The sequence below is a fragment of the Lasioglossum baleicum genome, chromosome 6, assembly GCF_051020765.1.
Source record: "Lasioglossum baleicum chromosome 6, iyLasBale1, whole genome shotgun sequence".
NCBI classification, from domain to species: domain Eukaryota; kingdom Metazoa; phylum Arthropoda; class Insecta; order Hymenoptera; family Halictidae; genus Lasioglossum; species Lasioglossum baleicum.
Genome location: NC_134934.1, coordinates 12,584,068 through 12,656,156, shown reverse-complemented (window position 1 = coordinate 12,656,156; position 72,089 = coordinate 12,584,068). Strand labels below are relative to the sequence as shown.

Genomic DNA, 72,089 nt, shown 5'->3' with positions numbered 1-72,089 from the left:
CTGGTACTGCTAGTAACCAATTTTTACCGGGCTGCGATTTTTAGATTTATTGTAAAATTCGCAAGAGGGCAGAAATGGGGAAAATATCGTTTTGAAAACAACTTCAAGATAGTTTTATCGAATTGCGTGGTACCATATCAAAATTGCGAATTGAAGGTGTTCGCTACCCTTCTGCCATTTCTCATACAGCTTCACTATCCTGTCTATTATTTCAACATCACAATACAGTAGTCACATTGAAAAGAAAGACACGTCCAACCTAATATAAAATTCATAACGAAAGAAACAGGTGTTGGAATGACGTTTCACATTAATCTAGAACACCCAGGCGTCGCAGAAGGAAAATTTTCTCTGTCGTTCCCCGAAGGGTGCGAAGAAGGAGGGTCTGGAGGAGAAAGGTAGTCGGGGGAGCATGAGTAAGCGTTTATGCAAAACGCGCGTAAACGTTCGTTTTGTTGGTTGAATTAGCCCGGCGCGACGTGATCTCTCGGAACGGGAGAATCCGAGGTAGGCAGGATCTCTGTCTTGCTCTCGAATTTCGGGGCCCAATCACGGGCCAGTCATTCCTGGCCTGAGGGCCGTTGGTTCCGGGCGTCAGGAGGGTGATTTTTGCATGTCACGTGGGCAAACGGGCACGCACTGAATGCCAGTCGTTAGGCTCTCGTTGTGCCACGATGAGTCGGTTTCACGCAACGATACGCCCAGAGAACGCTCCACTTTGGGCCAGTTTTCAGCCCCTGCGACGGAAGCGTCGCGCCAGACGAAGCCCAGCGCCCTTTTGTGCAGGGTACGGAGCTGGAATAGTTGCTGTGAATCGTGGCGAGGGTACAAATTGGAAAGAAATTGATCAAACGAGGATTGATAGTGGCGTACTGCCTGTTTTAGCTACGGGAAATGTTGAGTGGTCGATACACCCCTGGCAGAAGATTCTCGGAAAAGTCGTAAACGTGGTCCTTGTGGGGAAGTTACTTAACCGTGCTTGACAAATAGAAATTAATTACGAATACTGAGAAAATAGTTTAGCAGGATAAGCATGGTCCAGCGATCTCCACGAGCATTTTTATTGATCCGTGTGCAAAACAATGCTTTTAGACTGAAAGATAATCCCTCAAAATTTTAAGTCGCTAACCCCTCATTTAAGGGTAATATAAGGGTAAACACCCCAAACTTTATCATTTTTTGTCTCGGTTGTTAATTAACATTTGAAGATGAAAAAAAGAAAAAAATTCTCAAACATCTCCTGCATTTCATATATTTTTTTCACAATTTCACATATTGCTGCAATTACTTGTACTACTTCTCGAACGGAATACAAATTGGATGAACAAAATCTAAGCATTGAGACTCACTGTGTCAAAAGTAGGTAACTTCGAGGGCCAAGAATGGCTTTCTTCAAACAACTGGACTTTTTATTCGGGCCGGTAGGATCGAGAATCTTTTTATGGTTTTTTCGGAGCAGTAATGGTAAAAAGTCGGCCGTGACTTTACGATTCGTACCGCAATAAGTTTAAACAACTGGAACTACCCCTGCGAAGGAACCCTTCTTGCTTTTAACGGCTGACCCACATCTCCAGGCGTGCAAAAGAAGGTACAGGTCTCTGCGAGTTCTTTGTCCGTACTCACCATAAAAATGCAGGAACCGTTCGATTTTCCCCCATGGTAAAAATACTTGGAAGAAAGCCGGAGCCGAAAGAAAGCTGATCCCCATGGTTGCCAAAAAGTCGCCGGGTACCGTTAGACCGTCGACGGAATGTTTATGTTCGCTTTCGGGGTGGACTGCTTTCGGGAAGTTTGACCGTTTTACGACCCGGGCTGGCGAACGCAAAACAATCTTGGCGAGATAATCCAAGGATACTTGATGAATGACCATAAAAAGAGGGAAGAAAGGAAAACGGACAAAATCTGCTCGTTGGGACACTATGCTGTTTTAGGGGACGTGTTTTTATGCTGTTTTGGTGTCACCTTTTTCTCGATCATGGTTCAGCAATCGTCATTACTATGCGAGTTTCGCCGTTATTTTATGCAGTGCAGGTAAAAAATAAAATCTTCCTCGAGTCTGTAAACGTTTTCACAGCCTCGAAATATTTATTACTAGATTTTCTTTACCCAAAGTGTGCTATACGAATAAATCATATATAATATTATATTTGCATATATGCTTACATATGAACAGTGGGTATTCGAACGCCCTTTAAAACAGAATAACTTTTTTATAATTGTACCAAACGACCTGATTTTTTATAATCAATTAGATACATTGATTTATGAAATGATATGCAAAAAAGATTTTCCAAATAATTATAATTTACAAGGTTACATGCAAAAATAAAAAAGGCATTTTTTAAATCTTGTTTAGTAGGGCCCTTAAAGAAAATTTAAAATATATGTTTTGTAGATCTATGTTAGTTATACACATGCTGAAAATTTCATCTAATTGATTATAAAGAATCAGGTCGTTTGGTACAATTATAAAAAAGTTATTTTGTTTTAAAGGGCGTTCGAATACTTTCGTTACCCACTGTATATAAATTACAAGATATACTGCTTAGTACCTGTAAATATCTATAATTTTTCATAAAAAGATTAGCAAACAGAAGGCTAGGTACAAATTCCAGATACCTTATGTTGCAGTAGAATTTTTTTCAAATCAGTGCTTCTCCGTTAATGACTTCTGCCGTATGTTTTCGACTTCCCCTGGCCCAAAGTCACAGATCATCGTGAATAAGGGTGGCGCACAAACTCGAACGAAATGAAATGCTCAATCAGATCCAAACACGACAAAAAACTTCGATAACAGTAACTCTCATCGCCCTAACAACTCCACCCGACGCGTTCACACCCCTCTCGTTCTCCCCCACTCAGTCCTCTGATCTTTTTGGACACATTTTTTGTTTACCGCCCCATTCCAAATTTCCTTTTTCATTTCGACGTCGACCCCATCCCCCACTAGTTTCTTTACGATCGGTCACCCTCTTCCGGCTGCCATGCCGTAAAGTAAAATCGATGCCGGCGAACAGCGGCCAGTGGGCGCGTGAATTGCTCATAATCGATTCGATTGTCGTAAAGGGATCAGCATGGTTTTCTACGACCAACCACTGTAATACCTGGAACCACGCCTCCGAGCGAGAGCCTTCGGTGTATTTAGGCTTCTGGCCGTTCGAAACGCATTGTTCCATCACCGAACGTTTCATTAATGGGTGGCCTTGAACAGGATTTTGTCTACGGCCTCGTAAAGCATTAGATTTTTTTACGCAGCGAGTTTTTATTTTTTTACACAACCCCACCCTCGTGGTACCTGGTGCCCGGCGAGAGCCCGCTGTAAACCGGGATTGTACCTGGCTCGGGACAACTTGGACTTACTTTTTTCCTAATCTGGTCGGCTCTGGCAATTAGGAGCAGTAAAGCGATTCCATAGGCCATAAGGAATGGAAAAACTCAGGGAAGCACGGTCCGATGGACGGTACAACTCCTGAAATGGAAGGAGCAAATTATATTATTGAGCTCGAGAGGACGCGAGCAAGATTATTCTATAATTTTAGAGCTATTTTAGAATTGTTAAGAAATTTTTGGGAAGATCTCGGAGTGTGAGGCTTACCAGTTCAGAAAAGAGGGTACCGGCGCAGGGTTAATGAGTCCACCAGGAAAAACAAAGGATGTAAGGAGAGGGTTGTAGTGATCGGATGGCTCGCGTCTGGACGCGGATGACGCAGCATCCAGCGAAGCCGTCCTGTCGCGTCTTGATGAGCACGACGAGAGACATCGTCCGTCGATTCAAACTATCGATATCCGACCCCCACGACCCCCGGTTCCGTGGGCCTACACGAGCGGAACGCGATATACGGTGCTACAGGTTCTGATTGCTCTCCACAGATGTGACAGATCTGCCTCCTTCGCCGCGGGACACGAATTTGTCGATACATCCACCGCGAACGGAGAGAGAGAAGAAAGAAGAAAGGAGAGAGTACGCTGCCCGTGGACGCCGGTATCATCGACAGATCGCCGGATGTTGATCGGCCATCGCTAGACACTCATTTGCTCGCCACAGTCCGAGTCGATTAAACGTGATCCGTTCGGCCTCGAGAGAAGTTACATCGTAAAGTCGATACGACGACCAAAAGCACCATTTTCTTTATTTTTGTCCTTTGAAATGGAAGTTCGATCAGTGGAGGCTGGATTTATAGATCCCCGTAAATGCCGTGTAGCTAACATATAATGTAGATTCATTCTTTTGGAAACTCGATATAAAGGGGTTATACAGTAAAAAATAGGATTGCACAATCTTATTGAAAAAAATATTATCATGAATGTAGGGGCTGAGAAAGTCGCACACAGTCGTTTTAATCTCCTTCCAATAGGACCCAATACGGATTCAGGCAAAATGATTGATGCTCCCAGGTCTAGAATCTCGACGTATAAATTTCTGAATTCAATAACCGCGTAGCCGCCTCGCTCGCAACTTTCACCCTCCTAAAACCGTCTCCTTTGATCGGAAACGTCAAGAAGCAGTGCACGAAGGAGTCACGCGTCCCACGCTCGAGGTGTGATCCACCCCTAGCCGACTTTCATATTTATTGACTGAGAAAGCAAGAGCCGCCTCGATCCATCGATCCGAGGAAGGAAAAGAATCGTCCGAGAACGTTGGAGAGGTCGAGGCCGACTTTCTTCACGAGAACTGTGTACACCGTCGCATTCTTGGTCTTTCTCCCAATCCCAATCCCAATCCCAATCCCCCGAGCCTGGGGCGCTCTCTTTTCTCCTCCCTGCGCGCGTTTCTTCCCTTTTTCGGACCTGCCATCCGAAGCGGCCAACCACCTGCTGAGAAAACTGCTCCGTGACCGTTCGACGGTTGCGTCAGGACCAGGCACAGTTATTTGCATCATCCATCAGCCTGGGTGGAAGGGGCACGACACCGTGGGGCAAGGTGATCGTCGAGAACCGGGAGACGATTGGCCCCGTGAACGAAATAGGAAACTCCGACACCCGCTCCCGATTCCCCCCGTCGATTCGCCCGCATTGTTCGACCTAGCTCGGTGATATTTTATTGGGTTTATGATGTCATTAATCTGATCACCAGACCCGCCCACAGCTTTAATCGTGACGCATCTGAACCGGTGGACACTTGCCGCGCGAGGTCTACCTGACCTGACATCTTGGGAATTTTCGGCTCGGACCGCTGCAGATTCCGACCGAGATACACCTCCGAATACGTAAATTATACAGTTTATGGGTCTTCCGTGCACTCCTTTCTTTCGCGCCACGATTCGGGTCGCTTCGGGCCCGCCCACCCCTCTCGAATCACACGAATAGCTTGCCACCAAACAAAGTTTTGTTCCGTTCTTTCCGAATTTAGAGAAACATTGTGAATTGTACCGAGTGGTCTATATACTCTGAGCCCGTAATCTCATCGTCTCATACGTTTAACAAACATACCATTTCACGAGAGAATTCGAGAGATATATAGTGGGGAAAATGCTATAGTCAGAGCCAGAGTGACGTCACGTAGCTATAGTGCAGTCTATGGTAGACAGTGACGTCACGATCCTGCACTAATGGTAGGTAGGACAAGAAATTAAGAAAAGCACACGTGTTATCTCTTTGTCTAGATGTGTACAAATCGCAGCCATCAGCCCGGTGCAATCACCATTGCGCAAGTGAAGACGCATGACAGACCCCATGGCCGGGTCAGACAGTTTCCCCATGGTCTCGGGAGCCGGCTGGTGGGTTCTGGTCGCGGACTAAAATAATATTTTCGAGAGACACCGATATGTTTCGTGGCGGATCGCAGGCACGCGGGGCATTCGTTGCTCGCGGAAGGTATGCGGCGTCAAGTATCTTAGCGGGCAAAAGTTATATTATACCGAGCGTATCTGATGTCTACATGCATGCTGCTCGTATATAGTCGAGGGGGCATTCACGCCGGCGCGGCGCGGCGCGCCGCGTTGCGCAGGGCCCCGAGAGCACGAAATAATGCGGGGATCGGGCCCAGCTCGGCTCGGTTCAGCTTGGCGCGCGCGGCAGCTGGCGGCAGGCTCGCAACGAGATATCAAAGGATTTGCTGATTCAGAGGCGCATATACCCGGTGAAGATCGTCCTTCGTTTTCTTCGCGAGGAAGAATCGAAACGTCGATCGATCATCGAGGGCGTAACGTCTTCTAGGCCCCGTGTATCTAGCCCGTTCGTGCGAGAGGGACACCCAAAGGCTGACAGTCGTTCATCGGAAGATTTATTTCCTCGTTGAAAATACCAACCGTGGGAGTCGTTCGAAAAATTACCGAGAAACTTGCGGCTTATCTCGATACGGAAAGTACGTACCGTACGCAAGTTCCAGAAATCTAGTTTTTCTAGCGTTGCTGCAAAAGTCCCTCGAAGTGGTGACGTCACGTGCCGAGAATTTCCCCACCAACGTACTAGTGGTGGGGATACCTAGCGACGTCACGACTAGTACTGTAGGATCGTGATAGGCTCCCCACCCTCAGGACGAATCGTGTCGTCACTGTACGCCTTGGACTACGACGACTACGCTATAGTTTCGTGGCGTCACTCAGGTTCTGACTATAGTATTTTTTCCGCTATTAAACGCTAACACCAACTGTTCATTGACAAAAAGAAGATTCTGAGAGTTCCCAGGAAACGTGATTCATCTAAAACTGCAGAAAGATTAAAGCAAGAAATTTTGAAGGTTGTCAACATACTTTCCACGAGACGGCCCCGCCCCGGCCATTCATCCCTCTATCTTCCTGTTTATTCGTCAGGATCTCGGCGAACGACGGTCTCGTTTTTCAACGCGGGATCGGTCGATATTCTCTTCCTGTGATATTCAGCCGTAGACTGTTTTGCGACCACTCTGAATGCGGTTGTTTCTGCGCGATGGGATCTGCGGGGTGTCCCCGTCGGCGACGGGGCCGCGTTTCGCAACGCGATTTATCGGCCGTTTATTTATTTTCGCCCGTTCCCGTCAGACCGGGCCCCGGCGATAGCCAGGGTGTCGATCGCTATCTTAATTTCGTATTGTGATCGGTCAAACGGGCCCCGGACTCACGCGCTCAATGGCCCCGGGTATGTACGTACACGCGCGACACTCGGGCCCCCGCACCCTTTGTGAACGACACGTGAACGGGAACCGTAGCACGATGACATAGTGTCGACGGGGACCTACGACAGAGGCCTCTACGGTATGGCCAAGCGAGACTATCCGCCAGACTTGTCACAGCAATCAGCGTCGGCTTGTGGCACCGACGTGAAATGTCAGGTTTTTCGGACCGACCCACCAACCCTGGCATTCCTGCCCCGCTAACTCTATCGTGAAAGTACCGATAATTCAGTTTAATAGGATAGTTGCTTTGCTCACCGTTGCAAATTGACAAGGTTGCAATATAGTGCTTGAATTACCGATTGTTGATGGGTCGGCGCTGCTTAGGCGAAGAAGGATCTCGTTGACGGCTTGGGTACTGTCTGAAGTCTGCGTAGGTGATATAGTTTACGATGATGTGCTGCAGAAACTAAAATTAATTTATGAAGTTAGTGCTCTACATATTGTTAACATGTTGATTATCACGTTTATAATACATGGGCCACATAATTATTTGTTGCTCCTTCAAAATTAATTTTCCTCATGATGCACTTGCTTAAATCGAGGTTCATTAGACCTTATACGGTTCGAGACCGTTCCAGAAGTAATCACTGTGATGAGCTTCAACTCTGCAGTTTTCATTAGAATGACATGAAATAAATGTTACCTGTTTAATCAAAGCAATCTTCTTCAGGTTTCTCATTTTTTACCTTCATATCAATAATTATCATATCGATAATCTGAATATTCGAGTTGTATAGATTATAGGTAATGGTACCGAACCAATCAACATATTTTTTAAAAGTTCCATTTTTCATTGTCAGGTGGTGCAACATTTTCAGTTTCCACGAGATAGGTACGTGGAAGCTTAGGAATTCAAATTGAGTTTCATTGATTTAGGAGGGAACATTATTAATGAACGACAGCAATGATTCAGACAACCGAGATCGTGGACACGTGCACCGGAAAGAAACGGTACCATTTTATGCGTGCGCGAGTCCGTCGATTAGATCGTTCTACACGGTCCCAACCTTTGGCCTGAATCGCTCCGAACGGCTCACGGGATACTTTCTAAACAAATAATTATCGCTGAGAAAGGCTACGTCACGACGTTAATCGATCGATTCGCGAATAATGGTACTGCGGCACTTAACTCTTCCTCTCGCGAACACTTTTATGAACGTGCATGGGTCGTTTGGCTGGCATTAAACGGGGATCTGCGCGGTTTTATGTAAAATCGCTCAGTCATGAATGAAATTGCGGATTTCAACCCGAAAATTGCGAAAGCCTGAACAATATCTCCTGCGCACTGCAAACCTATTATATAATGTACGTCTCAAAAATAATTTTCCTATCTTCAAGCTCATTATGTGAATGGCACAGATGAATAAAAAAGTTCTTCGATTAAATGACTTTGACTAAATAGCTCAGCATTCAGTATTCAATATTTCAAGACAGTAAAAATACTGTCCAAGTAAAATTATAGCTTTTTTTATACCAGAAGAACTCTTCGTTCTTCACATAAGAACACTGAAAATTATTAGTTAGAATAACATATTAAAAATCAGCATAAGGAGCATCTCAACCCTGTTACGTACAGAATTTAGACGTCAATACGATACAATTGGAGCTAGACACCAAGGGAAGGGTCTTACGACGAGTTCGGATCCTCGCGCGACTGCCTCACCCGCGCGCGCGTACGCGCTCCAAGCCGTCCGTGGTTCTTTGTCGAAAGTATCTCTAACAGCTCGGTGCAGGATCGTTGTACGGGTCCGTGAGCAGGCAGCACACTTCTCACGGATCCGAAGTAGTATACGTAGACAGTCGCCCCCGGTACGACCCCGGAACGTACGATTCGTATTGTGCGCGATCGCGGAACGAACGATCGCTACACGATCTCCCGCTGCTAGATCGCCAGATCGCCGATCCGCCGGTACAGCGATCTATTGATCGCGAACAACGCTCGGCACACACGGGGCACCAGCGGCTATCTCGCCGCTGCATCGATATGACTACGTTTCCATCGATGCGGAAGTGACAGCGATGCGAAAAACGCACGAGAGACGCGTACGAGCTCTTGCGAGATCCTCCCGGCACGGAAATCCGCAAGACCGTACGCATCCACCGAACAAATTGCAACGGAGTCCGAGATCAAATGTACCAAGAGATGGATACAAATGATCAAATGCGAAATTGAACAAATTTTCAGAGAATTTTAAAATACTGTTGTACCATTTCTGAATCATCGAAATCATTCAGAAATGCAATCAATGCATACGTGGCTCCTGCATCTTGGAATTGTACAACCCATTTTTATTGTGCATCAAAATCCGCAAACTGATTATATGTACCACTTTTCTTTTTATTTGTAAGCATTTAACCCTTCTGAGTTTATTTCGCTTTACAGGATTAATATAAGTGAATACAATAATATAGAATACAGTAATAACACGATAAGAATACAATAATAATACAAGTGAATGCAATAATACAATAATAATACAAGTGAATGTCCGTTAACTCTAAATATGTAAATTACAATCTTTGAAAAAAGAATGAATACTAAGGCAAGCTCCAATATTTGGCTTTGCTATGAGCGTGTCTACATTAAGAGGAGGTTGATGGCCCATACTAAGTAGGGCATTTATTGACTTGCGCCTTTGTGGATTATACAATACGCATTGCCATACTACGTAGTCAAGGGTTACGCAACCCTGATTACATTTACACTGGCTATCATTCACAATACCCACCCGCGCTAGTGAAGCAGCTAGGTTATAATGATCGGCACGCATTCTGTTAATCGTAACGATAAAGCTTCTGCCAAGTTTTAAATGGGCGAACCAGGGTACAGAGCTTTCAGTAAAAAAATTCTGGAAGCATTTTTTTCCCCCTTAAAGAGACCTTGATTTTTTATGACTTCGAAAGGACGGTCTTTAGTTTGTTTTTTAAACTTCTCAAATAAATCAGTGTAGAGAACAGCAAGAATATTTACAGTGTTCATTGACGTTGCCGATTTATCTGCCCTGTGTCCGCATTTTCATTTCCTTGAATTTCAAAATGCGATGGAATCCAAAACAATTTAATAAAACTATTATGATTGTTATTAATCAACAAATTGTATTTTCTTTTAATTTCAAGGATGTATGGGTTAGTTTCAATATCTACTCTTGAGCTGTCCAAAGCCATGAGCAGTCTAGGGGAGTCCGAGAATATGAGAAAACTGAGATGTTGATGTTCCAGAGCAATATCAAAAGCATCATTAATAAGAGCAATACATTCTACGGTGTACGCAGATGCAGACGGGTTAATGGAGAAAGAAATGGAGGCAGAAATTTCACTGCTATCCGTGTAATTAGTGGAGCAGTCACTGGTCCCAAATGCATCCTGAAGAATGTTCTGAGTGTTGTTTGTGATTTCTATATCAGTACCCAATTCGATGTCAAATGGGATTGAAGTTATAAAGGTTTTATAATCGTGATAATAGATATTAGATTCACGAATGTCGGATGCATTGTAATCTAGAGCAGACGTGAGACATTTACAAAGCAATCTGATTGTGAGTTGTCTTGAGGTCTTTTTGTTTTTCTACAATTTATAATAGGTTTTAATAGCCCTGAAGGTGAGAGAATTTCGATTTGTTAGGATCTTGGCCATATATGTACCACTTTCTCCCATTTTTAGTTAATAACTTTGTTATCGCGACTCAACGAAGTCCAGCGCCACCTAAGACATCGGTCGAAAAATGAATCTGGTAAGTCTTAGCGTAATCGCAGGACAACGACTCGCGGAACGAAATGGTTACTTTCGACCCCGCTTAATTGGCATTCTCCGTTCGGATCGCGGGACGGTCGATCGGTCGTAACGAGCCAGTGCAATATGGAAATGGCATAAATGTAATAAATGTAGTAAATGAAAATTTACGCCGATTAAAACGGCCGCCCGCTGAAACCGCGACGGCGGAAAATACGCGCAGCGGAACGGTTTGCCGGGGAACTTAATGATCGATTAAATGGATTACAACGGTCCGCGGTAAATCGCTTCTCGCTCGCCCCCGTCGAGGGGGGATTTATTAATCGAGGAATTTATGCGAAAGGGAAGAGAGGAAGACGCGCGAGACTCATCTTGTCACGTGTTTTCCTTTAATTTGATGACGATCGGGATCCGACGCAACTCCAGCCGCGCGCCATCCACGACTGTCCAATGATATTGCTGTTTATCGTTGATTGCTCGCGTCGTTCCGCGCAGCCGATATCGTAGCCGCCTCGCGGGGAGCGTGATTAGCTGATGAATAACAGGCCCTTTTATGTATTATTAATACCAAATCGCCTGCGATTAATCTTCCCGGAAGATACGTCCGCGAGGCATCCTGGACGGTGAAGAATGGCCGAGCTTTTTACGGATTCTTTGCAATATTAACCCCTGGCACTGCGATACATTCGCTAGCGATGATGCATAGATTTAATGAGATACGTTTAGGTGTATAATTTGGGAATGAAATCAGAGAAAATTAATTTTTGCTTTTTTTTCTGCAACGATCGTCCAAAAATTACAGTAATTTTAAATAAATCATTACTGTTTTCCTAAAGCGACGCAAAGCAGTCGATTTTTAGTAGATACTTAAGGGTCGTAGTACGAAAGCAGTAAAAACTTTAGCCCTGCTTGTCCTTCGAATTTATGCGACCCCACAGCTGCATTTTTATTTCTTTACTACTACTGTGATCGTACGCCATTCTCTGGCTTAAAAATGGTCGTATATTTTAGAAAAATTGGTGGTAATGTACCTCTCGATGCACTTTTTTTGTTTGTGTATTTCAGTTACTTTCTCTAACAAACAAGATGACGTTGGTCGAACAGCCTGGAGGATTCAACCACATTAACTCCAGCTCCACGAGATCAAAAAATCTGAAATGATATACTCTGATTTATCTCACCCGGCAAGTTTTCATCCTGACATTAGGTATTCAAATATTTAAATATGTATGGAAAGAATTTCCAATTATTTGGAAGGAAAGTTACCGGCACTCGAAGTCTGAGAACTCCCCTAAAGGTTCCAGAGCGCAAGTCTTCAATATTCAAAGAGACCATAAACCCGGGGAATACGAAATTGCACGAATAAACGCGTGCAGAGGCCAGGATGCAACGAACCCGAGCCCCGAGCCCGGGGAATCGCAAAATTCCTCTCCGCATGGAATCGCTCGCGTGCACGCCGGTCACGTACCCCGGCGAACGCTCGCTGAATTTTTTCCCATTATCCTCGGTGTGTCTTGATCCAGACGAAATCGATCCTCGCCTCATTACCCTTACGTAAGCTGGCATCCGCGAGCTCGCTGCATAATTAAAATTGGACATCTCCCTTGCCCGGGGAGTGGCGTGTTACAACACACGGCTTGCAGCCGTGGACCGTTCTCGGATCCGCGTATTGCGTTCGCGGCCTACATGGACTCTCGATCCATCGCGAAATTGCTTGCAAATTCTTCTTGCTACCCTAAACTTGCCTGCATCAAAAGTCGCTAAGCTGTGCAGCCTTGTAAGTAGAAGAAAACTGAATTGATGAAAAATACAGATATTCTGCTACTCTAATGTTAACCGTGTACAAGAAAAAATCTGACGGCATAAGCAGTTGCGAAATTTTATTAATTTTTAAAAGATATCACAGACAGTGTTCCTAGAAAATTTTTAGAACTTTTCCATTTTTCAACTTTTTATTTCCGCTTTTGTCTGCTTGGGATGCATGTGCACCCTATACATATACACAGAGAGAAGGTTAAATAACGATATGAGTTCAGAGCTGATGGTAACCCGAAGAAAGAAGAGATGGGCGCAAATATTTCATCGATGTAAATTTCTTGATCGTTCCAAGAGCTCGAATGTTGAACCCTGTCTTAAAATCTGAAATCAACTGACCGACACGAGACAGTATAATTACCGGATGATCGAATGGCTACCCGGTTGGGTTTCGATCGAGCTGGGAACGCTGCCGGGAGGAAGAGGATGGTTTCGTGCGAGAGTCGATCGGTCAGAGGTGTCGACGGGTAAAAGGAAGAGCCGAGGGAGTAGGCACGACATCAGCGTGGAGGACCTGTTGACTTAGGTGAGCGGATAATGCGAGCCGGAGAAAGGTCCTGACACAAAAGGAGGGTGGCGGATTCGTGGCAGCCACCGCGCCGCGCCGGGATTCGAGGCACGATCGTGTCGCCTCTTCCCGGCGTTCCTCTTTTCTCCGTGGCTTCGTTTTCTTAAGATTCTCTCGTTTTACAATTCTTTTAGGCTCGCCGAGCGATGTTTGCCCCGAATAAACAGAAGGCGAAAGGGCCGGTGGTCGTGGCCCGTAGTCTAATTGCGGTAGATCTCTTCAAGATCGTCTTCGGGTATCCCGAGACGTGCTCGGAATCGCTTGAACCCGCTCCGAGGAAACTGTGTCACCGTGTACCTGTCCAGCCGCGTGTTTCCCTTCGGTTCGGCCGTGCGAGAAGAAAGCGTCTCCGAAAACCGTTTTGTAGACGCGGGAAGATTGATCGGCCCTCTGAAAAATGGTCGAGATACTAACGAGTACAAGCTTAATGAGACGTAATCAGGCGCTGCGTGACTTTTAACAGGTTCATTTACATCTTCCTTTCGACCAGCGAACCTCCTATAATCCCTTAATCCGACATATTGATGGATCCCGCCGCGGCTTCGGAGCCGCTCGCTTAATATCCGGCCACCGGTGCCGTCTCTTCTTTTTTCTTTACTCTTTCCCCTCCTTTTTCTGGTTTGTCTCGCTCGACGCCAATTAATCAGGCTTGGCCTTGTTCCAATCGCATTTACTTTACGAGCAGCAGATTCCGAACAATCGCCGCAGCATCATCCGTAACCCGTGTTTCCTAATAATAGACCTCGGAAAGCATTGACATTTTTATTACCTCGACGATAGGCGCCTTTCTAACGCTGATCGCGAATTAAACGGTGTTCACCGTGGAACTGACGCGGGACGCGAAGCGGACACGTCGGAATCCTATCAATGAGAGCCATTCCTCCACCGTGAAGCGATCGAGAAATTGTATATCGCCATGTGCATCTCCGAGCATGCGAAATTAACAATGTCCGTTTTCCTAAAAGCATTGCAGATATCAAAATTCTATATGACTATGTGGGATTCTTCTAAAGGGGTGGTTTTGAGATGAACGCGTTAAGTCAATCTAGTGTTAAGTCACTTTTCTAAGCCGTCTATTCGAGACAAATAAAGTCCGCAATCCAATCGTGACGAGCCTAACGACTCCACTCGCTGCACTCGACGCCGGAGCAATAAATAACGGAAAACAGTAACACTGTTCCACCGGGACGGTTAAATGAACTATTCGTTCAATAACGCTCACGTCTCCCCCGAGTTCCAAGAAGCCCCGCTGTTTCTTCCGTCGAGATGAGCCAGAAAAATGGCTCCGGGGTGAATAGAGGGGACATAGAGAGAGGGAGAGAGAGGGGGAGAGAGAGAGAGGATGAGAAGAGGGGGGTTAGGGGGTCGTAGACGAGCCGAAGGTTAATGAGTTTGCTACTGCCTGTCACGAATAAAAGTACAGGCATGGGGCCAGTGTTGCGCCCGATGAAATAGGTATACGTATACCTCGTAGGTTATAGCAGCCGGTACATACGTGGTTTCCGGAATGCATCCCCATTGGTCGCGCACGAATTACCCGCTGGAAGGGGGCAAAGAGCAAACCGCTCGCCGGCAAGATGGCGCCTGTTCTAAATTCAAAACAAGACGCTGCTTAGCATATACATATCCCGGGCTCAGCCGCGGCGTGCACGCTATGACATTCGCAATTCAAATCCGTACATTTCTATTACCATTTTAATTCAAGGGCACTCGGTCGCGACGCGTGTATCAGCCCCGCGAGGGTTACTTTGCATCCGGACGCTGCTGATCGGCGAAATTTCTTCGCAATTTTCCCTTCGTTCCTCTCGTTTTCGTAAAAGGAAATTTGCAAATTTTCGGGGCTGGAAGACTGTAATTTCTAAAAATTACAGCTTCCCAAAACAATTCTTTGTACCAGTATGTAGATCTTTACATTTCAACGGAAAGAAGATACTCCTGGCTTTAACAATTACTTAATGACTTATTGTCAGTATGCACGAATTTTTACCGCGAAAGGTCTCGCCCAGAGAATAACAGTTCACGGATTAGTACAGAGAAAGCGTGTCGGTAATTCTTTCAATAATACAGGAGATCGGACACTTAACATAAACTTTGCGAGACGATTGAATTTGAACGGAGCTAGAAATAATTGAAAACAGAAAACAGCACAGTAAATGTTGAGAATGTCTTACTATTACTACAGACAATCTCTATCTTTACATAAAAAAAATTCGATCACAGCCCCATTTCGTATGAAATTTCTTGTGATTGCGCGTACTTGGCAGAAGTCGTCTGTTTCGCCATCGAATTTCCTCCTTTCGCCGGGACGCGACAGTTCGCAATGGTTAACGCGATAAGAAGCCACAGTTTTCTATCGACGGTCGATCGGCAGTCCGCTATTACATTATTCATTCGACCGAATCACCCGCCAATTTTCTTACAGATCGCAACTCGTTCCGCGGCCGATCCCGAGTGCCACGATCAGTCATTCCGTAATCGTCTGTCGCGTTTATCCAATTAAATACGTTTCTCGAATTAAAATCTCGACGCCGTGCGCCGCCGATTCGGAATCCAGCTCCCGCGGACCTCCGCCGATCATAAGCCTTCCAAGGATTTTGCAGGTTTTTTAATAATTACAAGAATCCGCCTCGGCGGCGAGGCGTGGCGGACGAATCATAACGCGTGTCACGCACGACTTACCCTTTAATGTACCTCGTTATGACCCGCGGATTGCTGATTTCGTCTCGATGCCATAATAAAACGGAAATTTTATGAAGACCGGACAATTTTTACACGACCCCCGATCTCCACCAGCCCCGGGGCGAACGATTTTATGGCGTAGGAGAGATCCCGTTGTTTCTTTTCCTTTTTTCCTCCGTCGATTCTTTTCCGCTTGTTTCTCGAGTCGAGCAAATTGCGCGGCAATTTCCGAGACGACCGGATGGCTACGATCGCCGATAATCGTCTAGTCAGATCGGCGGCCATGAGAATCGGAGACAGACGAGATCCGATCGAACATCTGGCGAAACCCTTTTAGACGCGGCACCCGGATTTGTGCTGCCGACGAAAACTGACTCGTTCCCGCGAATTTATGTGCCCCGTCAGATTAAGGGACCACCTTTCCCTTTCTTCTCGGGGGCGCCCCGGCATTGTACCACTTCCGTGTACTCGGTTACGCATAACGAGATCCTCAGGATTTCACGGGCCTACGAGGTGTCGCTCTTCCGTATTAATGACCCGTCCAACTTCCAGAACAGATGTTCCCTGTGGCTCTTTTTAACACGTCGTTCGAAAAATCACAACGCATTTTTCTCCCCATTCTTCAGTGTGTGTTTTCTCGATCGGTAGACTCGACCCGATCGTTCGATATTTGACGGTGTTGCTTGGATAAAACTCAAATTAAAATATAGCAAGGAGAAAGAATGAAATGGTAACCCGGTAATGGGTTCTTAATAATTTTAAATAGGAAATCAACGCAGAAATCATTTTGTGAATAGGAGCTTGGACAAAGTCCGTTGTTTACGATGTGGCAATCCGAATCGATCGGATCGCGGTGAATCCGATCCGCAGGATAAATCATTCCGCAAAACCGTCGGCATTCCTCGCGAACGTCCCGCTCTTGGCAAGCATCGCATGTGCTCGGTTATTAGCGGATCTCGCTCGACATATTTACCATCCTATCAGAGAACATTTATTTTCACGGTGGCGAGCGCTTAATCGGACGTAATTACCTCTTATTCCGCCGCGAGAGTGTACTGACGTAACCGGAGCGTGATTGACGCGGCCTTAAGCACGTCAGGCCCGTGTTTTTCCGTGATCGTACGTTATCGAGGATCGTCCCCGAGGTGTCTCGAGATCGTGTCGCGGCTTTCGCGAGAAATCGGATTTCGATGCTCGAGGGCCGATTCTGCTAACCCACTACTTCCTAAAGTGGACTTCCTTTGTGGGCTCATGGGAACGGTATATAAATATAATATGCATATAAAACGGTCCAGTTCGATTTGACCAGTACGTCATCAGCGGATTTGGCCAGAACTTGACGTACCAGTACGTCATCGGTTGCGAATGGGTTAATTGCGGGCATTGAGGGAGCTGGAAAGGGCGAGCGTTCCTTCTCCCGCGAGGGTTGATCGTCGCGATTAATCATGGCTGCCGGTCACAATCGGCCGCAATCTGTATCTCGCATGCACCAGGCTCGCCACGATGCTCTCGAACGAACCGTTCCGCTTCTTCGCTTATTAAAGACATTCAGGTCGGTGCCAGTAGTCGACCCGGCGTCGATTCATAACAAGAAATTAACAAGCGCGTGATGAATGACTCGCGCGATCTGCCTCGAGCTTTTCGACCACTTGCTCGCCAGCCCCGGGAGTTCGTGGAAACGACGAATTACGACGATAGCGGCGCTCTAATTAATCAGCGGGATTATATAACGGCGAACGTTTCAGCGGACCCCCTCCGAGAGATTGGCTACCCCCTCGATTCGGCGAACACAAACTTCAACCTGTTAATTGGTCGACATTTGAAGCCACTTGCGGAGGCCACGACGAGGACGACAAAATAACTGGACTACTATGTTTCTATCGTACATTATCTCAAGAAAAGAATTCATTCGGGACTTTTGGAATTGAAGGAATACTGATTTTTCTTGTGGGTCAGGCCCAACGTGCTTTATAAATGAAGATGAAAGCGCCCGTTTGTAGCCATCTTCATCTTTCTGAACAGCGATCGGTAACATTTGTTAGAAACTTAATGCGTTGTTCGTCGACTACCAGACCCAAGAGATATAGACAAAAGGACATGTGCCACCGTGCTATTTCTCTATAACATGATTAATCACCTCCCCGATGACTCCATATCGGTAAAGTTGATCGGTTCCACCGACTTTCTTATAAATCTCTTCTCCGCCGCTAAAACACATAATTTCGCAATTAAGCGACCACAGCACGTAACGGTTTCAAGCTCACGGATCACAAAGCGAATCATTAATTACCGTAGCCCTTTCATTGCATTTCAGTGCAATTACCGATCCCATCATGGCTTTCTCTGTTCCTAGAAGACGGAATATGTTCGTGACGAACGAATCAATCGGTCCAGTGCGCGACACTGTTCGAAAGGCTGACGGCTCCGATGCACAGCCACACCTACGATCCACCCGAAAAACCCTGTAGATTCTAAAGATGTGGAAATCGAGATAAATCGGCACCGTTAGGCGTCAGTGTAGTTAGCGATCGAGACGTGCGGCGATAATTCATCGACGCCGGGTGACGTTCTCGATCCGTCTTCCAGCGGTTTCCTTTCTTCGGCGCACAATCGGTAGCAAGAACACAGGAGCACGGGTAGACAATGGCGAACGGGAAAGAGGAGGAGATCTCGGTCCCGGGGTTGAAGGAGAAAAATCTCTGGAGGGAAGAAAAACGACTGGACGATCGAGACCGGCCACTCGAAGGTGCCATCGGACGCATTCACGAAAACCAAAACATCCATTTCAGAGCGGCCCCGGGACAATGACGACCCCGTTGACCCGGCCCGACAATAGAGTCGGCCGAGCCACTTGAAAGAGAGATGTCCGTCGGCCCGGGATTGACCCACGGTCCAGATCGCCAGATAAATTTCGCATTTGTAAAAGATCGCTGAATCGACCGCGTGCGACGCACACGGCCCAGCAAAGAAATCGGTTGATTTTTCTCCCGCGCACAATGCTCGAACTTGGCTCCCTTTTAGCTCGGTAATTGTCAAGCGATCCTGTTCGGAGGAACTACTCCGATGGCGAACACGACGGCCACTTTTCACCGGACAAACGACCAACGAATAGAGGACGCGCTAAACGCGGTTCCACACCCCACCTCGAGACCGGACAAAATATTATTCCGAAGTACACCAGCAAGCACGGCCGCGAGTATTATTCGCGGCCCGATGCAGCAATAATATTTTCTCTCGAAATAAAGGCCACTTACGATACACTTGCCTCGCCGTGTGTGGTCCGTGTCCTGGAGAGTCCTGCGCCGCACATGGAGGACACGGACCCGCGGCTTTTATCCTCGTCAATCCGTTCTTCTTGTTTCCTCCTTCCGTTTTTGCCCGCACATCGATGACTAATGCCAGACTCGTAATCAATCCGAAATTTGAAACGTTTCAGGGAATACTTCTGTTAACAAGACGGAATTCGATAGGTGGAGATTGATTTGGAAAGGCAGATTCACTGAGGAATGCAGGTTGTACTTTTATTTCACAAAAATCAAATAGAAAGATCTTTAATAGTGAACAACGTACAAAAATATTCAGGTCCGAACAAAAAAACCTGAATCTTTCACAGTCACAATCTTTCACAGACTCTTCCCTCCATTATTTTTAAAAGATTGGAGCCATTACTTTATTGGAGACGAACCTCTTTTAGTCTCTTGGTAGCTGACGATGAAGACATAAATTTGCATAAGCACTCTCAGCCCAATAATTACACCCAACACGGTAGCCCATCAGAACACACTGGAATAGATCAGCAAAAAATCGGCACAGATTCTCCGCCCATTTCGTAATGGGGATTTTGAGAAAGCTGAGAGGTTCGAGCGGTTCCAAAGCGATTGCACAACAGAAAGGTTAATGGGATCGTCAGGTGTGGAAAGATCGTAACCACGGGTTCGCAAAAATGACGCGGTTACAGGGAAAATCCCGAAGCTCATCGCGCGATACAATCTCGCGCGAATCTCGATCCAATTACCGGATCATCGTTACGGTTTTCGCGGCGGCCGCGCACATTAGCTCGCGTAAATCGCCGATGATTCTCGCGTGATTGTAGCTGGACTGTGTATACAGTCTGTCCCACGAAAGCGTACTCGCGAGATCTCTTCGAAAATATAAGAAACGTAGATCGTAGGTAGATCTAACACTTGAGGAACATTACATCACCTTAGAATTGTAAAGCTGCATTCATGAAGAACCAATCAATGATTTCTTTGGTCATGTGTTACAATGAAGTTTGCTAAAATTCTGAATACCTCTCGTTATTTTTATGAAGTAATGTTTGTTCACTGAACAGCTCACCCTATCGAGGGCTTGTGTTAGGTGTGCAAATAAGTTATTTCCCTTTTTTTTTCAAATGCAAGATTTTATTACATTTCATGTGATAAAATCTTGTCTGGTGACTCCCAATCTTCCTGCCAATTCTTCTTTCGTCCAGGTCGGAGTTTCGTTGAGAAATTGCCCTAACTGACCGTCATTAAATTTTCTCGGTGCACCTGAAAAAATCTTTGGTACCACTTTTTGCATGTTCTAGAAGATACAGCGTTCTCTCCCAGTGTCGCACAAACCATTTTCGTAGCTTTAACAGCTGATTTCCTAGGCTGGAATGCAAAAAGTAAGCAGTGACGCAAATGATGCTTCTCGCACGCCATATTGCTTGAAATTGTTGCATAGGATTGGAAACTCTTCACGACTCTTTTTAAAACCAAAAGAACGATCTTTCAGATGGCACTAAACCGGGAAGTAATTCGAATTCAGTCAGAAGTTATAATCGCAGAAAAAAGGGGGAAGGAACTTATTTGCATACCTAATACGTTGAATCCTGTCGACGCAGTATGGGATTCTGGGTTGATTATCGTCGGTGCTCGCGAAGGGAATGACGATCGAGTGGAAATGGAATAAAAGTCAATCGGTCAGTGATTTAGCCAGGCTATAGGCGGCGCGCACGCGTTAACCTTAGCGCGAAATAACTCGCGTGTAACTCGTAACGCTCTGGCATTAGGTGCTGGCAAAAGCGAGCTCGAGAGCCGAGTGCTCGAGAGCCGGCTGGCCGCGATGTTAATTGGAATTACACATGTGTGGTCACACGCGGATGCCTGATCTTGAGAGGCGTCTTGGCCGGCCTGGGCATGATGTACACGCTCTGCACCGCGCGGCGTCCAACCGAACAGACAAGGACGAGTCCTCCTCTCACTTGAAAGATCATCCTCGGCCAGGATACTCGCCGATGGTTCCTTTTACGGTTCAGATGCAACGCGCGATGCTAATGCGTCCGTTCCGCGACGGCTAGAGCCGTGTTACCCGTGAGCTCGATTTATGGCAAGGGAATCATTGTTCAAGACTTTTCGCCGATCGACTGTGACTCGCGAGCGATCGACAGCCACGTGCTGCGAGGGGCAGTAACTCCTGCAGTTTGTCCAACTTGATGTATGTTCTTCAATACTTGATAGAAAAATTGTATCTTTTTTTTATTCATTAAGAAAGTACAGGATACAGAAAGTAATAATGCAAAAGTAAATGAGTGAATTTTTTGAAAGAGTTTCTCTCGAGGGTTAACAACACACCTTGCACCTTAACCCCTTGCCTTACAATATCGTGTTTGACTCGTGATGAAGCTTCTGAACAGATTCTGCTAAAAATGTATGTTAATAATTTCCTTTAAACCGAAATAAAATTCTATTTTGGTTTTGTTAATGTACAGCTATTGGAGAACATATAGGCATACGACACTTTTTTAGGAAATTATGATCTACAAAAAAGTTCGAATCACTGAAATCGTAAAATATGTCGTAGGTCAAGGGGTTAAGAATGGCACGAAAATTCCAGAAATTTTCCAGCAAGTCGGGAACGTGTTTCCAGTGAGTTGCGGTAGACAAAGTGTTTCAGAAAAGTGTCTAAACGCAGCGTCGTCTCCGGCGATGTTCCTCGCGCGGAGATTTCAATGCGCGGTGACGTGGGAGTAATTGCGACACACGGTGGTACACACGTACACAGACACGTGTAGCCCGACCTTGCGCTCGTCTTCCCTGTACGGCGCAATCGTATGCTTTGTGATCAATTACGCGATATCCAGTTTCGTCGCGCTCCTCGCCTAACGACATGGCCCAATTAAGGACGACGATTAATGCGTTCGCCGCTCGCGAGACCTTTTCCTCCCGCTGCGGCCGCCTCTGACTCACCACAGGCTTGTTACTTGTTAGTTTATCCGTGGCATCGGTAACCGAGTTTTCTGGAATTCACACCGCGCCGCGAACAGGTTCTGCGCTCTGTCTTATTTTCCTACCCTGAATGATGTCGTCCTCACTTCTTACTTGCTTGTTCAGTCTTTCATTAAAAACATGCTCCATCAAAATTTAGCTATCTGGAAAAATGGTCTGCGAGCAATAGGCGAATTTTTATCGTAACGTTATATCAAAGTTAAGAGCTGAAAAATGCAAGAGGGTTTAAGAACTAAATTTTCAATTGGTTTTTAGTAATAGCAATTTTATCAAAGCAAATAAGTTAAGATTCTTCATATGAAACAGTGAAGCAGTGAAGGCGACGCTTCAATTAGTAACTTGCAACTTCCCGAGCCATATTTTCACAAAGTTAACGTGTTCCTAGTGGGCGTCTCGAAGAGATCTGAAGAAGATCGCGATTCGCGCGACCTTTCGCAGCAGCCTCGCTCGGTCTCCTCGCTGGGAGTGCGTAAGAACGGCTGCATCAGCTGGCGAATAATTATGAAAACACGGTGGAACGGAGAATAGGGTAGGCGCGACTGTTTCCACGATCGAGGGTAACCTTAATGTCCCGGCTGGTTACATAAGACTGTATACATAGACTAGGTAGCTGCGAGCGGATGAGCTTCGTGATGAAATCCGCATCTCGCGAGAGCGATACCGTCCGAGCGGTCTTGTATCACCGGATGATCTTGAACTAACACCTTTCAGGGCATACTCCAGCATTTATTACGGACATGAGGTGTTCCAATAATTGCGCAAACGCCGCGGGATTGCCTGCATACGTGTCATCGGTAATCGCCTCGCGAGGAGCGCCCCTTCCTTTAGGTTTTTCCCCTCGGGGCCACTCTATCCGTGATCCGATCGACTATCATCGCTAAAAACCCCTCCTCGTCTCTCGGGCCGCATGTTCGTTAAGAGACTCGAGTATCCCGCGACGATACGCGCTTCTATTTGCTCGTCCGCGTTGGCAGCTGGTAGTAGGAGAAGATGAGAAAGGACGGGGACCACGGACCGACCGATGCGACGAGAAGAGAAAAACCAGGTACAACCGATACTCTCCGCTGGTACTTGTCATTTCCAGCCGGCGGATACCACGCTCGTGTCTATTATGGTTAACGCGACGATAAATTACGCGAATGGGTCTATCACGCCGCGGACGAGCGCGCTGGTGACCTCCTCCGTCGATAGGCACGCGGCTCTTCGTGGATCATAGAGCCGATGGGAAAAACTCCGAGGATCCTTCTTCGCCGCTGTGCAGGGATCGACACCGATCATTTCAAACACAACAACTTCCAGGATTCGCAAAAAATGATCTTATTTCCATATGAGGTTTGTGCTAGATCATTTCTTGGTTGAGTACGAACGTCAGACGATCGCTAAAGTTTGCCGGCTAACTAACGCGGATTTGTGTTCGTAAGAAATAGAAGAATCTTAGTTCAATTAAAGTCTAATTGGTCTTTGATTAACAACACAGACATAAAAAGCATAATAATAGACATGCAAATATGAACGTATGAAGTGATTTGCAAGGCTCAATGCGGAATCTCATTCAGGCTCACTTTCAATTATGGTAGTTTCGTCGAGAGAACTGTGTAAAAAATTCATTGATTTAACAAAAGAGCAGCTGCTAACGCAATACAATTTACCTGACAGTCTGACAGTCGTTGTCTCACTTAAGACATCGTACGCGGAGTGTAACCGCGTAAATCCTCCACATTTCAGCCTCGTCGCTGCGCCCTCGTGATCACTATTATTAATAACGACCGCGGGTATCGATATTATTGCGGCCAGCCTCGCTCAATTCGCCGCTCGATAAGGTCACGCGCGTTTACGTAACGAGCGTCCGTTCCATTATTGTTGAGAGAGGATCTCTCGGCTCGCTCTCTCTCTCTCTCTCTCTCTCTCTTGCTCTCTCTGGCAGTGGGGCTCCTATCGAGCGTGCCGCTCTTGCTCCCGGGGCATTGTTGGCCCCGCGGGGTCATGCTCGGTCCACCGGGGGAATCCGGCTGCGAATTCGCGCGCCGGATCCGTGCGAATCCGTAGCGGGGTATAACTCAGTGCGGTTGACTCTTGAATGGAGCTGGCTTCTTGTAAGGGCTTACGACGACGAGGACGCCGCGGCGTACAGCCCGACACGGCCCGTGCAAACCCGACTGAATGGCCGGCACTATATTCGTACGCGTGTAAAAAATCGAATTTATCGAGCTGGAATCCAGCCAGATATAAACAATCCTCCGGTGGTGGCGAGAGAGGCGCGTGCGTTCCGTTCCATTCCGTTCCAACGCGCCGCGCCACGCCGCACCGTTCCGTTCGGTTCCGTTTAAATTCATTCTTCGTGTGCTCCACAATGCAAGTCTCTCCGGCCGAGGGTGAAACAATTGACCCTCTGATTAACGAAACCCGTCCAGCCGGCGACGACTATACCGCGGACAATAATTGCACGATCACGCGGCGACCCAGGGGTTGTACCCGGGGAAATTGTTACATCCTCCGCCGCTCGATTTCTCCTACGCCGGCTAGGACTACTTAAATGGCCATTTACACGGGCGGCGCATTGCGGCCGCTCTTTTAATGATCTCATTGTGACCGGCCTTTATAGTCTGGTTACTCTTTAATTAACCCTCGAATCGCGGATGTTGGAACAACCTCGGCTGAATGCCGCGATTCACTTCCAGTGAAAGTCCTCCGGTGACACGATTTTGCGCTGCCTCAAGAGTTATGGTTACTGCTATTCGTCGACCACGACGATGCGTTAATTGGTCCGGGCTGATCGGGCTCGGAATACCTGTTTCTGGATTTTAGACACATATTTCGTCCCTGTTTTACGTTTTGAAACGAATCCTATCGAGTCTCGCCAGATTGAATTTATTTCAATTGTTGCAAAATAAAAAATCTGGAACCAGTCATTTTGACCGGTGGGTTAGGTTCAGTGTTGAATTCTGCAACAATTCTTTTATCCTTGCGATTATATTATAATTTTATTGTATATTTGGCAAAATATACCTACATAAATAAAACGCAATCCGTGAAATTAAACTGGAAAATAAAATGAAAATGTATTAAGTCATATCGTTTTCTTAAAGGAAAATGAAAGCCAATTTTTTTACCATTTAGTAGAAATGCGTACTTTGAAGAAAACGACGAGAAAAAAAATACTTGAAAGGTTAGAAAGCACTACAAGGCAGGAAATGACGTATGAAATGTCGGCTGTCAAGATATGCCACGATTTTGCGATTTAAAATAAGGTTAAGTAATAACCTTATTTAGAATAATTAGATAGAACAATTACATCCTCCTCGTTATTTTTAAGGACCGGGGGTTAACGATGCTTCACTTGCTCTCGCAAAATTCTAAAATGATATTCAAAAGTCGTGCACGATTATATGAGAGTGTACTCGTTAATGGGACCACCGGGAGATAGACCGTGCCGGAATATTAATAGGAAATTAACGGGGAAAGTATATCAGTGGGAACCTCTGGTATAGCGAACGCCGGCGACACAATAGACGCGGCAATAATCCCCGGACAGCTTCCGTACGCTTGATCCCGGGGTGGACCTTGTTCGAGGATCGTGGCTCGTTATTACAGAGGCGAATGGGTCGACCGCACGCACGTCGGGACGAGGCAAAAAGTCGTTTTCGCGTAAAACGATCGGCGTTGCTCGGCTTTCCGTCGTAAAGAAGCGCCCACACGCGCCGATGCTCTCCGCTCGCATCGGCCCCATAATCCCCGCGCCGCGCCGCCAAGAACGTGAGAATGTCCGCGGGACGATAAAAGTTACGCTCGTGAATTTTACGTCCCGCTCTCATGCGTCCCTGGTCGCGAATCCGCGCGAAAAGTCGCCGCCCGCGACCTACGGTCGCCAGGACCATTTCCGGTGCCGCGCATTTCGCATTTTCCCAACCCATTTCTTTCTATTTATTTTTAACATCAAAATTACTCGTCAGAATGATGAACTTCTGATTTTTTATTTCGCAATTAATGAGATTACGAGACTTTGTGAACTGAAAAAATCAGTAAAATGAATAGACGAGGAATTAAACCTGTAAATCTGTTCTTCGAAAATTAAAAATTCTAATAAAATTTGGCAGGTTTAAAATAACACACTAATTTTCAGCAATTGCGTTTCAGAAACTCTGAAAGTAGGCAACAGCGAATATCCCCGAAACGAATTTTACCCTCGCGATAAAAACGTGAAATCTGGATTAACTTTGGAGCGCGAAGTATAATTGATAGGCCGCGCTGTCAGAGAGGGATAAATGTGGCAAAGCGGATTATAATATCGGAATTAGAGTGATTCATGGCTACGGAACTTCCGCGTCCCGCAGCACATTTCTGCGGCCACGATCGATTAATTTGAAGGAATGCCTCAGATTAAATAACAATGGCAAGTGCGTGACTCCGATACGTGTAACGAAGGGGTGCAGGAACGTTCGTTATTATTCTCGGTGAGCAGCTGCAGTCGTGCCTGTAATAATAACAATGTCTGACAAGTATATAATACAGAAAAGAGAGTGGCGGCAGACCTGGACGGCGGCGGCGCGACGCGAAGGTCCTTGAGCGCGAATAAGGATTTATCAGGAATGCAGCGTATCCACGAATAAATCCTCGATTCACGAGGAAATCGTACCACCGTGCAACGAACTGTGTCGAACATGTCGGATAACTTCTCGTTTATCCAGGAAATATCGAGCGCCAGATTACAACGATAGACAACCTCGTTAGCTGTCTTCAATCTCGTTTAAATCATTCCCGGGAGAATTTGCAACTACGACTATTAGTCATGGGTGGTCATAAACGTTTAGTGAAACGCATTCGGAAATTAATGAAAGTCCATTTATATTGTCTAAACAGCATTTCCGTCGGACTAAAAAGTAGAGGCTTTACTTTATCACTGTCTTTAGATAGTAAATCTTTTCTGTCGATCGCGTAATACTGTCTGCGTTATATGTTATCGTTGGATACTATCAATATTTTGGTAGCTACTGCTGTTGCGGACAGTGTTGACAGGTATCAAACGAAATTATAGTGGAATTAACATTACTTAACAAGTGCATTTAATCATCGTGCACTGTTCAGCAAATTGAGATATTTATATTTTAGGGATTACATTTTTTGAATCGCAGAATATTGTACAATGACAGCAATAAAATGGTATATACCAAGCAAAAATCGTATGTTTGGAACACCTTTCAGCCGTTTCGTTCGAAGTGTATCAGGTTGATCGGCAAACGGCCGCAGTCTTCCCATACTAGAACGTTTCTCTCCCGACACTTGATTTACACGCGGCAACACGAGATCTACAATTATTTCAAACACCTCGTGTTATCGAGCATCTCGCTCACAAAAGGGGACGATTCAATAGAAACCCTTAGACGACCTCCGTCCGACGTATCATTCTTTATTTTGAAAACACGTTACCGCACAAGTAAAGAAACATCGAATCGCAACAGATGTCTCGTCACCGTACCACCAACAGAGGGAAAGAGCTAGAGCGAGAGAGTGGAAGCATTCCCGAGTATATTCTTCATCGCGCGGCGTTATATGAGAATAATTTTATCGGTGGAAATCGAGAAGCGGGCAAACAGTTCGCGCCTGCCGGTCGGCAGCGCAGACGTTCCCGCAATCGGCCGCGCGTGTATAAGCGCTCGCGTCCAGTTGCGGTTTGCACAATGCGCCGGCCGTATCCCATAGAAAATCAACGGTACGATTCTGTCGAACAATGGCCCCGCCATTTGTGTCCCGTTAAAGCCGCGATTTTATCTAAATCGGGGGCTGGGGCCCGGAAACGCACGGCCGAAAAGGAGTCGCTCGGGGAGGACGGTCGCGATGGACACCGCGGGATCTCGACGAGACCCTCCTTCGGGTCCATTCTGACCCATCCACGTTTTCATCACCGAACTGAAGAAAATGGTAATTAATGAATTCATTCCGTTTTTCTTTTTTAATATTATTTTCAATGTACAATAGAATCGAGGGACACACCAGGGTTAAGGCCGTCGACGGAGACCGTCGATCCGACGACCAGTTGAGCAATGCCGTGCGAAGGATGCGAAGGATCGATTCATTCAGCCGGCGACGCGACGCATCGTGTATTCATCGCGCGCCACGGTGGCATTCGAAAGGTTGACTAGACGATACACGGGGAAACGTATCTCCCGGCGGACAGGTTGCAAACGCAGACGCGGCCTGACGATCGTTTTAACACCTGCGATAATTACCGGGAAAACACGGAGTAACATTTCAGGGAACAGCGCAGTATTTCTTCGTCGGGCAGCGCCGAGCGGAGCCCAGGCTCCGCTTCCCCGTGGCCTCTCCTTCGGAATTCTTCGGCCAACGATGCTGCTTTGAATGGAGAAGCGAATCCAGGGGAATGAATTCGGAAAAATTTTAAGCAACTCTGGAATACTTGGCTTGAGAGAGCTTGTTGGCTGCAGGCGATCCAGATGGTATCTTCGTTCCCATGGGCACGCGCTTAAGCAGAGGATGTTGATGATTTTTACCATTAATTTCACAGATTTCTGCGTTCGATGTGGTCGCCGCGAGAGTCTGTGGTTTAAAGGTTAAATGAGAGAGACTATGCTTTATTTCAATTACCGAGATCATACATAATAGACGAAGTTATTGAATTTTCTGATTTCATAGCTTTCAATCTTGCGTTTCAAAAGCTATAATTTCATGTCTGTTTCGATAAGTATGGGATAGTATTAAATATATTCAAATCAGATCTAATTAATATGTCTCTAAAGGAAGAGGTATAGAAATAAAAGTATGGTCGGGTCGAAGAAAATCAAAGAAACACAGAACATTGCCAAATAACACGATCGAGCTCCTTCCAATTCGGAATATCTGAAATATTCATTGGTGTCTAGCTATTCTCACAATATCGAAGGAGTTAAAGAAGTGAGAGTATGGGTCGAAGAAGACCCCAGGAGCGCAGGGTGAAGAAATCCCGCGTCGTCGTCTGCCTCGAGGGTGAGTCATGTTTCGTCGCCAAATTCGGCGATGCCAGGAGTAGGACTATCATTTTTGCGTTTCAGCGTGGGACGGGGATCTGGTAGCCGTTCGGTAGCGTCGGGACGACGGTGGTTTCCTGAAGAATTGTCGTCCTTTTCTCCTGGCTGCGATGTTGTGTTCGCGACGCGACGGGCCCGTTAATTTGTAGGGCCGTCGAACCGCTTTTTACCGGCGACGCCGAGACCGCGAACTCGAGTTTTGACACATTTTGACACGAGGACCACACAGAGCGTACGCTAGCCGCGCCAGAAAACATCACTCGCCCCCGACGAGCGACCCGAGGGACGGAACCGAGGCCCGGAGACGCCCGATAGACGCGCAAGAACCACGGTCACCGTCTACCGGATAAGTTATTAGCGGTGCCAGGGGAAAGAAACAGCAACGGGAATATCAATGCACCACTCGGAACCTACTACCCCGTTCCGCGATGTATTTATTACTGGCGATCGACTTTTTTCAAACGGCACCAAGCCGCAAAAGATCACGACCGAGTTATTGCCTCTGTGTCGCGACCACGGGGGCGAACGAAACCCAGACCCCCGCACTTCGTTTTCTTCGGACCGATCGCGTACCCGAGGACACGGACCGCGATCCGGTGAATATGGATCATTCTCGAGCGTGTCGTTTTGCGCCTCTCGTTAAATATTGGATGAGCCCCGGCATTTTTGCCCGCGCCGGATTTTTGACGGATCGTCGCGGGAGACCGAGCGCTCTCTTGATTCGGCGATCTCGAGATCTGCGTTGAATATTACAGGTCATAATTTCACGATGTGCACGTTACTGTTCGCTGAAAGGATCCGGAGAATATTCAAGTTTCAATTTTTACTTCGGTGAATATATTTCTTTGATTTTTACGGAATTTTCTAGATGGCTGATCAGCTCGACATCAAAGGAATGTTCAACTGAAAATAGGAATTGTCCTGAGCGCGCGGCGATCGCCATTAGCGACCATTGTCGGCGGGGACTATTAAACGGCGATTTCATCTCGCCAAGGGCGTGCCATTAGTGTTTTACGGACCGGCTTCGTCCTCGGTTCGGCGAGGACGGTAAATCAGAATTTTGCAAGTGATCGAACGCGACGCGACGCGGAAACGTTCGTCGGGACATTCTACCTATTTTTACGGCAGCGCTGCGGTGCCGCGCCGGGAGGAATTTAAATCTCCACCTCCGCGGCGGCGGAAGATCATTGAAATCTCGTTTCGAATAGAAAATTTCTCGTCATAAAGGGGTCTGGTATCCCGACCTTGATGACCTACCACGGTTTCACAGAAGTCACGGGGAGTCGGATACGCGGACGACCGGCGTGTATTCGTCGTCGAGGTACCTTGCCAAATAAACATAAATCATCGGACGTCTCAAGAAAGCGGCGGACTCGACGAGCTAGGCGAACGATGTCGCGGGGACGAGCCGTTTCGCCTGGACGTTTCAGAAGAGGACGAAGAGGAGGAGGAAGAGAACCAGGCGGAGGAGGAGGAAGGAGAAGGAGAAGAAGCATAAGAAGAAGAGGACGAAGAAGCAGAAGACGAAGAGAAGAGCCGTCGATCTGGCGTGGAACGTGGCGTTGACCCCGGCCCGTGAATCGAACGCCGTACCCGGGGACTCGTAACAGAATCGCGACTGACCTCAGCCAGGTACGAGGTGTTAGACAAACAGCTGGCCCGAGACCGCGCACAAAGACGCGTTTTATACGCTCACGGTGCCTCGCCGGTATTACATACGGCTCTCACGAGGTACCTACCAACACGCGCGCGTAACAACCAAGGATCGAGAGAAGGACGAACGCGCCGCACTCGAACCAGAAAAAGCCGGAGAACAACGGGGGACAGAGAGAACCAGGGAGAGAGGACGAGAGAGAGAGAGAAGACCTACGATCGTCATGGACGAGAGAAGAGACGACGGGATGGGTGTATGTAGGAACGTCGAGTACGAGTCACGGAGCTTCTCTTCTATCGCCTCGCATAAGCTGCTTGAGTCTCCTCTACTCTTTCTCTCTCGCGTACCACCTTGCGCCGCATTCCAGCATGCTAAATCGCTCGGTGCGGCCGCCACGTGTCCCACGATCCAAAATTGAGTACTTCTGGAAATCTGGTGCGCAGTGGGCCCCATCTTAGTCACACATGGTGGACCTCGGAACACTTGCTGGAGATAGGTGAGTAGGCACCTAACACTTAGAGAAAGGGATGAAAAGGAGTTTTATGTTTGGTGGCACTAAATTTGAAAAATAAATTAGGCCCAATCTAGCTACTCGTCTATGGAAAGAGGAAATGTATATTGAATTTATTGGTGGTATTAATTGACAATGAAGAGTATCGCTGGAGAAGCCGATTGAAGGACCTTGGAGGTTTTCAACCGGGGCAAATAACGCATCCCTATTTACCCGTTCTGGGACGCAACAATTAAAATACAATGGATCCGATGAATGTATAACGAAGAGGACGTTACGCAGGATCACGTACTAACGTTGTACAAATGGCCGGCCAGGAAACAAGGAGGGAGACAGGAACGACGGACTGCAGGTTCCCATGACTCGCCCACGCCGCGAGGAAGGTGCTCGGCGATGTCGTCGTCGCTCGTCGTCGGGGGCATAAAAGTGTCCGGAGACCGAGACCCGAAGATCTCAAGTGCCCGGACCACCTTGCACGCTGCGTGGGCGATCGTCTTGCGAACAGTTAGCGGAGCTTGCGCAAGTTCGAGGTCCTCCGCGCCGACACCGCCGGAAACCTATGAAAAGCTGCTTCATTTGATCCGATGATTCTAAATGAAGTTTATTTCAATGTGAATCACTGTGGTCGTCGTGTATGTTTTTTATTTGAAATAAACAAATATATTGTCAATGGTAGAAGATACTCAAATAATGGAGATAACAATCTCGTAAATAAAAACTGCTAGATTCTGACACAATCTTTTAGAACAAATATATGAAAGTTCTACTGATAACTAGAAAAATAAAAATTAAGAAGCATATTATATATTATTATACTTGCGCAAGCATGGCTTTTAATAGTAACAGTCAGACAGATAGTCCGGGATAGCATAGGCCGCAGGAATTTCATTTATTCCGCGGCGCAACGCAAGCGACCGGCTGCAACCGGCGAACATAGTGTTACAGTGAAATCCATTCTGTTATCAGAGTGTAATCCTAAACACGGGCGTGCACACGGGTATTAATGAACAGCGCGGAGAGGCGAGCATTAATCTTGCCGCGAGATTCGTAATACAGCGTCGCGGCGGTTCACCACCCAGGTGATATCTGAAAGCGAAAATCCTGGCAGCGTGGACAACAGATAAACGAGTGATTAGTGTTTCGCGGGCCGGGCCGCGTTTCTAGAACACGCGACACGGTTCTGTTGTTGGCCCGGTGCCTGTGGGCGTCGAAAATGTTATCCACTGAAGACAATTAAGCACCTTGGACCCTTTCGAGAAAGAGTCGACGGTTACATCGTCGCCATTAACACTCTGAACGCCGCATCTCCCGAAAGTGGCACACAGAATTATTTGTACAGATGCAAAAATGAATTTTGTTGTTCATACATTCAGTCTATTAATCATATATGTACGTATGTACATATACAGGGTGATCCGCCTAAATGTAGCAATTTAAATATCTCCTTTATTTGTGATGACATGACATAACAAATGTTTTTAATGCAATGAAGTAATGCAATTTACAAGAAAAAAAGTATCGATCACCTTGAAAACTCCGGAGAAAGATCTTGAGAACAAAATTAAAATTTGCAAAGCATTCACCTTGTGATACCATTTATATTGCGTTAAAAACATTTGTTATGTCATCAAAAATAATGGAGATATTTAGGTGGCTACATTTAGGTGGACCACTCTGTATATAATTTCAATTGACGTATCAATATACCTGTTTTTACGAGGTAGAATATTTTTGTTGTTAAGAAAAAAGAATTCAATTCTATTTTCTCTTCTATCTAGCTAGGATCTAGCAGAATTTTGTTCTGACCACTGAATGAGGATCATAAACACATGACTCGATGATATTGATTCGTGGGAGAGGCTCCAGTGACCGCACCCCTTTAACCCGGCAATTATACCCGAGAGGTAATTATGTTGATTGGATCTGCAACGTGTCCGATGTTCATTTATATTCTGAAACTTGCGTTTGATACATGACCGGCGAACACGGTGTCGTATCAAGCACACGTGGCGCTAATTAGGAGATTGAATCATCACGGCTGAAGCATTGGTTGGCAGGGGTATTTATTAATGATTTCTTTAAATGAGTTTGCAAAGCTGATGCATCACACCGATTGCACGCTTCGTTGATTCGAAGTCGACGGTCAGTTTATCTCTACATACAGATTTTTCCGAGAGTCTAGTTAAAAGAACAACAGTACATACAATAAAAGAAAGAAATAATAAATCTACAATGAGAGTTCATTGAAACCTCAACATATGCACTTTCATAAATCATGTAGATATAAATTTTCTTTTTCTTCCAAGAAGTGATTAAAAATGAAAAAGGGAAAGATTCAAATATGAGAAATACGAATCCTTTTACTTCTCACATGAATAACAACGTATTGAATAAATTTGTACTAGGCCAATCGGTTCGGTGGTTCTGTGACGATACAGTAATCACTGTCCAGAGGATTGAAGCAGAAAACGCGAAGGGTGCTCGACAAGAGGTTCGCGCCCTCTCCGCGTGAGGGTTTCATCGCCGCCAGTACCGGGACGCGATTCTCTTCTCGTAAGTAATTTATTGTTACTATTAAAATATACCCTGGTCGTCGTCGCGGTGGGTACGAGCAGTTATGGCCGAATATAACCATTTCTATGGGTGCACGAGGCGTCCACCGTGATTTACAATGCCCGGGGAGTTATGACGCGACGTGCCCACACTCGCGTTCTCATACGCTCCGTTCCCGTGCGGTCAGCTTCTTCCCGCGGAATTCCTTATCCCGATGGTCCTGTCAATCGAAACTTCCCTGATAAGGATCTATTTCCACCATGACAACCAGAAGTGTCGCCTTCAGTCCTCTAAATTCTGTTCCGAACGACCAACTCCACGCTATAGTTAAAGCAGATGCGACGCAGCTTGCTAAAGGCTCAGACAATGACACGTATCATATACGATGTTTTCATAAAAATCTAGCTTTCATTCTTTAAGGATAGTACTTGATGAAAAATACAAAATTTATCGATGCTGTTATAAAAATCTGGTTTTAAGAGTAGATAGAAGGATAAATGAGCATAGGTGTTGGAAAATGAATAGAACTTATCGACGTACATGTTTTCATAAAAATGTAGACTCCATGTTTTAATGAATTTTAAGAGATGATCGAGGTACATAACATTTCCTTAAAAATTCAGTGTTCATTGTTTAAGGGTAGAACTTAAAGGATAGGTCTAAGCATTTTCAGCCTGATTGGTTTCGATCTGTTCTTTTTCGGAAGGACGACTATATGGCTTCTCGGCAGTGTTTCCATTGAAAGAAATTCATAAGAAAGCTCGCGTTCTTCTTCGATTTTTCTTCCATTCAAAGGTTCGACGGACGCGAGACAGGTATAGAGAAGAAACATCGATCGTCCAGATCGACGGTGTCCGTCGTGAATCGTCCGTCGTCGTTACGCTTGCGTTCTCGAATGCAGAGGGGTGAAATACGGCCCAATAAAAGGGCACTTTGACACAGTCTCCCGAGCACTGGCTGCCCATTGTTCGGAAGAACGGAACGATCGCGACCGCAAAGTCGATCCGCACGCTGGCGTGCCGCGGCAGTTAACGCGAAGAGGGACGAGCAAAGGGAACAGCAAACTTCCAGGAGGACTTTTTCGCGCCCGTCGATCGTAAAATCGATCTTCGTGCCGTGCAAGGTCTTGTCGGTTCTTCCTCGCGATCGTACAAATTCGTGCGTTGTCCGATGGCCAACGGAAAAATCCGATTCCCTTAACGCGACCGTGGAAATCCTCACGTGGATCCAGTTGAAATCGGAAAGCGCATTCTTCCTACCCCATTCATCATACAACGCGCATTTCAATCTATTTCAAACTTCATGGACGAAGAATCGACCACATTTTTGTTCTATTTACAAGTTTAATATTAAATAGTAAAAGACGAGACCTAGAATCCCACTTTCATATTTTTTCACACAGTCCAACAGCGATCTGCTGTCTAGCAGTCTTCCGAAAGGATCTATCGCTGAAAGGATCTATTCATTTCGCGTCCCCATCAAATAATTCGCTGCACGCAGCGTGATGCTACTAGCTAAAGTGTAGAAGCACAAGCTCGAAACTCATAAACTCGTCGTCCTCTTTGCGAAGAATCCCGTATCAACGACATTTCGATAGTTAACGTCGCGCGGATTATTGACGCGAGACCCGAGGCCGCGGGTCAAAAATCCCGCCGGGACGAACGATTTCACTCGTCGCGTCACGTCGGCATGAGTTCAGGTGGATGCTCGGTATCCATGGCGGACAACAGACTGTCGTCAACGGGGTGACGAGTTTTCACCTTTAGTGTCGATAAATATGGTGAAAGGCGGCGGTCGTGCGCGTACGAGGGAACTCGCACCGCCGATAAGCCACTTTTTTTCCCTGACTCCCCAATAAATTTCTTTGACGTTGATCGCGCCGCGTCCCGAAATATGATCGTTTACTGTGCATCGATGGCTTCGCGATGGCGACAACCATCCCGCTTCGAACGCTTCCATTCGGCCGGTGTCCCTGCCATCGCAGGATTCACGACTCGAGATAAAAAGAATGGTATGGAGTCTACCGATTCGCTAGCCGTAGCAAGAATTTACTCCTTGAACACTGGTTAAGAAATTGTTACTTTCGAATGGTGTGCATTAGGTGGCATCAAAATTGCCATTCAATTAAATGCTTTTCTAACTTAATATGTTCGCTGCCAACCTTTGTACATCTACAGTACGAAAATAAATCGTAATAAAATGTATAAAAGAACTTTTTATAAAAACCACGCTTTTATTAAAATGCACTAAAAAGGAGAAAATTATTTTTTTCCTGGTTCTCCATAAAATACCGTATCCAGTTAAATGATTAATAATATTTTTCCCCAAAATTTCAAGCAGTTAGTTAAAAATTTCTTCTGTTATAAAATTAGTGTCGGAATAGATAAAAAAATTGAATATAAATTTAAATAGAATCATGACATTAGTGATTATAAAAATAAAAGCGTGGAGCGCCCATGAAGATTACGTCGATATAGTTTAGCGCTTCACGCTTTTATTTTCATAGTCACTATATATATTAAATTTTATATTAAATTTTTCTATCTATTCCGACACTAATTTTATAACAAAAGAAATTTTGAACTAATTGCTTGAAATTTTGGGGAAAAATATTATTAATCATTTAACTGGATTCGGTATTTTATGTAGAACCAGGAAAAAAATTATTTTCTCCTTTTTAGTGTATTTTAATATAAGCACGGTTTTTAAAACGTTTTTTTTAATACAATTTTATTGTCATGGGAAGCAAATGTGTATACGAAATTTCAGCAAGATTGGACTATGGGAAGAGGTTTAAAATTCGATTACAAGATTTGACGCATACAACAACAACACGGCAAGTTAATATAAGCGTGGTAAATAAAATGAATGGTAAACATACCTATGAGATTTAATGTGAGTAAATCACGACCATTTTACGAACACTTGAATCATTTGGAAGAGTCTGCAATTTTTCCGGTTCGGAGCCGTTGCATGGATTTTGGAAGAGCTTGTAGCCTGGCAGAACGTGTCGTCAATCGGGGAATATAAGCGAGAGAGGTGTCTCTGCGTGGCAATCGCGCGTTCCTCTCCCACGGGACCGAGACGAATTCCTTGAAGCGGTGACGCGCGATTTCCACCAGAGTTGATGCGCTGAGTCGATATCTATTGGCTCTCGTGGTATATTCGTGGTCGGTTTGCGTGCAGATCGGTGGAATCCCGCGATTCCAGTCCCGCTTGTCCATCAAGAAGACAGCGCACGGTTATCGACGGATTGCGCGGCGATACGCAGCCCGGATCCTCGATCCACGATCAATCGATCGGCCGGTCGGTCGCGCCAGGAGAGATCCCCGTGGCGTGTTACGAATCCTGCCAATCACGGGAGTGTAATCGATATCGGGCCTGGAGGTGGGTATCGAGCCGATACGATCGGCTCCGCCCCGGGCGTGTCGCCGGCCTGCACGATTTATAATGTTAATATCCCGGAGCCAGGTTCGACGCTTTCCTCCCTTCCCTCTCCCTTACTCCTTTTATTTCTGCCCTTGCCCACCAGGCCATCTCCCTTCCTGTCCGAAGAGAACGAACAGCAAGACGAACCCACAATCGTCCCGTGTATCTTCAATTCCGATTAATGAGACTCACTTTTGCGCGATGATACTGTGTACCTCGACACAATTAAACGATCGTTCTTTAATTGAATGAAACGATCGTTTCCTGAAGGCTCGGCGGGGGGGGGGGGCGATTGTTGTTGGGACAGAGGGATTGAACACCTGGACGGTTTCGACGATTTTTTTCGACCGCTTTGTACTGAGCGGGAGGAATGGAGAAATCTCTTTCTGTCGCAGAGGGTGAGTGGGGATCGTTGATCTTAATGCTAGACTTTCAGCTATCGGCAGTCTGTGTTGATTTATTGGATTTTTTAGTTGCTTTTGTGTAATATGTGTGCGCTGGATGATTATATTGCGGATTTTATGCAGTTACGATGAAAATGAGTAGGTGTAATTTAGAAAAGTGAAAAAATTGGAAGAATTTAGATATACTGTGTTGTGTATTATTTTTACCTCCAGTTTTTTGCAGAAAGACCCGGAGTCTATTAAGAAACGTTGAAAATGCTAAGCTAAATTGCTAAGGTTTACATCAAATAACCTGTCAAGATTTACAAAATAAATTGATTTTCAGCAGTAAAACGATAAAACGTTCGGTGTAATAAGAACAACGAGTGGTAAAAGTCAATTGTAACGAAGAATTTAGAAATCTTCGAACTCCGGTCGGCCAAGAAGGTAACCGTCGACGCTTCAGGATCACCGTATTTGTGTTTCTCACGATTCGGTCACGGAGTGACTTGCAAACGTCGCGTTACGAGTGCACTCGTCGTTGGCTCAATAGCGTAACGCCTTTTTAGCCGACCTGCCTCGGCCCGGATGAATGTTTATCCGCGTGTTCAGCCGCGCTGGAAGCTCTCGTTCGACCTCCACTCTCTCGTCCACTTCAGGACACTGCGCCTACCGTAGAATGGAACACCGACGAAGGAATCTCTGAAAGGCTGAAGAGCTCTAAATTCGAGCCAATAGCGTGAGCCGCACCGTGGGCGGCGGTGCTGAGTTCCAGATCGGCGAGCACAATGCTGAAAGCACTTCGTACTCTCCTCGTATCCTCTGAGAGATTACACGGATCACCTGGGAAATGTTACCAATTATACAACATTACACGAATGTAAGTACAGCACTAGTATTTTCGATTCACTGTTCCCCGAGGGAGATTCGAGGAATGCACTCTTTCAAGACGACAACTGTGCATCGTATTGACTCGACAGAATATTTCTAAATTTGTTTCGTGAGATCAATTTGATAGGTGTGGAATTCCAAATTAGTATTATTTCATTCTCCATAGTGAACTCTTCTCGCAGCTGTATAAAAATCAAGATACGTCCAGACTTATCTTTTATTATGACTCGATACTCTATTCTTCGCTTGCCAGTAGATTGAGTTAGTCATTTGAGGGGTTAAGAAGGGCGAACCTCGCAGGATCACCGCACAATCGTCCGTTTTCCTCGAGAGCAGCGCGCTGAAACGTCGCGGACGCTTCAATAGGTCTGCGAACCGATACGAATCTGGTATAATTAAGTACACCTGCGAGGCTGTTGCAAACAATGTCGAAAGTGCGAGCTTCACGCATGAATCATGTATCCCGAGCGATGCGATGCCTTCGAGGTCGAGTTACGTTAATCACGAGGCCCCGATGCAGATCTCGATGCAGATGAACACCGCACACGCGCGCACCGGCGCGGCGCGGCGCAGCGTTACATGCTCGCTATCAATTGCTTAGGCGGCGCGGCGTGTGCGCACGTGAAACAGAAAAATCGCTGATTGCGAGCCGGGCCCGGCCAATAACTTTCTATCTCACGACCCATTAGCCTTCCCACACTTGACTGGTACGCGTCCGCGGCGAACAATGCCAAGCATTGTCTCGCCGCAACTATAATTCGCAATTAGCCTCCTGATTAATTATCGATTTATCGGCCAATTATAATAATTATCCGTAGTCCCGCGAATCTCGTGCACTAGAGTGCCCCGGCTTATCTGATAGCCCGAAAGGTCTCTCCTCCCCCTGTGTCCCTCTCCCCCCACCTAACTACCATAATTCCGTTCCGCGTCGTGAGCCTTATATAATCTTCGCAGCGCGAGCTTCTTTCGCGACTAGACACAGAGAGACGTGTAGCCCGAGCCGACCTTTGCGAGATCCTCGGGACGAGGTTCGCCCGTATACCGCCCCGTAGCTTGATTTTACGACGCACCAGGAAACCCCGTTAAATTGCCGGAATCACCAAGGAACGACGCGGCGCGGTGGATGCACCAGCTCTCGCTCTCAGATGCGCACTCGCGCGAACGAAGCGAAGGGTGCGCGCGCGCCTGTGTTGCCGAGGCGGCGCGCAGCATCGGGTTACACGGCAAATAATTTATCGAGCTAATACGCCGAGATAAATTACGCCGGATGATAATCGATGTCTACGCCTATGTCATCCGAAGTAATAAATGCACCGTGCAACGATCTACGATCCAGCGGGGTTTTATCGCGGCTAGACCCGCGTCTCTAACCCTCCTCTCTCTTTCTCGCTGCTCTCCGCTGCGCCGGTGGAATCTTCATGGTTCGCGGAATCCGCGTCGTAGATCGATCACGGACAGTCTCGAAAAATCATCGGTCTTGCGCCTAACGATCCCGTCTCGTCCCCTTTCCACGGTGTTCCGCGGAGTTCCGGAGAATCGCGCGTCGTCGTAGCCCAGCGCAGCGATGCGATGCACCACGCCGGGATGGCTCTCGATGCGAGAGCTGGACGCTCGATTGGAGGAGTGGTTGATCCCAGATACGAGGGTCGACCTAACTTTATTGTATTTAATTAATTACTCCGTCCGATACCCGATCCTGCAATTTGTACCTTCCCATACCTCCGCGCAGCCTCTTCTACACCGTTCCTTCGAGGCCCCGGTCACCGCCTCCGCTCCGGACCGACCTACGGAATCCCTTTTCTTTTCGCGTCCGAGCGGGAGAATCGCGACGGAGCGGATTTACGGGTCTTCCGCCGCGATCTATGCTCATAATAATCCCGCGCCGAATCGCTGTAATCATGCGCAACGCGATTTTCGTTGCATTTACATCGATCACCTCTTCGGAGTTCATAACTTCCTGGTGGGAAAAGAGAATTTACATTATTTATATTCCGATAATTTGATTTGTGAGCCACGTTGATGCGGACGAAGAACATGCTCTGAATCATGCGTGAAATGTGTGTCTCGTACTCTCTGTGTCCCACAAGAAGTCCCGTGAGTGGAATGCGGAGCTGATTGGTCAGAGTAAAACTCGTTTCACACGCATTTTCCGCTTTAGCGACATGTTGGCTAATAAAGCGGTTACGTATACTATGTAGCGCGCGGCGTGGGACTATGAGAGCATCAAGAGTGGGGATAGGTGGAACCAGTGAGGGCTGTCTCGCAGGATTTCTTGCGAGGCACGAACAGTACGTTTCTACTCTTCGTCCAGAAAGACGATTCTACTCGGTCTTCCTTTCTTGCCAAGAACATTTTTATTTTGCATAAAGATCCACTGTCTAGTGATGACTATCGATCATTTGATAACTGATTTGATAAAACTGATGTGTATGTTTAAAAAAAGTAAAAATCATATGAAGCCGTAACAATCTAAAAATAATGAACATTCTTCAGAGATATCATCGGCCATCAAATATAGCATACAACTCCGAGGGTTACGGTTCACGGAGGAGCTCAGTCGGCCTATAAAGCAGACGATCGAACTGAAGATACGATAGGGGCTGTCAGTGCGACATCGTAAATAACGCGTAACTCGGTGTCCCCTGGATAAGGAATAAGCAGTGTATATTGGCGTCGGTTGTCGCAGCGCGCAGCATAAATCAGAGTTAGAGCTAGCTGATCCTGCGCGCGTTTGGTCGTCCTGCCCGTGGATGATCCGTGAGCGTGTAAGGCGGCGTCACAACATCGGTAATGCGGCCATAATGCTAATTTACCGTTCGTACCGAACGAATCCCTCCCTTTTGGCCCTGCCTTGGACACCCTTCCCGGCTCTGCTCTTCGATCGCAGTCGCCCGGAGAACGTAGGTGGCAACGGCAGTTTCGCTGGCCGAGCCGCCTCAACCTTGACCCTAGGCCTCGACACGATTCACACTCGTGTAGGAACGCGACTCGCCGGATAGATAACAGCTCTAAGCTCCACTTGTAAATATCCAGGGACTATTTTCGTCGCCGTCGGGAGCAGCAGAGCCTTTCATCATTCGCGAATAGGGATTTGCCTCCATTAATGTATACGTGGGAAGCAGATAGAAGCTACCCCGAGCCGGAGGTGATGCATTGCTCGGCTGTAAGACCAGGGTTGTGTTTCATAATAAGACGAAGCACTGCGCGGCCAGCCGGCGTAATAGGGTAGAATTTATGGTTGCTCCGCTCGAATCATTCGCTGCAGGTTTAACCTACTTACATTGTATCTGGGAAGCCTGCTTTTGATCCTGAACTTGGTACCAGTCCTTTCAATCCATTGTGCCTAGCAAGACCCTTCCAAGTGGTTCATTTACATGCAACTACATGCTGCCGAATAATACAAATGACGTCTCGTAAACGTAAAAGTAGGACTTTCGAGAGAGACAGCCTAGTGAGACAGAGGTTCAATTGTACTCCTTGCTCAGAACAGTTACACCTGAAAGGAATTAAATAAAATTGATTTGGATCGTTGGAAAGGAGAACACCCCTTAACCTGACTTTGAAATAAGAAAGAATATTTTCCACTAATTAGTACCAAGAAAATACCAAACAACCGTCACATATTATTGGGAATGAAGAAGTGTAGGAAGCAGAAAAATTAAATGGATCACCAGAGCGGCCAGGAATCGAAAAGCGAACGAGTTCCCGAGAACGATCATACGAGTCGACCAAGAATAGCCTTCCCCGAAGCGGCGTTCAATCAAATAAATAATTTTTAGGGCGAACTGGGCGGCGCGGAACCGCCGCAGCATAAATTATCCGCCGACGCAACTCGGACATGGGGCTACGTGCCTAGCGTTGCGTTCGTAGACTGCTACATTTCGCCACGGCCACGGGTTCCCTCCCCTTTCTCTTTTTCGTTGCTACCTCCATGCCTGAAACCATAAACCTCGTGTCAGCCGCGCAACTCTTTTCCACCGTGACCTACGAGCAAAAGCTGCTTAGGTACTCTATAAAGTCTCGCCTTCGAACGGCTTGGAAATCGCTGCGCGAGAGGGAACAGAGAGTCTCTCAACGCTTCCGGCTCCTCGTGAATCATCCGCACTTCCCTGTAACTCAAACACTTATCGATTTCGCGGAATTTACATTCCTAAAGTGATATTAGAATCGATTGAGATTTGTCGTGTTCGAGCTGTGCGGTTTATGGGCGGCGATGTCTCTTGCCACGCGTTCAAGTCTCCGAAACATATTCTTTGTATGAGGAAAATTAGGGTGAAGTGCCCAAATATGAACCACTTTTTGTTGATGTCATTTTTTGATTATTTCAGAATGCTCTTTTTCGACCAAAAAATTACCAGTTGTAGATGTATTTCCTCCCTATAAGATTCCGGGGTCAAGTTTGTTAAAAAATTAATACAGCTTGGGAAAAATATTTCCTTTGTGGTGTGTCATTTGCAGGTTGCAGCGAAAGGGGTTCTTAACATGGTACACCTTGAGTCCCTAATATGACACCTAGTGCCATATTCGGCACCCACACCGAGAATGTCAATAGCTATATCCATATTAGGGAACCCTTGGTAGTACCATATTGGGGGAACTCCACGTGGACGAATAATACTAGCTACTGACAAAGAGAAAATGAATTTCAGCCCAAACCAACAGTTGGCAAACATTAATATAAATTAACTGAAACTACAGATATGTTCAAACATTTTAAAATCACTTACCTTCCCCGAAAAAGATACAATCGAAAATCTAAGCACAAACATATTCAACACGTAGAGACGCACAACTGGCGGAGGATCGATATTAAAATCTATACACTGCACACTGTTGAGTAAACATGGTAAACTATTGTTTGAGGATTGTCTCACTAGAGTACGACTTCTCCTTCACAATATATAATATAAGGTAGTGCCATAATAGGCGACTATACCATATTTGGGCACTTTACTAATTAGGAAATCTTTGTTGTAGGATTTTGTAAATGTCTGCCACGAGTATGCAAATTGATGAACTACATCTTACAAAATCTTTAATAGTGACGTAGACCAACTATCGGCATTAAGAATGAAGACTTGTTAGGTTAAATAAAGTATAAAACATGATAGAGTATACATCTGAATATTTTTGGCATAGAACAAGAATGAAGAATCCCTCAAGAACCCCTACATTATTTAAGAAAATTTTGTAAAATAACGTTATGTAATATTTTTATAAGTAGAGAAGTTGGATGTCCCTTCTGCACGTCACGATTGTTCACCGGAGCTTGGAGGGGCAGATGACTATAAATAGTGGATACAAATGGTTTCGATTCCGCGGTCAGCGGAGCATTAATTTCCTGTTTCTGCGCGCGAGCTTGAAGACGACTATTTCTGGATTCCACGGGTACAAAGTGCTGGCGCAACGAGTCGCGATAGAATTGCAACCGAGAATGTTGCCCTAGGTCTACGGGGTTTCGCCTGGCGACGAGCAAAGGTATTGGTCGATGGTGGTGGTCGAAGTGGTCGCACGATGGACCAGAAAAGCCTCACGGATCCGTGGGTAAAGCGCGTTCTTGCGTTCCTCATCGTGGATGACGAAGCAAAGGTGCATGCCGCATCCTCGGGTTCACGTCTCTCCTGTAGTCATACGGTGCACCTAGGTATTAAGGTCGATTCACACTTAATAACACCGTGGCGAATGTAAAATTCGTATTTATAACGAGGTTTCGCGAAACGTCGAATTTATTAAATTTCAGCGTATCGGAAGCGGCGCGAGGGAAAAGGGGATGGAGACGAGCTGAAGCGAGAGAAAGAGAGAAAGAGAGAGGCAGGGAGAGAGAGGGAGTCGAGCATAATGGAATCACTTCTTCTTATTTCGCCGATCTCGTGTTACGCGGAATCCGCGGCAACGGATAACGCCATTAATCATTTCCCTTCACGGACGCTCGGTAGATCGATCTTTTATCTCCCTTCCCAGTCTCGCCGGTTCGGCCACGAACTCATAACGTTTCTTGTTCGCGTTAGAAACTCGCCTGAAATAGACGTCTTCATTATCTCCTTTCAATCTGCTTTGCTCCGCGTTCCTCGCTTCGGAAATTCCATCCCCGTTCAATTCGAGCAACGAGTGTTTTTTCGCGTCGATTCGGAGGAGTGGAGAGGGAACGGAGAGGGTCGCAGAATTCCCCGGGCACACGCGAGATAACGTTCAGAGGAGGATCGTCGGACAGGAAGAAGCGAGACGGAAAGAGGATCGAGGAGAAAAAAGAGAGCCGGTCGTAGTTCAGCCCGTGGCCCATCAGATAGGCACCCAAGTCCTCTCTTTCCCTGCGAGGAGAGATATTGGGGGACGAAGAGGAGGATCGGAGGGAGACGAAGAGGCTCATGGGATCCACCTGGTGGAGAAGAAGGACGAGGATGGAGGGGGTTAGACCTCGACGGGGGGACGAGGGTTGAAAGGGGTACATTGTTTGCTGAGCAGAGCCGATAATTCAGTAATGAACGTAACCGACGCGCGCCCGCGTTCAGGGCTATAATTACCGATACCACGTCGGATAGCGGATCCCTTAACTTCGGGTCCTGAAGCGCTACAGGAGGATCGCGAGGGCGCGAGTATAGTAAGAGCGAGCGAGTATAGCATATAGTATATCCCATCTCGGAGCCCGTTCACGGCCGCGTCTTAGGAATGGGCAGCTCTAAATTAATAAATCAATAGCCGGGCCCTTATCCGATCCGCGGGTGGGTGGAGTTTGTTTGTTTAAGAGCAGGATTTATTAATTTTTCGCTGGGTGGTACGTTCCTATGGTCCACGCACTCCCGACGGTTATCTTCCACCTTCGGTCTCGCGCGCTCGCTCTCTCGCTTCTATCTCTTCCTTCCGTGTTCTTTATGCGCCGGGGCTTCCCTATTTTATGGGCCGATTGCCGGGCGACGTGCCGTGGCCTGCAGATCCGGAGACTCGCGCGAGATTCGCCTGGCCTCGCCGTGTTCCACGCATGAACACCGCCATTGCACGATCGATGGTCTGGGTCGAATCGTCTATTCATCAGAATTTATGTTTGGAATACGGAGAACTAACATCTAACGCAGCGCCAACACGTTAAAACACTTTGGGTGCTACGATTTTGTGTACTCGTCCTAAACATAATTGTAGGGATCATCGAGTAAACTGAATTTTGTTGACATCCAAGGGGCCTAATGAAATTTTGTTAAGATAATTGGTGAGAAGAGGGTGAATGGTGATTTTATGGTAATCTTTTAGGTATTTATTCCGTAGCAGTGTTAAGAACAAGTTCTATTATTTACTGATTAATTTTAGTAGACAATAAACAGTATATTTACTCTCAGTTTGTCTTAAAAATGGACTAGTAAAATTAAAGATTACTATCTTAAAGATTTAATATTGGTAAGATTTGCATTTTTCAACAATACAGGAAGACTTATTGTTTACCCTCAATTTGTAGGGGTCCTTTGAAGCTGCCAAGCATGCAGCCAGTGCCATCTCTCTATCCAGGCAAGAAGCTTCGATGAAGAAGAGCGCGAATCACATGAACATTTGTGAATACCACTTTTTTAAGACTATTTTTCACATGGAAGGGGATAAAGTATATTAAAAAATAATTATTACCTGAAATTTTCACGATAATTATCCATCGAATACACTTTTTTTGTAATGTGAATCTTGAATCCATTAAAAGTTACCAATTTATCATTTTTGCAATGTACAACTTAAAAAATTGAAAAATTGAAAACTTTAACAACATCTATGCATTGTTTCCAATTTAGTAAAGTAATTAAAGGAAGAATGAAATTTCACTTACAAATTTCTCTTACAGTCAATACAGACAATTTTTAGTTTGCGTAAAGATCGGAAATCTATCTAAATCATTTATCAAAAATATTCTTGTATTTGATTCTACCATATGCATCATATTGCCATTTTTTATTACAACAAGATACTTCATACCGTTGTCGATTATTTCATCCAATTAATCACATCAATGAATCGCATTGCATAATAATGAAATGAAGTTAGAATTACTGATGAATTACTGAATAAAATGGATTGCAATTAAGCAGTGATTGAAAATGGTAAAGCTAATAATGGGATGTTGATGCAGGTTAGGGAGAATCCTAATAGAGACATATCCGAGCGACTCGGTGGTTTAAGAGGCCACTCTCGCGGATTAGAATCGATCCATCGATTTCGGTGCCTCGGGGAGCTTAGAATAATTTGAATTCGATCGGCAGTCAGATAGTTGGATCGATCGGTCCCGCGGCGGCCGTTCTCCTCAGTGAAAGAAACATTCGTGCGGCACGCCGACATTTCTCCCGTTCAGATTCTCTCGGCCGTCGTAATTCTCTTTCCGCTCGAATTCTCGCGATTCTCCTGCCGGTCTTCGTGCGATAATGCCCTGCCCGCGGTGAGGTCTCGTTTCCATGTACCGTCGAGCCTTCACGGAACGCCAAATGTATGATTGTATCGAGCTATACCTTTCCCCGCTCATTCTTTCCTGTTGCACGCTCCACGCTCGTAACAGTATATAAACTGGAACTAAACGGGAAACTGGAAATGCTAGAGGTTCCTGGCTATCTAAACACTGCTTACGTGTAACGAGATTCAAAATAGCCGTCTCACGAAATGAATTCGTCGATCATATTTCCTTGTAAGCACTCTGCATCTTTTATTTCTTGAAATCAATGCTCAAAAAAATATAAAAATTCTGTCTACCGGGAAGCCATTTCGAAACTAGTAAAATTATACTGAATGATACTGAAATTATCCATAGCTAATCCTGAATCCCTTCAAGACTGTATTTTTTAAAAATCTTGTACTAAAATTTTTTTAATCATTTTCCATTATTACATCCGACGGGCGGTATATGAAAAAGTACGATTTGTACTGCAAGAGGATCACAACCGTAGCAGAGATGCGTTGAACTGTGAATAAAAATATAATTCCGCAGCGTCTTTCTGGCGGCAGATTGCCCCGGCAAGAGGCGGCTCGCTAATTTAGTCAATCATTAACAGAATTCCAACGCCGAAGCCCTCCTCGGAGCGAACCGGAAGTTACGGAGCAGGTCTCTCAGCCGGCGGTAGAAGACTCGTCACTCAGAGGCCATAGTAATGATCTTAGCTGGCTCGCGAGCGGTGGTACAGTAAATCGGATTATGCCAGAGACGAGCAACGAGAGCGGATTGCGCCCGTAGGCGGAAATTAGACTCGAATCTCGTCTCCGTGCTCCCCGTGTTTTCTGAACCGGCACGGCGCGCGGTGCGGCAATAGTGGCGGCCTGATGATAATGACGGTAGCAGGTGCTCGAGTCGATGCCACCTTCGCACCTTGCTTCCCTGATCTTCTTGGCCGCGTACACGTAGACACACGCGCGCCGATCATCGTCCCCTTCCGTTGTCTTCGTCGTCGTCATCGTCCTGGTCGTCGGGTCATCCCGTAATTCGTTGCTCCGGGGACTCTCCGGGTTCCTACCTACCGTGGTACGCGGCTAGACGTGTGTGCGTGCTTGTGTACCTTGCTTCTACCATCTCTCTCTCTCTCTCTCTCTCTCTCTCACACACCTGTGCACCTCTCTCTTTCTCTATCTCTCCGTTTCTCCACGCAACTGCCTTTGGATGGGTCCGTGCATGTACACATACACCGCGCTTAATATCGCGAGCCAATCTTAGAGCTTGCATTCAGTGGGTTAGTGCCGTAAATGCCAGTAACCATCTACCGGCAATGGCCACCGGTGGCTACCACTATAGGCGGGTAGCCAGGTATTCATTCCATTTGCAGTTATGACGAGTCCGAGTTCAGAGGCCGTGAGACTCAGCCGGCTTACCCCAGACCTTGCCCCGGCATCACCCTGCTCGCGAAACGCGTGTACGTGCCGCAGCCGCGTTACACTTCCGCGCAACTATCGACTTTTTCAGAGACACCTCCTCGGAACTCATGCTTTATGGGCCACCGGCAGTTTGCTATTCCTTTGATTGACGTGTGACGGGACGTGTGCAGACGCCCGAGACAGTCGACACGCGGAGAAACGGAGGAACGGTTCCGCCCTTCCTGACTGTCCGACTCCGTTTTCTTGAAAAGTTTAGCTACTTACTGACTTTGTAAAGTGTCGCAATGGAATCTTCCGAAAAATTCTGTACTTTAATTGGATACTTCCAGGTGTGTAGCTCGATTCTGTAGCTCCGAAGCGTTCGAAAGAAATTAAAGAAATTCCGCATTCGTACATAATTATCTAGCACAGACGATAGGGAAATCGGTGTGCAGAAAATTTTAGGGTCACGAGAGACACCACTGAAGGGTTTCATTCAACTCTTTGTACGGTTGCATTTAGATGTCTGGCGATTGATCGGAACTGTTCGTCTTCTCTGTTAACACTGGAACTACAGGGCTGATCAAAACAACAGGCTTCAAACTGATTTTCCATTATTGAGATTGTGAATATACATTCATGACCCAGTATTAACTTCTAGAAATAATTGGCTAGAGAATATTCTTGTATCTGTTTTTGAACTAATTTTAAACGAATTATACAGGCTGGTTCATTTAAGGTAGCCGCCACGAAAAGCTACCCTTTTCATCAATCTCTCTTCTGTGTCTGCTTCCCAGCGAGACTTTTCATCAAACGAAAATAACCGCTCAGACAAGAAAAGCAAGCACCGGTTGAAGGTACAGAATCCGTGCGCGGAGCGCAGAGATCTCGACTATAATGGCCCCGGTGGATTTTTCTGTGATCGCGGAACAGCGTGGACAGCCAGTGGTCCGGCAATTACATCGTGGTCGCTAATCATATCGAGCGTACGCATCGGCGGTGTGAATTATCGGCGGCCGAGGCTCTTTCCACTGTTAAAGGTTAACGGCCCTCGGTCGCGGCACGCAGAATAATTCCACGTTACGACGACAACGACGACGACGACGCAAGAAGAGAGAAGAGACAGAGAGAGGGAGAAAGAGAACGGGGCGAGGAAAAAAAGCCGGAGGAGGCTCTCGGGCAATATAATCACCAGCGCGATAGAAATAGGATGAATACTTTCGAGGCGCGAGACATACTCTTTAGCGCTCCTTTGACTCTCTTACACGCGTCGCTCCATGCCGTGGCCCCCTGTTATTGCCGCAGCTTTTTCACCTTCGACTTTCTCGCGGATCCTAAACCTCCTCGGGACGATTCATCCCGAGGCGAGGGACCCAGCATCTCGGCAACCACCGCACCGTACCGCAGCTCAGGCGCAATCGCAGTGGCCGGTAGTCGCAATTATAGAGTATGACTGCACAAGATTCGTTCGGTAATTTGTTATCATTGAATAAACACATCGAAAGGGACAAGTGGGTGGATGAGCAGCGCCAGAGGTATCCCAGTCGCCTTACAGCCAGCCAACGAGCCTCGAGGATCGTAATCTTCCGACGACCGCGAACCACTTTCCTCGCCCTTGTTCGCCGGCTCGCCGCTCATTGTCCCCGGTCCAGGCTCCCTTCATTTACACGAGACCGGCAAGGTAACGCTTATTGAACGTCGTAGAATCGTTCGTGGAATCCCCCGGTGATTGGATTCGTCAAGGTGCGAGCACCACCGCGCCACACCGCGCCGGCTATGTATTCCGCAGCGTGCCGCGCTCATACAATTTCTGGTAGCCGCGATAATTAACGGACGCGCCGAGGAAGGATCATAGTGTACCGGCGGCCACGATAAAATCTTGATGGCCGACACGCTATCGAGGGACTTGCGCGAGTCATCGAGTCAACGGCAACATGTAATCTCCCGGTTTCTGCGGAGGACGTCCCCTATTCGACTGCATTTTCTCCACGGAAAGAATTCCCCGAGGAAAAGAATCGCTTACCAGGCGTCATCAAAAAGAAACCGTCAGTCGATGCCCAGAGCTTTTTGTCAGCTTTCTTGCGGAGGAACGAGGAATTGTACCCTTGTGTATCAGTTTGCAAAAGTTCATCGGGCTGTGATTGTCTGAATAGGTGTCATAAATAGACTGTGGATTTTTAAGCAAAATAAAATTTGTATGGATCGATTGCAACAAACAGAAACGGAATGTAATTATGTTGTAATGTAAATGGCTATTTGGAATTTCATCTGTCTAATTCTGTAAAAAAATTATAAAATCCGCTGTCTTCGTACATATTTTCCACAATCCATCGAACACAGCGAATCATCCGAAAAGTTCTGCCGTCGAGATTTCAGTCGAAGAGTCCCCGATGATTTCACATCGGTCGAAGCCCGGCGCTAATTAATAACAAACATTTCTTCCCGACGGTGCCGATTAGGCTCGCCGATAAGCGTTCCGCTCGGTTCCCACAGCGCGTTCGTTAGAGCCAGTCTTAGGTACGTAATCATTACCGTTGTTATTATCGTTATCGTCATTATTATACCATGAATAACTAAAACGCGCGGAAGAATCGGCGAAGTCATTCTCGCTCTCATCTGTCCCGGCTCGGCGGTGAGGGGGTGGCAACGTCGCGTCGGAGGAACCGAGAGGAGACCTAAGAGAGTCACAGCTGGAAGAAGGATGAAGAGGAAGGCCTCCGAAGGCCTTCGCGGCGCACGTTTTCATTCGCCCCCCGATTCCCCCCTTACCGTACCCACTCTTCTTCTTCTCGCGCGAGCGTTCTCTATGCGGTCTCTATACATACATGTACGGGGCGCACACAGAGGCACGGTATTCGCCAATTAAGCTCTATTGAAACGGTCAGGCACCGCAAGGTGGCCTCACGCCGGAGACCTCGCCGTTAAATCCAGATTAAGAGCGGCCCATGACACGTTGAATCCGCGGCTCGTCGATCCAGAAACATTTAATTTAGACGTTACCGCCTGTTGCCAGGAGGAGAGATATCTCTTTATTCATGGGGTCTCTCACCTTGCCTTCTCTCTCGGCGGTCCGAAACCATCCAAATGCGGACCGATCGTCGCGTTCTTTACATCTTTTAATCAGTAGACAGACGGATCTTTATGTAAGACAAACACATTTTGTAGCGTCGACGGTTGCCACCTTGGCCGACCGGAGTTCGGAGATTTCTATTCGAGCCCGTAAAGAAAATTTCAAATATGCCTCTCGTAGGTCTATAAAAAACAATTTTATAAAAAAATTAAACCAACTTCGAAAAAACGCACTAAAAGGTATGAAATAATTTCCATTTCATTTATGTGAATACACACGAACTTAAATACAATACAATCTTTTCGGAGGCGGGGAAAATTGAAAATGTTCCAAATGACAGATTTTGCTGATTATGATTTCATTGGAATATGGTGAACTTGGAAATCAGCACGTGAGAAGAGAAGATACATTAATATGTGAAAGCATGTAGAAGAATTTACGGATTTTCGTAATTTCCAGTGTCGAAAATTTTCAATTTTGCGTCGCCTTCGAAAAGATTGTATTGTATTTCAGATCGTGCGTATTCACATAAATTAAATGGAAATTATTTCATACTTTTTAGTGCATTTTTTAGTGCGTTTTTTAGGAGACAGTTTAATTTTTTTTTATACAATTTTTTTATTTTACGCTTTGTAGTAGAACGAACAGAATTTGTAGAACACCGTAGGATGATTTTTCGGTCTTATTGGTAATTTGCAATAAAAACCGCAAAGGATGAAAAAATGCAAAATTTGTTTTCAAGGGACCAATCAGGAGACATACCCTACAAAATGCAGAAGGTTTCGTCCTGATTGGTCCATCCATCTCGGAGTAATCGGTGAACATACATAGAAAAAAAAACGTAAAAAGGCACATACAGATCGAATTGAGTAACCTCCTTCTTTTTCGAAGTCGGTTAAAAATATCATCGAAATCGATGTGACATTGCAACTGTTGCATTTGTTCGACGTTTTCTTCGACATCGTGTGTTCGTGTGTGAATATTGTGTGGCCGATTCTCTTAAACAGTTCAATAATTTATTAGAATGTTTTCGAGAAGAGTTTCAGTTTCCTCATCGTAAATTCCATTTTTCATGTTCGCCGAAGGTGTCAGGGTATTGTTTACGAGCGGCGGGTCTGCGGCTAGTAAGTAACTATCGGTTTGATCTCGAGGAAGCGGGTAGCGCGGGTACACGGTAGCCGGGTATCCGCGCGTTCCGCGTGAACCAGATACACAGCCCGGAGGGCCCCGTCACAGTAAATTATCATTTTCATAACGGCGTGCCGGTAATTTTGAGGCGGCGAAGGCCTACGGCGCGAGCTGCACGGCCGACGCTACTTACCCGAGCATGCCAGTAGGAAGAGGCTATAGTTCGCGGCTCGTTCGCTCGCGATAAGAAAATGGCGATACCTTCCGCGCGGTGACTTTCGCGCGAACCCGCGGATACCCATCGGCGCGATCGTAAATCAACGGGGAACGACAGAGACCCCAGAGGGAAAAGAGAAGAAAGAACGCATCCAACGAGTGAAAACAGCCTCGTGGGTGAAAGATGACCGGGGATTAGCTGATCGATACTCGATCTTTAAAGAACAGGACACCTTTAACGCTGGAAAATTGAATATTCTTATATTCCCCGGGAGAAAGTTACGTCATGCTGCCAGCGGATAATTAACCGGGATCGTTATGCAAATCGACATTTTTCCCGGCCGGTTTTATGGAAACCGGGACAACCACGAGGTTCGTTTCGTTTGGTGAAAGATTGTTTTTTGTATAAATGTCTTTTGTCTCGAGGAAAACGTCTTCTTGTGTGTCGTAAGTCCGCAGGTGTCATAAATCGAGAAAGCAATTTGCACGTGACAGCTGTGTTCGAACGTAATACTATATTGAAGCGCGCTCAAATATTAGTTTGTTCCGAAAATTCGTTTTCGAATAGTGCATAAATCAGAAGCGCTTTTTTAGGGGAATGAATGGCATAGTTTCAAATGAGTGGGGACTTAGGATGTAATAGAACGTTGCTTCTCTTTTTGCCTCGCTATGTCGAGCACGATCATATGCGAAGAACTTTAGATAAAATTCACACAACTATTACAGGATGAAAAGAATTTTGAAGAATTTTAAAGAAGCAAATTTTTGCTATTTCTTGGCCACGTCTAGGAGTATGCAGTAACAAGAGGCAACAAGAAGTTACTCCTTGTCGTTTCAACGTGGACAAAGATGAACGCAGAGTCGAAACTATCCAAGAAGAAATTGGTAGCAAGTTCCGCCTTCGATCTGTCCGAACAATCACTTCTCGCCGGATTAGGTAAGCCAGTGGGCGTCCATAGAAAAAACCTCTAGTGTCACCCCGGAAGCGATGTGACAATAAGTCGTCGAGCTGTCGGTCGCCAGATGCTAATCGAGTCGATGTCAGAGCTTGAGAGACGGTCATAGTGGATCGAGCGGCGTCTAGCTACCGATCGATAGACAACAGCGGTATGGCCGCATGCGCTTAATGATTCTGCCGGTCGTTTAAATCAAAAAGCTTTGCGCCGCAGCGAAATTGTCATGCATTATGCATGTCGGACGCGACGCCGATCGCCGTAAACTGGCATTACGCGTTGTTACGCAACTGTGTAATTAATTGCTTCGCTGAATTTGATATTTCACGGCGAGCCGGACTCGCGGAGCGGAGACAAACGCAGACGAGCGGAGACAAGCGCGTTCGACGATTCCGCTCGTCGCACCGCACCGCGTGAAACCTTTAACACCGATACCAAGACCGTATCCATATTCCTTCGATCAAATTCACTGTGCCGCGCCGCGGGTGGTAGCAACATCTGTCGTTGCCGGAATGCGAGGCTAATTGAACGACGAGTGTTCGATGGTGACGCGGACTAGGATGCGCGGGGTGAAGCCTCGCGGTGGGACTTGCTTCAGGATCGGCTCTTTCCGTCGCTCATTCTACAAGGTGGCCAGTAACTGGTAGTACAACCAGAAGAGGAGTGATTCCACGTTGAAAAGTAAGTGAAAAATATAGAATACAAATTTTTTCGAGAAAATCGATTTTGAGGATCCGTCAAGGTCGCGTGCTTCGCACGCCTGTCCACCGAATTTTCAAACTCGGTTTCCTTGAAAATAAATTTCTTTTATTTTTTCGACTTATATTTCTTTTTATGCAGAATCACTAAATTTCAGATTGTACCACCATTTGCTGACCACCGTATTGCACGAATCATTTGACTCCTGCTTCCCACGACCGATGCAGAACATTCTTTTGTAATAATTCGCAAACTAGTTACAACCATCCCCTAGAAGTAATCATCCTGTTCATCCTGTATCACCGGGTTGTTCGCAGGGAGGTGCCCAAGCTGCAATACCGGCAATGATTTTTGACCTCCAGGTGAGAACTCCGGCGGCTAGGGTATTCCAATCGCGAGAGCCATTGTGGTTCCGCTAGTACCGGAGGGCTAACGTGGAAAATGAAGTAGTTTTCTTCTCTGACAACGACAATCGCTCGACTGCCCGGAGCGTTCCACAGCAGTAACAGCAGCACCGGCAATAGCAACGGTGCAGAGGCTGCAGCCGCAGCAGCTTCCTTTCGTCGTGCAGGAGGGATCGAGCAGTGCATTACCCGTTAGACATGGCCCCCGCGCTGATATATTGACTTGGACAAAAAAGCGACTGTTCTTCTGCTCACTGGCACCGCGGTTGCTGCCGCCGCAAAACTCCTGCCCCCGTCCCCCTACGTCGGGCCCGACTCTCTTCTCTTCTCGTCTCGCTTCGCAACGCGATGCAACCGGCAGCCAAGCCGATGCACACACGACCCGCGAGACGAAGAACGATCTAACGTCTAATGGAGTTTTCTATACGGCCGCGTGGGTTCTTTCAGCGATTCGATACAACCTCCCTCGACGGCTCAAATTGGTTTCGTGCCACGGAACTACCGGAGATGCTGACGGATCGGACTCGATTGGCCACTCGCGACTGGTTATTTAACTTTATTCGATTTTAATAGCCGGCGAATGAGCCCCGAGACACTCCGGTGGGGTGGTTCCACTCACATTTCGTTCCTGTGTTTCACGTTTTCAATACCATTTTTTTTAAATTAAACATTTTAAATCTCAAACGAGATGATGCACAATATTAACTTGGGTCAAAATAAATGTGACACTAAAAAAGGACAATCTCAATTTTATTCGTAAATATTTCCAAACAAATTGCCAAGGACGAACATAAATTATATGTATTCACCAACCCCGCCTCCCCAGAAAACCCATCTAGCAGAGCAAGTTGTCAAACTCCTTATAAAATCAAATTACTCAGTTAACTGGTCCCGCCAGCAAAAAGTCAAAAATTATACCGTTCACCGGGGTATATCACCTGGCCGTGCAACTACCCTCTACGACCTCTACCGATCACTGAAGATTACACATATCTTCTTCACAGTTGATCTTCGACCGAGTTAGGGTTCTAATAATAATGGTCGAGTGTGTCGGTTAAGACCGTTCCATCGGCAGCACGTATTATTCTGCGACCGGCCTGGAAAAAGGTAGTAAAACGTTGGTACGAAAGAAGTATAGTGGTATGTGGGCGGTGGGGTGGGGGCAAGGATATAGGGGAGCAAGAAACATAATCGCGTAGCGAGTGGCGGCAGCGGTAGACCACGGGGACGAGGAACCTATTATAGCAGCAGCAGCGAGAGTAAAAGAGTCCGGACAGGTGAGATAATCAACCTGCACAGCCATAGCTGCGAGCAGCCTCGCAGTAATCACTATTCGTGCGCACGGTGTGTCTTTTAATGCTTCGTATGACTCGCCGCGCGTATTATGCCGGCGTAGCTGCCGGTTGCCATTGCGTTCGAAAGTTTCCTTGCGAACAGCCTTCGACCGATCCGCGCGGTTTTCCTTGGCAACGAAGAGGACGATCGGTTTGCAGTGCACCGATTCACCGCGAACAGCTCTTCGCGAAGTAAAAGTCGCATCCGCGATCGGCGCAGTTTTCGAACGTAGCGCAACAATGCAGCGGAACGTAGTCGCCGGGGGAGCCGAGGCCTTGAACAGGAACCGATCCTCCTCGCGGACGATTATGCAGATTCTGGCGAAGTCTCCGCTTTCTTGATCTCTATCGAACGATCCTCGAGAAATGCACCGATGCAGTTTTAATATGAAAGTCGCGAGCAGATATAGTCTCGCGCGAGTAGAAAACGATCGCAGATACCCACTCGCCAGAAGATCGGCGAGATTCCCGGAAAAATCATAAGTAATTCACGAGCCGGGGCCGTGCAGCATTATGATGACAATAGTCAGCGTGAGAAAGTCGGACGAAATGCACGTACGCCGCGCCGCGGTTACCGAGACGGTGCATCGATAATCGGCCGCGAATCACGATTTCCGCGCGTTACGCGTCCTCTTTAGAAAACACGGCCGCGGATAACCCACTGACATTATGGGAAAATCCGCGGAGAAGCGACCCTCTTACCTGGCTATAGTCCGATCATAATCCGCTGGCCTAACCGTTGCCGATTTTCTCGGCGAGGGAAAATCGATTCTCCACCCGCGTTCTCGATTTTTCCTAACAAACTGCCACATTTACAAGATATTGTGCAATTGGAACATTTGTTTTACAATTAATCTGCAATATTATTAGGAGATTATAAACGTGTAGAAATTGATCGGTTTCGGAACTGATGGATTTCATGTCGAATCGACTTTTGTTTACATTATGCGTTTGCAAGAGACATATAGGTAGGTGTGCTATGTACTTTTACAATGAGTCTGTAATGTTATTAGGAGAGCATGGTCGTACAGAAATTGATTGGCTGCGGAGGTTACTTTCGTAACTGAAATCCTAGTACGAATTTGCGATGTTTGCAACATTGAATGCTTCAACATATTGATCACGGGGTTTTCATAACACATTGCAACTCTCTGGTATTTATTTTATGTACCGTGTTTACGACTGTACTTATGTTTAAGACTTAGATTTTTCATGAACTAAAATGGAGGGTTTACCAGTCTCGAAAAAATTATTCTAGCAATCCAGAATTATTTACAGACCGAAATCTCATTATCCGAAGGTGAGGAGGGGAGGAGATGGCCTCTCGAAGCCAGTTGATTTTGCGCCGGCTATAGCGTTCCGGGTTTTTTCCGTCCCCGGTTTTACCATAGCCGGGTACAATGGTGGTCGACGAGTTTTCTCACGCGTTTCCACGCGACGGCTCATTATTCCTATCCCGGGACGTATTTTATCCGCTGGTATGTTTGATATACGAGCGAGCCGGGCTTTTCTCCTCGGCGAGGAAGGACCACGAATATAATCCTCGAAGAGGTCTGTCGCTTTCGCCTTTCGCGGACGTGCGCGTGCACCCAATATTTTATTGGCCAAGGCGTAACGTCCGGGACCGCAACAATGCCCGCACCACGGGCCCACCGTGGGCCCCTGCGCATTGTACCGGAGCGCGAGTGTGGTCCGCTCGATCGCTGATTTACCGCTCGTCTAATTTGTAGGCGGCCGCCATTAAACAATCCATAAATGCGTGCGCGTAAAACACTCCTGAGTTCGGCCGAGCGTAGCAGCTCAGATTGCCGGAGATGTGCGTGTACCAGACCGAACCGACGCACTTTATTCATATTCAAATGGACGAGCTTTACGAGCGCGCGAACGGGAGTGAGAACTCGCCGAGCGAGTTTCGACCCTGATCCTCGGGGATCGAGACGGAATTATTTCGTGCGCACGATTCCACTTCATTTCCTGGAAAGAATCGCTTTTTACAAGCCAGAATGATGATCATCGCGCCCGGTAGAAATGGCACGATCGATCCAGCTACGAATTCGCAGGAAAAAGTAGAATTCCAGTCGTAGAACATCGTCGATACGTTTCCGGAACAAGCGGATCGAGACGCGAGCTCGCCGTTTGCTACCAGCACCACGGTCAGCCGAGAATTGCCCATAAACACCATTACGACTAGCGGGGGCAACTTACAGCGTGCTTTGCCGGACTTATGACGCGGGCGTGCTTGAATTAGGTACTCGTTACCAGTATTACGTTTCAACCACCTCGTTCGCTCTCGAACGAGCTCTCGCGATATCTCCAACACCGTTTCGCCCGCGTACCACGGTAGTGCAACAAGAGAATGATGGGGAGGGACGTATCGGATGAATCCTGAGACGTCCGGATGTCCATTCCCTCCCCCGATCGACCTTGGATCCAGTATCGAACGTAGATCACCGCCATCATGGTGTCCGATGAGCGTTCACGATTCTTGGAGAAGATTTTTAATTAACCAGCCAGTACAGTTTTTATTACCGAGGCATTTGTGGCTGTTAAACTTCGTAGCTTTTGCGTCATTTTGCAATTATTTCACCAATGTTCTGCAAGTATTGCGAGTAGTAAGTTTCATGCTTTTATCGTCAAAATGAGCCTTGGAAAAAATTCCAAAAGGACAAGGTTTGCACCCGAAAGCCTGGACACTGAAGCTGTACGAAAGTTCGAAATCTCCAAATAGCCAAGCGAAATAAGAGTTCATGAATTATCGACGGCTGGAAAAAAGGACAGGATTAAAAAGTGGCTGTCAGCGGCGAGGGAACGTCGCGTTCTTGCTCCAACCCGGCAACCGTGGCAAGACGAGGTATTTATGGACGAGGAAGAACGATAGGCCGATCATTTTAATACTGTTCCCAATTAATTACCGAGCCAGAGAGCCGTGGGGTCTTCGACCCAACACGCGTCGACCTCGCGCTCCAAACCTGACCGTATGAAAATTAGAACGACGAACCTGCCGACGCGCCGCGCACCGGTCTGGGTTAATGGACCTGGCAAAAAGTGCCGCGTCGCTTCCCCAGAGATCCTGACCCATCGGAATCCTGCTGGATAGAATTGTAGATTTCTGTTTCGAAACTTCGGAACGGAATCCACGTTCCCACGGGCCAATGGTGAGCAGCCGATTTCAGTTGTATAAGTAAAAATAAGATAATATTCAAATCAATTACAACGGGCTTGTTAAGTAGCGTTGAAATAACATCGATCCAGATTGTAAATAAAATCGATACGATGTCAAATAGGCATAACAAATTGTATAGACCATTCTCGCCCACCAAGACTGCAACCACGCGTTCCAATTAATGCCCGAAGAACAAATACGCGAATTCAATCATAAAGCATCTTTTACCGCCTTCGGTATCCCAATACTCCACAGGGCGTCTGGTGGCATATGACGCCCACGGCGCACGATTAGTACAATTCTCAAGGTAATTAACGGAACGATAGGTTCTTAGGAGCCCGGGGGGCCATTAAATAAGCGAGCTATCGCGCAAGAAACGTGAAATCGATCCGTCCGTGACTAGACAGAGCCCGGTGAGCGAGAGCTACTACATAGAAAACCGGCATGTTCGGCCGTATACCACACGCGACAATCCTAATTACGCATGGTATTATTTACTGCGTGGTTGCGAGGGTCCGGTAACCCTGTCCGAGGGTTGTCGTAAACGGAAACGCATCGGCGAGAGCCATTTAGCCTCCCTCTTTCTGAGTTTTCACGCAATCCTCGTGTCGCCCGTTCTCGGACCTCGTTCTCTCGACTCTCATCTCCGCTTTTCTTTCTGCTTGACGAAGGACTGCAGCTCGGTGGTGCATCCTGCAGCGGAAACCGCGGTGCACATCGGGCTCCTCTGGCTTATGCGACTAGACGAGGACTTTTAAGCCACGGTCCCTGAGTGGCCGGGACCATAGACAACTCGCAGCCGACGCGTAACGCGACGTGGCTTATTGCCAATGCATTTTAAGTAGTCTACCGTACGGGACTCTTCTCGCGCGCATTGTGCACCTGTGTTGCCCGTGACACCGGGCCCCGACAGTGAGTTACCCACCGCCATCGGATTGCGCAGGATCCTCCGACACAAAAGCCCAGACACACCGAGCAAACGTCATGATACGACGGATTATGGACGCCCGATGGTATTATTATTGGACGGCGAGGCGATCGCGCCACTAGCAACGATAAACACGGGACCGCGAATGAAACGGCCGCGAGGAGAGGTTTATGAGGTGTGTAATTGCGGAGAAAAAATCGCGGGACGAGCGACGAGAAGCTGTTTTCTTTGCGTTTTCTAACTGCCAGCCTTTCCAGGAGGAACGACGCCGTCCAGGGGCTTTTTTATTCGGAACAAATTGGACGATGCCGGAGAAAATCCGTTTTATGGGACTTCCTGCTGCTGTATGCTTGGTAAAGTGATCACACTTTTAGTTCTCTCGTTTATTGGCATTGTTCTGTGCGGTTTTGGGCTTGGAAGGGTGTTCGAAAGTTGCGATTTATTGGCAATGAATCTCTTGATTATTTTTCTTCCTCATCTCCTATTATATCGTTTTCTGCTGTTGTGTCATGGTCACTAATGTGAAGCTACCGATACCCAATAGACAGTTGTTGAATCTTGATAATGTTGACAATAATTATGATCAAACCCATCCACATATCAATCCAGCACAATATTTGTAATGTTAATGTAAAATATCTGTGAGTCTTTCAGGATTGAAATAAAAATACCAGCGTGTAGATGGGAAGGAAAGTGTAATTTTACTGGAAACATTTCGCTGTTTATTGTACAGGGTCGGAAAAGAGTTTCTCGAGCGGTCTGTCGGTGAAGGAGTCGGAACGGAGCCGTATGCAAAGCGGCCGGCCGATGAAGCCATTTTGCTGGTGGCTCTTAGAAATCGCGCGACGAAATCTCTGACTTTAAGTAAGCATTGTATGGTAACCAGCATAGAATAATTGTATGATGCTCGCGAAGCAAGCGGACGCCGCTTCACGAATGTTTTTATTTCCCGCGGCGCGGCGTTGCTCTCCCGTGTCGCGATTGATGGTCCTCGGGAGCGATCCTGTAATCACGACGCTGCTAGTTTATGCAACTGGATTTTCATTCAAATCCGCGAACTGGGAACGGCCAGCGGCCACGGGAAAATATTACTATCGATATCTTCCCAGAAAAATCGAAAACATCACTTTATGTAACGTTCTATTGCATGCGCTGTTGTTAGCATGGAACAGCAATTTCCCAACTTCTCAGTTCCGTTATGCTGCAGTCACGAATTAATATGCGATGGGAGGTTAAAATGGTTTCTGACGATCTTCTTACAAATTGCTTAGACCAGATCCTAATTTGACTCATCATATTTCGCGCGAAAGAAAAATTCTTCTAATATTACTAATTATATCAATTACAAAAGAGTAAGTAGCCGCAAGGATGCAATGCGCCACTTGTAATGCACCCCTGCTCCTCTCTAGTATAAATTCACCGCTGTCCCCTAAATTTCGACGGTCTCTCGAGCAGGCGACGCGGAAAGATAGTCATAACCCTAAGGACCAGCAAATGGGGGCAACCGCTCGATTTTCAAGGTAAAATACCATCGACCTCCGACACGGGGCAATTTTTAATCCCCGGGCTGCCCGCCGATGAATCACTCTACGATCTCCTCCGGACGCTGCTACCTCGGTCAGCCTCATTTCGTTCTCATCATCAGAATCCGTATGGCCGGGGGTCGTGAGCTCATATTTCTCGAGCATTATGCCCGGACAGCGCATGCACACACATCGCGCCACGTGTGTGGCTGCGACCGCGTAAGTAGGTAAATACCGTCGGCTACCGATGTATGTAGCTACCGTGAAGCAGGAACACGAGCTACATAGTAGAACGACGTCGGTGGGGCACAAAGGAACCCGCCACCATAAAAATTTCAGCTTCGGAACCAAACGATAGACCGTGTAAACGCGCTCCCACTGCGAGGACCACAATGGCCGGACGAATGATCGCCGCAATGGGCTTCCGTAACCTCTATAATGCATCTAAAAGTCGTGTCCGCTATTAATATTACAGTTTCGGGTGGTATTGTGCCGTCGCTATCCCCTAATTGCAGTCTTTGTCAAACCTCCGTCCGGTTGGATGATACTGGACTCTGGAGGACACCTTTTGGAGAAGTCGTGACCCAGATTTTGATGAAACTTCTCCTGTCATTTAAAACGAAAATGGATTAAATGCAGTACAGAATTGTTCAATGATTTTCTCCCTGAGAAAAATTAATTTTGCACATTCTTAATTCTATTAATTTTAACAATGATATATTAGTAATACATTCAAAAAATGGCACTATTGTCCATTACGACTGTCGCACGCTCGACCACTTTCCTCTGACGTGGTTAAATCTGAAAAGATCACCAAGAACTTGTGTGCATGCATTCTTGTATTCATTCTTGCGTATATTGAAGAATTAGAACAGAAAAGCCGAGGATATTTTAGCGCAAATGTCAATCAGGTACTAAATTTTACCGTCACTTGCATAAGGAAAATAGAACCCGTTACCATTCACCTGAACACGTCTTCGGCTCAATTAGAGACTATCTTGTACACTTTCTATCACCCCTGCGGTGTCGGTGGATTGAAAATTTATAACCGGACGGCAGAATAAACATCCTCGAAATATGATAAAATATCAGATTTGAAAGCGTTGGTAGCCGCGAGCCGTGTGTAAATTAATTTATAAAGATCGCAGCTAAGTAGAAATTTATATCCTTGATTAAGGGTTCTAATGTAGCACATTTATTAATCTTAGTCAATTCTTTCGTTCGGCGTGGGTATAGGTCGTCGTCGCGGTTTTCTAATAATTACTAAATATCATCGCATATGTCGTTTCTGGTGACGTTTCGGCGCGACTCAATCCTTTCTACGCGTTAATAAATCTCCGGCGTAAAGTGACAACCTTAATCCATCAGGCGTAACAGCGGAATAATGCTCGAGCGCATCGAAAATCGCGGTCCCCGTGGGAATTAGCCGGGAAGCGCATCAATCTCTCGTCACTTAGGAAAGAAAGTGCGACAAAAAGTACCGGGCCGACGATGGTGGACCGTCCGATCGGAGAGGGTCCTCTTGCGCTGGTTGTACCCGGTTCACGGTGATTTATTTATCAATTAAAAAGCACCCAGGTTCGTCCACACGCCTGTCCCCTAGCCGCGATCGGCCGGCTCGGTATAGACCGGCATCAGCAGGAAGCCAGTTGTTAAAATGGCACGCGAATTTTACGACTCGCGCGTATAGTGTAATAAAATAATCGTAATCTTTGGGTAATGCATGCTCATGCATTGCCGACCGGCAGCCTTGCGCCGTATTCCTCTGCCCATCCCGCTCTTGGCCCCTCTGCGTCCCACACCCCTCCACGAACTGCCAGGATATCGTGCTCATAGTGACTATCACTGACAAAGTAACGCGGCGGAGAAATTCGATGTAAACGCAACGCTATCCTACCCGATCCCCCATAAACGTGTTATTACGCCCCAAGGTACCGTCGCGTCGCGTCGTTGGCATTCGCCTACGTCCACGTAAATAAGTTGACGTATGGGACGGCGCTGCCTGAGAACCAGGCTTTAACCTTAGGACCGCAACGTCCAAAATGGCCCAACCGTCCCCCGACTTAATTATCATTAGCTTACCTTGACCACCACAAAAACCTTAGAAACGCGAATTATCGCCGGACACCGTTCCGCTGGAAATCATCGGCTACTATGTCCCCCGACGCCATTTTCCTCGCTCGCGAATAAACGCGCATCCGCCTCGCAGACTTTTCCGGTTCGTAATTGCACCGAGGATTTTATGCAGTTGTAATGCACGCTATTTTCTGAGCTGCAGTTAATAGTGCAGTATATGTATAATCAGCAAAGCTATTGATATTAACATCTGCAGAATTGAATTTGGACAGCGTCTATAGTGAATCCTGTTATGATCTGTTACGACTTGCCTGATCACAGTCAACATGATTCAGATGGTGCTCTAAAAAATGTATTCTTTTCACTCAACTCTGATGATGGACGTTTTGTTGCTGTGCTCGGCTAGATGAAAGGATTTCTCAGCCTACACCACGATACAAACAGGGCCGACTGAAAGCGCCGCAAGGCCAGTGGAATATATTATTAATCGTTAATTGCGCGAATTAATTGGTACGCGATTAGCTGCCGTCGGTTCGGGCCATTGTGTCGACCGATTTCGAACGGTCCGACGCGACGACTAATTGGAATGCGGAGGGAACAGAAGTTGGTCGGTGAGTAAGCCCTGCGTTCTTTCAGCGAGCTGTTTGCGTAACAGACACGCGTGCAAAATCAGCGGGATCGACGGAAGATGGAACGGAAAGGTTTTCTCGGAGCCTGCGCCTCGGGTGACGTATCCTTTGTGGAATGAGCACCGCTCCGGGAGTAATTTCAAGTCCCGAGGCAGCGTTGATCGGTTCAATTTGTATGGAGATACGATTGTTGCCGGCCCGGTAAGAAAGACCGCTCCCGCTCCTCGAGCCGCGAACTTCTCGTATGACAATTTCATAGGGAGCTCCCGTAAATGGCTCGCCTAGCTATACGGAAATTGTCGCGGGTTTATGGTGCTGCCCGTATCGTGTGAAGACCACTTTCTACGTGGGGGAGGACGCGTTGTTGGTTGAGGTATGCCAACATTTATACGGCGCTCTTTTTCTACTGAAGGATACGCGAATACCTTGTCTTACAGCTTCCTTGATGTTGTGATCGTTGGAGCAATTTCGTTGGGAAAATAAAGTACATTGACTTTTTAATTAAAATGACTAATTACAATTAAATATCAATTTCATTTCCCAGTCGTCTACCACACTCTTCTTCTTCACTGATAACTTATAGAAACGAAGTGAACAATTATTGCCTCAGTCGGAGTGCTTTAATGAAATTGAGTTTCAGCTCTGACACTAACATTACTAATAATAAACTTGATATTCGAACGAAAACCTCCGCTTCCATTCTACACGCATGTTAAACGAAAAGAATTATAGTAATAACTTGAGAGGCCTTAAAGAGAAGTTATTTATAGTATCATACGTCTTACTTAGGCATTAACGAGACGAATCAATTCTCGTTTTATGAAACGATCTTGTTTAGCCGCGTTTTATGTAACCAGTCCGCATAGGTACACCGTGTATTTCGCTGCGGAGATTTGCACGTGGTGTAGCGATTTCGCGAATTAATTCTCATGTCCGACGATAACTGCTCTGAAAAGCCACGATTTACATTTCAAAGCCGTTCGAGGGGGGATGTAAACGAGAGAAAGTCGAGAAAGAAAAAGTGAAGTGGCTGCCAGAGGGTGGGGGGTACTTCAAGGGATTGACAAATTGCAAAATCTTTTAGATAATAATTTATATTCCTAAATATAATATTCTTTGATTTTACGAACTGGTATGTAGGTTCAATATCGTCTACAATTTTCATCCAATTTACTTCAAGTTAGAGATACGATTAAAAAATCGTAGAGCTCTGTTCCGGCGAGTATTCGCAAAGAAAATGGCGACAGAATGCTATAATTTTTGCACGGGCAAGGTGACCGGACCGGCGAACAATCGGCGCAATGCCGAATCGTTCGGGCACAATTAGATGCGTGATATACGCATGCATAAATGTAATACGTGGCCCGAGCGGCACTCGCCGGCATTATCCTTTATGGCTCGACGGGCAAATCCATAAAACGGTACACACAGAGAAGTCAGGTTTATCCTATTCTCGGTTGAGAACGCGGTTCCGTGCGCCGCGGTGTCAACCCGACGTGGAAACGGGAGATACGACGAGGTCAGGGAGTAACGGCCGTTTACATTTGCGCGGTGCGCGTAACGTTCTCTGTTTAAAGAGTGTCCTTCCTGCCACGACGGCCCCCCAGGTGCACGTCGATTTCTGAAAGCCCGCTTAATTTCCCAGAAAGGAATTTCACCGCGCGCGAAACGATATCCAAGCGCGGCCGACGACCGGGCATACGCGCGACGTTTTATCGAACCGTCGCGTCGGAACGACGGAAAAATCCGACGTCCGTTATCGGAACTGTTAACCCCAGAACTCCTGAGCCTCCAGCTGTCACGTAAATTCCTGCAGAATCCACTAAGTTTCCTGCATGTCGCGCCCTTCGTGGAAAAGTGACACGCCTGGAAAAATTATGCTTTTCAGGAGCCGTAGAAACCGTGTGAACGAGAAGTATCGCTCACAGAGTAGATGCGAATGTATTCTTTCTTCATTTGTGTATTTTATTAATTTTATTGTAAATTTAAAGCTTCATGTCCTCATGTAACAAATTTAAAATGGTACATTACTGATGGCAACGTTCAACGTGGCTGACTACTGGAATAATCATTCTACTGCATCGTCGTCTCAAAAGTAGATTTCGCGTATGCACAGTGTGTTTTGCATATTAACAATGATTGAATTTCGAACGTAAACACATGTTCTGAGAAATTTTTTCAAGAAGAAGATTTTAATGTTAATTGATTCGCGAGGACATACTTCGGTCCAGAGCTAAAGGTGGAAGCCGAAGAGAGGAAGCCAGGGGACGAATGTCTTTTTCTCTAATAACGTCTAACCACGAGGCAGATGAAAGTGCTGATGGTGATGCGTCGCGATTGCCGATCGATGATCGGGGAAGAGGGTTCAGAGGGGGTTGGCGAAAGAGAGGGGGGCAGAAGGACGTGACGAGCTACGACATCGGAATGAAGAATCGATAGCCGTTCTTCTTTTTGCGGTCGATCGTGCCGCGGATGGGTATAAATAGACCCACTGATTGATTTTAATTATAGATTCCGCGGCGGAGCGGACGTCTCGACGTTTGAAGGATTCCTATCCTTCCGAGATTTTCATCTAGCTGTGCGTGAAGCTGAGAAACGGCGGATCTCGGTGATACCGGTCCGACTCGACGATACTTCGAAGACAAATTCTTGGTTGTTTGTCGTTTCATCACTTCTGCGCGTGGATTGGATCTGTATAGGATTCGTGAAAACATTTGTGTTTTTCTGATTTCAGGTAAACTACCTTGGAATTGTTGAACGAAGGTTCTACTTGCTGCCTCGAGAATGAATCATCTTTATCCAACTTTGAACTTTTATAGATCATTTAATGTGAAAATCGGGATACCGAACAAATTCAATTTATCAACCAAGGTAAATGTCTCTAATAATTTGATCAGTACAAGGCAAATAGGACTAGGGTTAGTAGAGCGCGTTCATCGAACCACAGGAGAACAAGTCGCTGTGTCCCGGAGGGTACAAAAGAAGAAGAGGAATAAGAATAAGAAGAAGAGGAACGAGGAACGTCTTTCGTCTCGATCGGATAGGTGCGAGACGCAGAGTCGTAAGCGCGGGTATTACGACTCGGCTGCGAAACGCAAGACTCGATGGAGAGAAAGAACGAAAAAGAGGGAAGGAGAGACAGGAAGACAGAGAGAGACAGAGAGAGAGGTAGAGAGAGAGAGAGGGGAACGTTTAAGAAGCCCATCGGGATGCCGAGGGGGCCGCGATACATGTAGCAAAGGTCGGGCCAGCACTAAACGCCAGACAATGCCCGTCGGCACCCTTTATACCTTCCTCGATCAGGCCGGTGGATGGCTCGGGAACGGCTCTGCGCGGAGTTCCGCGAGGCCCCGTAAAATCGGCCTTTTATCTCGGCTCACGGACTCCCCTCTTGTAAAGTGGATCGAGCGAACGCCAATCAGGAGCACCACCGTTCCGCGAAACCTAACGAACGACCGCTCGAATCTTATTTCACGATCCACGCGGTCACGGGATCTCTCTCACTCTCTTTCTCTCTCTTGCTTTCTCGCTTTTTCTGTCTTCCCCGTAACACCAGTGGAAGAACATCGGGTCCTAATCTCGCGCGGTAATCGTGAACCCGGTAGAGAAGATGGACGCGAGCTGCACGCCTTCTCGCGGACCGACTGGTCAAGCGGGTAATTATGAGCCAGATCCTGGAAAGACTGGTCCCCTCGAGATCCTGTTCGACGTTGATCGTTATTGTTGCTCACCTTACCGGTGACCGACTTGTTTCCAGTTGCTCCTGTTAGGCTGACGCGAGAGTTCCATTTTCTACTGCCGTCCACCATTTTGACCGAATGTTGTAAACACAGTTTCGACTACATTATATTTTTCAGCATTCAATTGGAACTATTGCTTTAGTTGGAACGTTACTGTACCCCAAATTCTCAATGACCGACTTGTCCCAAATCCTGATGAGCTAACACGAAAGTATAACATAAAGAAACCATCGGTTATCTCGCAACGATTTGCAACATGGATCTCCAGCCTCGATCGAGATCTTTTTCCGAAATTGTAACGAGATCGGCGTCGGTGTCTGCGGCGCCGGATAGTCCCGCCCATATTGCTCTTTATCTTAATATAATCCGGATCGGAAATTCACGCGAGCGGCCCCTTGATCCTCAAAGCGTGCCGCTCATGGTAAAATCGCGGATCGACTCGTTATCTGCTCTGATCGAGGATGATCCTCGACCTCTTCTCGTCGCGTATTGCCTGTGAATCGCTGTGTCCTTCGGTTGGAGCATCCTTTGTCCTACACAAAGTCGCCTAAGTGATCGAGACGCATCGGAGGACTCGTTGATTCGTTGCTCGAATGAATTCGATATGGAAGATCGATCCTGCGCGGTTGTATGAATCGCGAGAAAGCTTTGCGACGTGTAATGAAGACATCGGGACAATTATTAATCTTCGCGGCCGGACCGATGAGCGCTCGTCACGAAACTCGGGGAACATGTGCGAGAGGAGGATCGATGATCTAGGCTTTTGATTGGACCTATGTTAACGCGACGGACTTTGTGACATCCTGCTTTCGACGGTTGTTGTGTGTTGTTAAATTATGCATTTAAATTTTCTCATGTGGATATTATATGTCATGGCTAAGACATGGCTCTAATACCATCAATGCATCAATGCTTTTATATAACACTAAATAATATTTTTAAAATGTAAGCAAAAGAAAAAATTTCTTCTTCCAACACAAAAGTTCTCTGAATTCACAATAATTGTACTTTCACACGATCATTCGGTGGCAGTTCTCGAGCTAAATTGTAACAGAAAATAATTTTGCTGTAATTGCAAACTATATGAAGTCAGTGGCGCTCTATTCTTCGGCACGTCCTGTAAAAGAAGGAAGTCGCCGCACGCTCTCTCGCGGGTCGCAAATGTAAATTGCCGAGGACCGTTAACGGCCGGCTCTAAATCTTTAACAGCCTCGGTTTGCCTCTCCCAGGCCACTAACTTACAAGTCGTGAGAGTTGGCGGGATGTCCGCGAGCGGAGCGGGGCGGTGCGCCGCAAAAACAAACCCCGTTACTAAATGAACTTCGTCCACGTTCTCGTTAATGGATTTATCGTTCGCCGCTTTTTCTCTTTTCTGCCGTCCGAATCGTTATTTAAGAGCCTTATCATCTCTCGAACACGCTTACAACAGGAGCGTCTCGGGAGTCAATTATACAAATTAAGCAACTCTTAATAATAGTAGTTGTACCGAGTGGGTGCAATTTTAACCCCTTGTCGAATTTTAACGAGTCAGACTCGCGATGAAGATTTCAACAACGTCTAACAAATATGAATGTTATGCCTTTCTTTTTAGATGAAATTAAATTTGATTCGTTTGTAATCAACATTTAAGCATCAAGCAAATGTATAGCTAAACAAAATATGTAAATTTTCTTTTCTCGTCAAGGAGTTAAACAGTATGAACATTAATTTTTATTTAAACGACTTTATACTTTCGATAAACGTATCGATGTATTTTTTAAAATAATCAGCACAATGTATCCAACAAACAATTGATTCAAGATATTAATATTTCATTTTTTAGAATCCTGCATTAGAACTTGCAGAATAAACTAAGACTGAGCAACGGGTATAGGAAAAAGTTGTTCAGAATGTTGATCTTGACAACATATTTCAAGAGCAACGCGACCGGAGCTCGGTCCATTCAACATCACAAGATTCGAAGGTCAAATTTCGATCGTCATTTTCAAGAAGGGATGGTTATCTAGGAATAACCGAATGGAATCGGTTGCATCGGGAATCGCAGCTCGTTTCGCTAATTAAAATTTCGAAGACAATGGGCTTCGATTAGACAGGGGTACCACGAGCGTGTTCCACGTTGGGCCGCGTGAAACCGGCATCTCGAAATCGAGCGAAACCGAGCGATCGACGGAGATCCACGGGGATCGGCGGGATAACACCGTGGCGGTATAGTATGTCGGAAATTATAGGGTGTTACTCGCGGGGCACGGGTATGCGATTCGAGGGAGATAGCGTTCCCCGTTTGCGGCGTGCACTCGGGGGGCACCCCCCTCCGGTCGCGCGGGGAAGGGGGGGGGGGGGAAGCACGCGTTTATAAGGTCGATTTTAATAGGGGTTTGGTTACAATTATGAGGTCGGTAATGGAGGCCGGCGCTCATTACCTCGCTAAACTGGAACTAATTATTATGTTTCACGGCGCGTTGCGATAATTCCACGGCCGGGCCCCGGGAGGGGGAGACAGAACCGTTGCGTTTTCCATGGACGACCGGCTGGGCTCCGCGCGTGCACAAGTGTTCCCGTAAAAAATCCTGGAATGAGACTGGCAGAGCACGCTGCTACAGATAAGCGCTCCGCAATTAGTACTTACATTTTATGGCCGTACATCCTTGTAATTGATACATAATCCGTCGTATTTATCCTTTACGGAGTCCCGGTGAATTCCTCATCGCCGGATAAATAGCGACTAAGTAGCTTTTTCCGTCGAAGTAACCTGATCCTGTTGCGAGTACGTGGTGATTAAATTACGCGTATCTTTCAAACTAGTTATTCGATCGAAGTTAATTATGTTGGTAAGTGTATAGTGATATCGTCATCAGATAGCAATATTACAAGAAGCGTCACTTACGATGTTAAATATACCATCATTTTTTCACTGTCTTCGAAAAGTAGGAGGTTACTCAATTCGAAATTTTCTGGATGCAAATGTTTCGGAAATGTTTGCCTTTCGAGTGAAAATAGCTCCATGTGCGATGCAGATCTGCAGACTTTTTGCACGGCCCTTTAAAAAATCGTTCAAACTCGGGCCCATTAATTCGTCCAATGATCAACAGTAAATCAACGACTCGCTCGCGACGCTCGAAATAAAAGTCACGAGAGCCGAGAGCCGTTTCATTTCCCCGATACGCATTTCACGGGCAAATCGAAGTCAGAAGGGGCCCGCTCGAAGACAAATAAGGTGGACGTATCGCAAGGACAAAGGGCAGACGAGAAGGTCCCCGAGAGTGCGTCTCCACGTGGGGGCCAGATCAGCGCGTAGCGAGAAAGAGCCGAAGAGTGTGCGAACGTATTAACACCTCGAAGGATTTATGATATTAGGCCAGGCCCAGGATGACGGGAGGGGGTCGTGGACGAGGAACACGTGGGTGGGGAGAGCATAGGGCTCGGTGTGGGTCCCCTGCGGTACGGCGGGCCCCGGCTCTCACAGAGGCAACTGGAACAAATGGGCTCAATTTCATATTTTGTAACACCCTCGCTCTGACGCGCCCGGTGTATGCGCCGACAGCCCACGCACCTCCGATCTATTTCTTCCTCGTAGTTCTTGACTGTTCGCTGGTTAAAACGAGCGCACACTTTCTCCTCTTCGATTTTTTCAGCTCCCGCTTCTACTTCTCCCATTTTAATACGAAAAATTATTCCTGACGTTGGAGGAACCATTTATCTTGTGTCGATCGCTGGTACTCATATCTGATGGTGCTGTCCTTCATAAGTGATTGATTCATAATTTTTTGAAACACGAAAATTTAATGACTCAATTGTGAGTCACTTTATCTTCAAAAATAAAACGCTCTTAATTCCGAAATTTTTTAAT

At 46.5% G+C, this 72,089-nt stretch overlaps 1 protein-coding gene and 2 long non-coding RNA genes across 3 annotated transcripts; all 3 read left to right on the top strand.

The window, feature by feature from the left end:
* Positions 1-30,472: 30,472 nt before the first annotated feature.
* LOC143209708 (uncharacterized) lies at positions 30,473-32,687 on the top strand. The gene is made up of 2 exons (XM_076425731.1): positions 30,473-31,307; positions 31,389-32,687. The coding sequence occupies exon 2, from the start codon at positions 31,578-31,580 to the stop codon at positions 31,908-31,910; it is 333 nt and encodes a 110-aa protein (XP_076281846.1). The 5' UTR covers positions 30,473-31,307; positions 31,389-31,577; the 3' UTR covers positions 31,911-32,687.
* A 241-nt stretch (positions 32,688-32,928) lies between these two features.
* Positions 32,929-46,209, top strand: LOC143209718 (uncharacterized). The gene is made up of 3 exons (XR_013009137.1): positions 32,929-33,226; positions 33,728-33,875; positions 46,023-46,209. It is a non-coding gene; the product is annotated as an uncharacterized LOC143209718 (long non-coding RNA).
* A 7,377-nt stretch (positions 46,210-53,586) lies between these two features.
* LOC143209530 (uncharacterized) lies at positions 53,587-55,984 on the top strand. Its single transcript, XR_013009105.1, has 3 exons — positions 53,587-54,427; positions 54,603-54,683; positions 54,763-55,984. It is a non-coding gene; the product is annotated as an uncharacterized LOC143209530 (long non-coding RNA).
* The last annotated feature ends 16,105 nt before the right edge of the window (positions 55,985-72,089 follow it).

Excerpts from the sequence above, each read along its gene's own strand:
- LOC143209708 (XM_076425731.1), top strand. The coding sequence starts at position 31,578 with ATGTATAACGAAGAGGACGTTACGCAGGATCACGTACTAACGTTGTAC.